The 70,715-nt window shown below is 36.3% G+C and overlaps 8 protein-coding genes, 1 long non-coding RNA gene and 2 pseudogenes across 13 annotated transcripts in view; 4 read left to right on the top strand and 7 right to left on the bottom strand.

The window, feature by feature from the left end:
• The window catches only part of LOC140883897 (histone H3.2), a 684-nt gene extending 224 nt beyond the window's left edge, over window positions 1-460 (top strand). Inside the window, exon 1 of the mRNA XM_073290514.1 lies at window positions 1-460. This exon is cut by the window's left edge and continues 224 nt beyond it. Coding sequence (XP_073146615.1) covers window positions 1-236 — 236 coding nt within the window. The 3' untranslated portion in view covers window positions 237-460.
• Window positions 461-4,993: 4,533 nt separating this feature from the next.
• LOC140880101 (IRK-interacting protein-like) lies at window positions 4,994-7,517 on the top strand. The gene is made up of 2 exons (XM_073284212.1): window positions 4,994-5,480; window positions 5,885-7,517. Exons 1-2 carry the CDS (start codon window positions 5,262-5,264, stop codon window positions 7,373-7,375), a joined length of 1,710 nt encoding a protein of 569 aa, XP_073140313.1. The 5' UTR covers window positions 4,994-5,261; the 3' UTR covers window positions 7,376-7,517.
• Window positions 7,518-7,532: 15 nt separating this feature from the next.
• LOC140880099 (ETHYLENE INSENSITIVE 3-like 3 protein) lies at window positions 7,533-9,854 on the bottom strand. 2 transcript variants are annotated; one of them, XM_073284210.1, is made up of 2 exons: window positions 9,680-9,854; window positions 7,533-9,415 (listed from the first exon to the last, which is right to left on the bottom strand). In XM_073284210.1, exons 1-2 carry the CDS (start codon window positions 9,712-9,714, stop codon window positions 7,720-7,722), a joined length of 1,731 nt encoding a protein of 576 aa, XP_073140311.1. In that variant the 5' UTR covers window positions 9,715-9,854; the 3' UTR covers window positions 7,533-7,719. The 2 variants fall into 2 exon arrangements, with proteins under 2 accessions (XP_073140311.1, XP_073140312.1); XM_073284211.1 differs by having other exon boundaries at window positions 7,535-9,406; window positions 9,680-9,853.
• A 2,395-nt stretch (window positions 9,855-12,249) lies between these two features.
• LOC140879813 (uncharacterized) lies at window positions 12,250-18,369 on the bottom strand. Its single transcript, XM_073283728.1, has 2 exons — window positions 15,174-18,369; window positions 12,250-15,076 (listed from the first exon to the last, which is right to left on the bottom strand). The coding sequence occupies exons 1-2, from the start codon at window positions 17,940-17,942 to the stop codon at window positions 12,482-12,484; spliced, it is 5,364 nt and encodes a 1,787-aa protein (XP_073139829.1). The 5' UTR covers window positions 17,943-18,369; the 3' UTR covers window positions 12,250-12,481.
• On the top strand, window positions 17,585-20,773 carry LOC140879814 (uncharacterized). 2 transcript variants are annotated; one of them, XR_012149513.1, is made up of 4 exons: window positions 17,585-17,717; window positions 17,805-17,996; window positions 18,278-18,384; window positions 20,426-20,773. It is a non-coding gene; the product is annotated as an uncharacterized lncRNA (long non-coding RNA). The 2 variants fall into 2 exon arrangements; XR_012149512.1 differs by lacking the exon at window positions 20,426-20,773 and adding an exon at window positions 18,493-20,048.
• A 2,149-nt stretch (window positions 20,774-22,922) lies between these two features.
• LOC140877282 (uncharacterized) lies at window positions 22,923-26,117 on the top strand. Its single transcript, XM_073280821.1, has one exon. The coding sequence runs from the start codon at window positions 22,923-22,925 to the stop codon at window positions 26,115-26,117; it is 3,195 nt and encodes a 1,064-aa protein (XP_073136922.1).
• Window positions 26,118-38,980: 12,863 nt separating this feature from the next.
• On the bottom strand, window positions 38,981-44,897 carry LOC140881166 (DNA topoisomerase 6 subunit B). 2 transcript variants are annotated; one of them, XM_073286250.1, is made up of 19 exons: window positions 44,608-44,897; window positions 44,419-44,471; window positions 44,000-44,097; window positions 43,806-43,911; window positions 43,546-43,680; window positions 43,414-43,465; window positions 43,172-43,236; window positions 42,093-42,199; window positions 41,891-41,993; window positions 41,682-41,767; window positions 41,397-41,593; window positions 41,125-41,240; window positions 40,865-40,950; window positions 40,687-40,759; window positions 40,402-40,493; window positions 40,060-40,198; window positions 39,894-39,988; window positions 39,639-39,813; window positions 38,981-39,402 (listed from the first exon to the last, which is right to left on the bottom strand). In XM_073286250.1, exons 1-19 carry the CDS (start codon window positions 44,714-44,716, stop codon window positions 39,256-39,258), a joined length of 2,034 nt encoding a protein of 677 aa, XP_073142351.1. In that variant the 5' UTR covers window positions 44,717-44,897; the 3' UTR covers window positions 38,981-39,255. The 2 variants fall into 2 exon arrangements, with proteins under 2 accessions (XP_073142351.1, XP_073142352.1); XM_073286251.1 differs by lacking the exons at window positions 44,419-44,471; window positions 44,608-44,897 and having other exon boundaries at window positions 43,546-43,675.
• A 776-nt stretch (window positions 44,898-45,673) lies between these two features.
• Window positions 45,674-47,960, bottom strand: LOC140881167 (uncharacterized). 2 transcript variants are annotated; one of them, XM_073286253.1, is made up of 3 exons: window positions 47,620-47,960; window positions 46,568-46,622; window positions 45,674-46,335 (listed from the first exon to the last, which is right to left on the bottom strand). In XM_073286253.1, the coding sequence occupies exon 3, from the start codon at window positions 46,293-46,295 to the stop codon at window positions 45,882-45,884; it is 414 nt and encodes a 137-aa protein (XP_073142354.1). In that variant the 5' UTR covers window positions 46,296-46,335; window positions 46,568-46,622; window positions 47,620-47,960; the 3' UTR covers window positions 45,674-45,881. The 2 variants fall into 2 exon arrangements, with proteins under 2 accessions (XP_073142354.1, XP_073142353.1); XM_073286252.1 differs by lacking the exon at window positions 46,568-46,622.
• A 2,171-nt stretch (window positions 47,961-50,131) lies between these two features.
• LOC140884343 (pentatricopeptide repeat-containing protein At5g59600-like) lies at window positions 50,132-51,982 on the bottom strand. The gene has a single exon (XM_073291075.1). The coding sequence runs from the start codon at window positions 51,971-51,973 to the stop codon at window positions 50,381-50,383; it is 1,593 nt and encodes a 530-aa protein (XP_073147176.1). The 5' UTR covers window positions 51,974-51,982; the 3' UTR covers window positions 50,132-50,380.
• An 8,626-nt stretch (window positions 51,983-60,608) lies between these two features.
• LOC140883794 (G-type lectin S-receptor-like serine/threonine-protein kinase RLK1) lies at window positions 60,609-63,529 on the bottom strand (annotated as a pseudogene).
• Window positions 63,530-64,483: 954 nt separating this feature from the next.
• LOC140877281 (uncharacterized) lies at window positions 64,484-65,841 on the bottom strand (annotated as a pseudogene).
• Between the last annotated feature and the right edge of the window lie 4,874 nt (window positions 65,842-70,715).

Here is a 70,715-nt window from a genome sequence, read left to right as displayed (position 1 = left end):
CCGAGTTGCTGATCAGGAAGCTGCCTTTCCAGAGGTTGGTTCGGGAGATTGCCCAGGATTTCAAGACCGATCTCCGCTTCCAGAGCTCGGCCGTGGCGGCGCTTCAGGAGGCTGCGGAGGCGTACCTGGTGGGTCTGTTCGAGGACACCAATCTGTGCGCCATTCATGCCAAGAGGGTCACCATCATGCCCAAAGATATCCAGTTGGCTCGAAGGATCAGAGGCGAGAGAGCTTAGGTTGATTGTAACAATGTGTAGCAAGCTTTCCGATCATTAATTACTGAAGAGTTGTGGACCTGAAATTCCGTCCTTTTTTTCATGATTTTAATTTCTGCCATCCCTTTTTTCCAAATCATATATGCAGAACGAAAATTCAAGAGTTTAAACATTATTATTATTTTATTATTAATTATGAACTCTGTAGAATTTTGTACTTTTGGATGCATATATGCCTTTTAACCAAATCTAGCTAGCCCACTTGTATATATATGTGGAAAACAATGAGAAATCATGTTTAAAACTGAGCCCAAATAGAAATGATGATTTGTGCAAACATTTTTTTTTTCTTGTTTTTCTAAAGATTTTAATCTTGTTGGGCTTTGAAGCATCCACTCAAACCAATTTGGACTTTGGAGAGTACATCGATATATTCTTTTTCCTTAGCGATTCATCTTTCCCGAAAACTGCATAAAACTTTGTGTTGTGTTTGCTCCTTTTTCCTTCATATTTCGACAAGTTTTGGTGAAATAACTCTAAAAAAAAGAAGAAGAAAAAGAAAACATCGAAAACTTTATAGGACGATTATCATACAACAATTACGATTTCATGAAAAGAAATGATTTTTTTAAAAGAAATTAAAATCGAATGAAGCGACAATTAAATTTGGAAGCAAAATGGCAAGAAGACAAATAGTAAAGAACTCGTAAATGTCAAAAATAGATGACATCCGAGTACGCATGATTTGAAACCGTGCGTGTATTAGGAGGGGATAGGTAATATGTATAGGAATCTACTTTTATTACACCAAACAAATAATAGACGACAAATCCAAAGTAAAATTGAATTATATTTTGGAAGAATACAAATTAGCCTTCGATTCTAACTTTTGCTTTGGATGATGTCCATGCCATGCGCGCCTTCAAATCACATCATCCCCTTGGGCCTTGGACCAATACATTTTTTTTTAGTCCACCAATTGAATATTTATTCATTTGGATTACAAAATTCATAAACTAAAATATATTGTCTTTTTTACTATCCTTTCAGTGTAAACTGACATGACATTTGTGTGAGTGTGTTTTTTTTTTTAATTGCATGAACAAGAAGTGACACTTCGCTGGAGCTGTATATTTGTTCATCTCGTGAACGGATATTTTGAACGATTCAACATATTTTCATCCGTGAATGGTCAAAAAAGTGATGTTTGAATTAAGCAAAATTTGATTTTTATCGCTTACGTGGAATATAATTTTGGTAAATTAGTAATTGTTTGATGTTATAGTTTAATGTATCTAAGACAATAACATATGCCAATTTATCTTAATTCAGTGTAATTATTGGATGAGAAATTATTAAAAAGCAAAAATTATTTTGACCAATATATATAACTCTCAATAGAGAAGACTTAACTTTTTCTCATGATATAAAATATATGATTATTGAATCATTGTGAAAATAATGATAAAACAAATGATAGATAAGAAAATATATATATAATACGAGGGGACAAAACTGTTTTAAGTTTGTAATGACTTAAGTTTTTTTTTTTGATGTGATAATTTGAGGATTAATTTATATCAAAATATCCTTAGAATGGAGGAAGAACAAGAATATTGGGTTCTTTTATGCCAGAGCAAAAAGACAAATGTGAAATAAAACGGTAAGTTTAAAATATAGAATGTTAATACAACCTTATCATATATAAATATTGGTGATTGATGGGGTTTGCTAAAGAACGTACCAAAAAAGATATTAACCCCAAAATCACTCGCAATCCACGTTTAATCCATATCAAACAAACAAGTAATACAAAAACTCATATAAAATCATTTTATTGGTCAAATTATTATTTTTTACTATAAATATTGCACATGTCGACTCATCTCTCACATATATAAATCCATGAAATCATTGATATATTCACTAAGTATAAAGATTTGATTATTTATTCCAAAAAAAACTTTAATAAGAAAACAAAAGCCCCAATTAGGAATATTTTGAGATTTTCTTTAACTTCTCTTTACATTACTATCTAAAAAAAAAAATTTGAAAACCAATCTTACAAAAAAAATTAATTCTTAAGCCACATTTTTTGTCCAAACCCGTCCTAGTGCCATAGGTAGGTGTCTAAAAATATAGTAAAATGCTAATAAATAAAAATTCCCACGATCTAAGTCAATGGCTATCATCATCTAAAAATTCAAGAAAATCTAATAAAGTTGATGTGAATGTGGAAATACCCCTTAGGTGTCAATGTCATGTACAAAATAAGTCCCACTAATGATTTTGGAAAAAAAGATGTAACAAAAAAGGAAACATGGACAATATAATTAAAACGGATGTAGTATTATTTTGGATTTGAATCATGAAAATTATTGAATGTGGAATTACCCCTTAGGTGTCAATGTCATGTACAAAATAAGTCCCACTAATGATTTTGGAAAAAAAGTTGTAGTTTTTTCCAAGTTTTTACATATACTTTTTGAAGCTACCTAAAGCTAGTATTCTATATGAAGATGATTAATCAAGTAATTCAATAATTTTCATGATTCAAATCCAAAATAATATTACATTCGTTTTAATTATATAGTCCATGTTTCCTTTTTTGTTTATCCCAAATACATAATCTTATATCATATTTAGTAATATTTTTTTACATTTTTTTACTAATATACCACTATTAACTACACATTGAAAATTGTGCAATCATTTTTTAATACATTAAATAGGGATAAAATAGGAATTTTATATAAAATTTACTTTTCCAATAATTTTTTCTTAATCTGTGTGAAAAAAAAAAGTAGGATCATATATTTGAGACGGAGGGAGTAATAAAATAAACAAAATAATTTATACCCAACTTCTAAGTAGTAGCTGTATGTGCACATGTACTTTTGAGTGAATCATTATACCTAAACAATATCAATTAATATAGAGAAAAAAAAAAGAATTTAAATGCATTACACTTTTTGGCATGTGGAAGTTGACAATCTTTGCTTGCTTTTTGGAGAGTGGTTGCTTAAGAAAATTTAATTGATGCAATTAAAGAATATTTAATTTCGGCCATAGAGATAACCACTTCAACTTTTTATTTATCTTAAAAAAAGTTAAAACATTCCATAATACTAGCTGTAATTCCATCTAAGAATTAAATTATAACAATATTTTATAACCCTATGCACTAATTAATGGTACAAAATAATATTTTTTGGGGATTATTTTTGCGAATTTTGGAAATACCAAGATGCCCTTTGGTGCGGGTAAATTAATGTTCCAGCAATTCTGTTTAGTTGTTAATTATATATAAAGTGCAATTAATAATAATTATGGGAACACTATCATTTATTACTATTTAATGAAAACAATAAATGAAATCATCTGGCAAATTAATGTTATATGACGTATTTCGAGATTTGATTAATAAAAAATATTATTTATTTATTTATTATTATTATTATTATAAATCGATAGACCTATTTCACAAATATAAATTTATCTTACCATATTCTTAGGCACCGTTTTGTTCTCGATATTACTAATATATGTATAACTCATTGCATCTCATCTCACGTTCTTCTCATCATATTATTTATCTATATATTAACTATTTATTTTACATCAATCAAATCATTAATTATTTATCTCACATCAATCAAATCATTGAATTAAAATTACTATATTACCCCTTATAAATAATATAATTTTTATTTTATTTATTGTTAAAAAGATAAAATAATCATTTAACATTTTTATATAAAATTTAATCAAACAAATCAAATAAACCATAATCTATCAATCAAATCCAATACAATTTTAACTATTATTTCTTATTTATTTTTTATTACATTATACTACTTATCTATATATATTATTTATACCATACCTCAAACCAAACGGTGCCTTACAGAATAAATGATCCCTACTCGAGTTTATCATGTCGAACTATATTGCACACAAATACAAATTTATGGGACTTTTTAAAATAAATAAATTTTTGTTTGTTTATCAAACCGTTCGTAAGTGGCATGTGATCACCATTTTTTTTTTTATATAAAAAAAATTCCAACAAACAAACGAAATTAGTTGCATTATTGTTTGGTCACACAAGTGGAATGGTGGGCATACTACGGGAAGTAGGTTAATCCCACTTCCTGATATCGATGGGCAAATTTTTATGAACGAACAAAACAAAAAATTGCCCAAATTTTGTTTCACTAATTTTGAATTTTTCTAGTTCTTCAAATATTTTTCCAGTGTTTGGATAATTATTTACAACTTTCCTAAGTTAAAAAAAAAAAAAAAGGTTCAGAATGATACATCTCTTCTAAAAAAAGTGATATTGATGTAAACACATCTGACATGACAAGCAATAAATATATTCCAACTTTAAATAAAAAAACATATTCGAAAATACATTGGTTTGAATACAATTTTTTTTTTCCAGTCGAGTATATCAAAATTCAAATTCTCATTACAAACTTGAAATCTTAATATCAGACAAAGTATTCGATTTTTCGAGAAATATATTCGTTGATAGCAAAAAAGTAAGCAAACACACCCATATTATTATAAAGTAATTTCTCAAAAAATATTCTTTAATGAAAGTTTTTTAATTAAAAAATATAATTAAATAAATAGCAAATTCCTTGATAAATTACTTTTTTTCTAAAATAAAATAAAAAGTATAGGGTAATTTGGTAATTCTAGTACTTTTCCCCTGACACTATTGTAGAGTAAGAACTACACAAGCCTGCCACTTTCTTGCTAATGTCTCCTTCTCTTTAGTTCACATGCACTCATTCCACTTCGTTTCATCATTGAACAGAAGCCCCCCGCCTCTCCAAGAATTCCACTTTTTTCTGAACCAGAACCAAATCCAACCGTTGATTCTGCCCAAACCCCCTCTTCTCTTTTGTTCGTTTCATCCCCATGTTCATCGATTCTTGGATACACACACGCTTGCTTTCTTTGCAATCTTTCTCTCTGGGCTGAAAGTATATTTATTTATATATGTGTGTGTGTATCTATTTGTGTGCTCCGTGAATGGCGGCAACTTATCGAGAACAGAGCGAAAATGGCAACGGGAATGAGGTCAGCAGGCAAGATATTCAAGCCGCCATTGCTAAAGCTGTGGAGCTCAGGGCGCTTCACTCCGCTTTAATGCAGGGAACCAGTCCCAAAGACGTGAGATTCCCTTCTGCATCTCCTGTTTCTCGCCATGCTCCACACTTCTCTGCCAGAGATTACCCTGTTTTCACCCCTGTAAGTTCACTCTTCTGATTTGGAGATTGGAGCTTTGGGTTAGAGGATTTTTTGGGATTGTTTTTTTTGGCTGTGATTTCGTTAGCTGTGGCGTTGATTACATGATTAAAATATAGTAGAATTTTGTGCCTTGGCTTTTACTCTAAGTCGGGGATCGAGCATTGATTGTAAATGGAAGATTCTACAGGTAAAAAAGTCTGCTTTAATCTTGGTTTGATCTATCTTTAGACTTTAAAGGGGTGGTTCCAAATTTCAAATCAAAGGGTTCCTATAATTGTTTACTTTTTTTGGATGTTAAGATAGAAATCTACAAAAACATGCATGGTTTTGTCATTATAGAACGTACAAGTTCAAATGAGAAGAAAATTTTCTTGTTTTGTAATTGACATATCAAATATTGACAGAGTTATGAAGATGAACCTTTACCAGGGTATCAGAAAATTTTGCTGGAGAATCGAAATTACGCAGAGAGTTGGAGAGAACAAGCTTTAAGTGGTGGAAATGCAGATGAAACAGAATCATCAGATTACCGCACGATGAATGCATCTTTTATAAAAGGGTTGCCTTTCGCATTAATGAACTTGGAGGGGCACATTTGCCCTTCAGAAGATCAAAATTCCATGGCAGGTTACACTAAGTCTAGGAGAAGCAGCTTAGGGGACTTAAAATCACTCACATCTTGCAACAACTGCCGGCCTGCGTCCATTAGTAGTGAACCCGTTGGCATATCCAAGAATGAGAAGAAGTCTAAAACTGTTGTTCCGTCGCCTGATTCGCACTCTTCTGTTCATTCACAACCAAGAAATAAAGGGATGAGGTTTTCGTGGTTGTTCCCTAAGCTAAAGAAGAAGAGTAGAGATGAAAGCGGGCCTATTCGGCCACAACCCACCGAAGTTTCCCAAGTTCTTAGTGATTCAGGGATGGCATCGATCGAGGCATTGAAGAAAGAGGTGGCAGAAGCTAATAAAAGTAGAGATTCAGCATTGGTTGAAGTGTCTGATATGAGGGCATCATTGGGGGATCTAAGTCAGAAGTTAGAGTATTTAGAAACTTATTGCGAGGAACTTAGAAAGGCCTTGACACAAGCTGTGGAAGTAGATAACTCTCAATCAGATGAAACTATGAAGAAGCTTTCGAAACGAGGGAAATCGTTCGATGGGAGTGCAGAAAACTTGATGCCAGTGAGCGAGGAAGCAATGGTGGAAGGATTCTTGCAGATTGTATCGGAAGCAAGATTATCTGTTAAGCAATTTTGCAAGATTCTAATAGTGCGGGTTCAAGATAGTGATCACACTCTAATGGATAATCTGAACTCGATTCTTCATCCATACAATCTGTCTCTGAATTCAAAACACTCAAAAACTGTGCTATACCATTTGGAAGCTGTAATAAACCAATTCCTCTACCAAGATTTCGAGAACTGCGTGTTTCAAAGAAACGGTACTCCAAAGTTCTTGGATCCCCAACAAGACCGGCAAGATAAGTTCCAATCCTTTGTCGCATTGAGAAATCTACGATGGAATGAAGTCTTGAGAAAAGGGACCAAGTATTACAGTGAAGAATTCAGTAAATTTTGTGATCAGAAAATGAATTGCATAGTTGCCAGTTTAGGTTGGACCAGGCCATGGCCTGAGCAGCTCCTGCAAGCGTTTTTTGTTGCTGCAAAGTGCATATGGTTGGTCCATTTACTCGCCTTCTCGTTTGATCCGCCTTTGAGTATATTGAGAGTTGATGAAAACCGTCCTTTTGAGGCTCGCTACCAGGAAGACGTTTTTGCGGATAGGCAGAACTTTCAGGGTTCTAACCGAGTCAAGATTATGGTAACGCCTGGTTTTTATGTGCATGATAGCGTCGTTAGGTGTAAAGTTCTTTGCAGACATAAATCCATTGCTTGATTAGTAGTAGGGTGCTACCCTTGTTTTTTTGCTCCCTTGAGTTTTCTAATTATGGGCAAATTAGCGGGTGATTTGTGGTTTGTGTTAGAGGGGCTTTTTTTTTTTTTTTTTTTAAAAAAAAAAAAAAATTACATTACAAGTTCACGTGTTGGTTCAAGCTCTAATCATTTACTAAAACATTCCAAACCTCTTGCTTTTTTTTTTCTTCATGAAATAAGTGTATATACAACAGCAACTAAAACAGAAACTGTGATCCGACTTGATGTATGTTGTAACACAATGGCGCAAAAAGATAGCTGGTTGCCGTAGAAAGAGTAACACATTCCTGCAGCAGAAACACCATCTCATGAAGCAAAGCATTCCAGCATATCATCAAACGTATAATCGTATTCACAGTTATCAAATGAACTTGTGCAATCAAATTGATTGTATCCTCCAGGTGACAGGGTGAGAGAAAATGGAAACAGTTCACTGTCTGAGCGACCAGGTTCATTAAAGAATTTGCCTTTCACACCATCAGTGAACTCTCCTCCAGAAACATATTTCCCATTTCTAGGTGACACTGGTAACTGGAATCCTAAATCCTCTGTTCTTGATTTCATTTCAGTAAATGCTGCCGCAGGCTGCTGATTTTGAAGTTCAATAGCAACTGATGGATTATATGAAAGAGATAGCAATCCATGGTGCGACCCGGATGTTTGAGGTCCCTGAGGTATAATAGAATCTTGAGATTCTGGCTGGCATACAGAATTCAATGGTCCCTGGGCTTGAAAGTTGTGATGCAGCACAGAAATATGTGTGTTCTCTTGCAACATCGAAAGTTGACAAGTATCACGCAACCAAGAATCTTCAGGCTCGAGAATTGATTGAGAACCATTCACACTCTGAGCCTCTGAATAATGCAATGAATCATTATCTGGGATCACACTCGTCACTGGTCTAGCAGCGCTCAAATTCGGGCATTTTCTTTTACGGGATTTTTCCACTTTCTCTACATTGTTGGCAGGTTGAGAAGTAAAATGAACAGGAGTCTCACAAGGTACCCGTGCAGATTTATTCCTCCAATGGTCTTTAGACGAAACAGAAGCCATACAGTCATCAACATCATAATCACTGTCGCTTTCAATACAAGGTTTCTTCTTACCTCCGAGACTTTCTGAAGGTGCCTCGCTGATACAAGAAGAACCATTTTCATACCCAAGAAAAGTTTCCTCTCGGCTCAAAACAGATAACCATATCAAGCTCTCTTTTGCCGTCATCTTATCCTGTAACAACTTCGACCGAGTGATGACTCTCCTGATCTTTCCAATTTCAGGAGACATGTGCTTGATAACAGCAGTCAACACCCCAACTTTCCAAATCTTTTTCAGATCATGCGGCTTCCTATACGGAGGAGTTTGACCCTTAGGCAATCCCAATCTCGTCCACCATTCCTCGTTCCCCGATGGCCACCATGGCGGCGGAACACCCTTCTCCAACGGATACTTCCGCTGAGGTGGATCACAATGTTGCATCAAGGACGACAGGAGAGATCCCAGTGTTGCATCCTGCAAGTCTTGAAGAACGCCTGGAGAGATCCCCTTGTCATCCTTGCCTCCATCAGCCACACGAAGGGATTCAATCTCGTACTTGGCAATTGCCGCAGGGCCATTTTTGTCGAACTTAACCTTTTCTTTCCACCAAGCTCGTATATTATCTGATGCACCACTTACTGGTTTGCCACTCTCGGGGATGATACCATACACAAATCCACGAGCATTGCAAACTTCGATAAGTTTCAACATGTACTTCAAAATCCCATTTTGCGCTCGCGCCATCTTCTTCCTACAGGCTGGATTCAACGCCGACTTCGCCCTCTGCTTCTTTGCAGCTTGCTGTGCAGTGAGTATCTTCCTTTCCCTGATCCTTTTGAGTTTCACACGATCCTTCCACATTCGACTTTCGAGTTCTTCTGCCGCAATCTCCTCATCACTAACATCCTTCTCCTCCATACCATCATCACCTCTAATACCACCAATTTCGATATCCGAGCTGTTATGCCTTGTAATTGCATTCAAACATATATATTAAGTTTCAGTCCAAATAAATTTACCAAAGAAAAACCGAACACGAAAGGGAATTCTTTTTAACGCAGATAAGTTCATTGTCTGTCCCTACTAGTTATGCATGATACAGGGAATATCCATATGAATCAAAAGCCCTAAAACACCTCAACATTCAACAGTGAATTCAAACATGGACACAGAACAATAAAAACCTAAATTAAAACTCATAATTTTTGTAGAAAAAGAGAAAAAGAAAAACCTGATATCAATTTCTGTATCTTCTATCACAGCCATTTCAGTGTCCTCGAAAACCCATGTCAAAAATGGTGTTAAAAAGGCGAAAAACAAAGCAGAAACGAAGTACAATTGGTATTGTCTGCGAGTAAAACTTCAATCAATCTCGCGGAAATAACCAGCTTTTGCTTCAAAATTTGACCGTAAAATTAATTAAAAATACATATCCAATTAGGGAACATGCTAAGCAATTATGTCTACTTTTACTAGCTCACGCATCAAGAAAAATCGTATTATTTTACACACAAACAAGTGAGATTATTATTTTTCAACACTAAATTGTATTGTTTGATTATAAGTTATATGTTTAATACGAACTAGTAACCGTAAGTGTTCGATAATTTAATTATTTGAAAAAAAATAAAAAAAGAAACTAATATAAAATAGACGTGTGTTAAATTCAAAAATAGAAAAAAAATTGATGTGATTTAACACACAAAAAAACGATTAGTATAATTGGTGAAAATTATTATATAATAATATATATATTATAGATAATAGTATAGATTTTGTTAGATTAGATAAAATAATAGCAATTAACGTAAGTTTATTTTATAGGTTTTTCATGATTTTATTTTTATGTTTTTATATAATTTTAATTTTAATAATAAGAGATATATCTGTTTTTTATGTTTGGAGAAATTAAAAAAATGATTTATAGGTTTTTTATAATTAGAAATCTCTACAAATCTTTGGCATAAGTGTTGGAGAATTTTTAATTTGTCATAGTTGTACCGAAGGTTTCAAAATTTGTACTAAAGAATTTAACAAAAGTCAATGAAGATTTATTGACATTTTTTTATACCTATAAACTTTTATAGAGTTTTAAAAAGTCATGAAAGTCAATTTTGAATCTCACATGACTTTTTAAAACTCTATGAAATTCCATGTTGAATATCCCTAGAACTTTGTAGAGTATAAAAAATTCTATATTGAATATCTCAAAATTGGGAAAATGAAGGATATAAACTCGATCTTGTTTTTAATTCAATAGATAGACTTCTAAATAAAAATACATTATTTTCTCCCTCCTACTTTTCTCATTCTTCTTTCCTTTTTTTTTTATACGTTATTTTTTCTTTCCTACTTTTTTCATTCTTCTTTCCTTTTTTTTTTTCTTTTTTCTTTTTCCTACCCCAGACCAAGCGGTTGACCCAGGATCGAGCATGGCTGGGTCGACCCAGGCGGTCGACCGCTTGGGTCGGTCCAGGCTTGGTCAACCGCTTGATGAGCTGGGTCGACCGCTTGGGTCGACCCAAGGTCGACCAAGTCGGGTCGTCCGGCTTGGTCGACCCAGACTTGGGTCCACCCAAACCATTGTATATATATTTTATTGTGTAGTATTATTATTAAAAATATTGGTGGTTTAGTGGTTAGAATTCAGGAGAAGAGATGAGAGCCAGGTTTGAATCCTGGAGAGAAAAGAGGGAGGGAGGATTGAGAGTTCGCCAGTCTTGGTCGACCCAGGCTTGGGTCCACCCACACCATTGAATATAAATATTTTATTGTGTAGTATTATTATTAAAAATATTGGTGGTTTGGTGATTAAAATTCAGGAGAAGAGATGAGAGCCAGGTTTGAGTCCTGGAGAGAAGAGAGGGAGGGAGGATTGAGAGTTGGACATATTTGAATTTTTTTTTTCAAAAAAAAAAAAAAAAACCAAACTACCCTTATTTGAGATCCTTTGACTGAATTAAAAAGTCAAGATTCCCTTTTATTAAATTAAAAACAAGACTAGACCTATATATTTAAATGTCCCCCTCTAAATTTTTAAACTTCACAAAAGTCATTAAAAATCATTATTTCTCCATGTTTGAATACACCCTTATTAAAAAAATAACATTTAAATTTGCGTCTGGCATTACTTTAAGGTCAATCTTTTTCCTAAAAAAATAATCAAAACTGCGACATAATTAATAAACGCAAAGTACTGTATTGGCATAATTTTCAAAATCTCCAAAAATTTCTTACAATAAAAAAATTAAACAAACTAATTTGTTATCATTTGGTAGGTACGATAACATAAATAATACATAGATAAGTAATATAATATAATAAAAAATAAATAAAAAATGATAGTTAATATAGTATTTGATTTGATTGATAGATTATAGTACGATGACATAAATAATACATAGATAAGTAATATAATATAATAAAAAATAAATAAGAAATGATAGTTAATATAGTATTTGATTTGATTGATAGATTATAGTTTATAGTTTATAGTTTATTTGATTTGATTGATTATATTTTATATAAACATGATAAATTACCATTTTGATCTTTTAACAATAAATAAAATATAAATAATATTATCAGGTAATATAGTAATTTAAATTAATGATTTAATTGGTGTAAGATAAATAATTAATGATTTGATTGATGTAAAATTAATAATTAATAGATGGATAAATAATACGATGCGAGATTAGATAAGATAAGTTATACATAAATTAATAATATTGGCTGCCAAACAGTTTTAAGGATTTTAGTCGAAAATAATCGATGAACCATTGTAATTTGTACGTTGAAACCCAAATTTGACTCTGTTAGAGCCGAGTTTCTGGAAAGTGAATAGCAGCTTTCAATCATCGAAATTGCAGGAAGCATATATGAAAATTGATGCAGAAATTATTTTCATTACCATTATTTGGCTAAATATTTTATTTGATTACATCAACCAAAACTATTTCTTTTATTTCAAAGCCTACGATCTTGGTCTTGGAAATTGTTGAAACGCATACCAAGTGTTTGATCAAATGTGTCAGTTGCGCCTCACAATTTCTTCTTTCATGGCAAGTGAAAGAGCGCCAAGGCTCCCTTCTTCTTCCACCACTACTCCAGGCATGACCACTGCTCTACTCCCCACGAACCCCCCTTCGCCTATTGTAATCTTCCCAAACTTCACTTTCCCTCCTTCGCCTTCATATATGTGACCAAACAACAGAGCTTCCCTGCCCACACAACCCCCATTGCCAATCTCCACCATTTCAGGATTCATCACAGCTCCCATGCTGTCCACATACACTCCCTCGCTCAAGTCGATATCGGATCCCATTAGCTTCATCCAAACAGCGAAAAAGAATGATCCTCCAGTCATCTCGACGAAGTATTCACCCACGAGTGTCTTGAATGCTTGCCAGATTGTGTCCATGAAGATTGTTTTGCTCCACATAGTTGCGGTCCCGCCGTCTTTCTTTTTTCCTACCAGAACCCATTTTGCTGCTGCACAAGCCAGTGCTGCCCATGTGCCTGAAACAATCCAAAACAAAGGTAGTAGCCAATGCAGTGGGTATTTCATGGTATTTTTGGTGTATAGCAGCCAGTTTAGTGGGGTGGAGGTGACATATGCTAGCAGGTAGTAGGGCAGGAATGTCTGAAGCAACGGTTGAATGAAAATCGCCCATGATGTTTGGTACCAGGTTCTTGCAAGTGTTACTTTGGTTGAGGTGGAGTCCCCTTTCTGTAACTTTGCTGCTATTGGACATCCTGAGAGGTCTACTTTGACATCTGATTGCTCTATGAATGCTCTCCATGCCTCTGGGAGAGGTTGGTTGTTTCTTAAGTGCTGGCAGATTTCATACACTAGTGAACGACCATGATCTATTGAGGCACTCTGAGAGGCTGATGTTGCACGTATGACATCCACCTCATGGCATCTAAGGAAAGGATTGAATTCAAGCTGCTCTGACTGTTCTTTTGTGAGGTTTTCAGTAATAATTACCTCTCCTACATCCACGATGGGGAACTCGGATTCGTCCCATGGTTTCGTGCAATCAAGGGCGATATCTTGCGTGACCTCATCTTGAGGTATAGGCCGGAATTGGAGCTGGAAAATATAGCGGACCCCACCAGATGAACTCACACGTTGTTGAAAATCCTCCGCGAGAAAAAGCATTGGACGTTTGTCATTACTGTCACGAGGGATAGCACCTGTTTCTGGAGGAAGGATTCCAATGGGCTCAACCTTACCCGAGTCTTCACTAATGCTCTTATCAAAAGGTCTCAACTTGAATTTGACATACATTTCTTTCCCATCTGTGAACCTGAAGAGCCTGCAGATGTTCGAGTAGTAATGAAGTTGAGTAAAAGTTTCTGCATTGCGTAGTGACATCCACACCGCGTCTCTGATATGTGGTGCACGCTTCACTTGCTCTTCTCTTGCAGGTAGTCCACATACAAGCCATGTCACAAAATCAGAAATAGTGCGTGCATAAAATGCCTCGCCTGTTTTCAACGTCAAGTCCAAGAGGGAGGTTTGATCGTCTGTATCAGAAAATATTCTAACAGCTGCACCTCGTGCATCAATCCTAGCATCATCATCAGCGCTCAAGCTGTTGCTGTGCCGAACTATGATAGGATAAGTCTTCCCAGCTTGGAAAATCTTGTGTTCGGGCAAACCTTCGATGTTATCATACATTTTTAGTACTCCTTTTCCACTAACTCCAATTCGATGGAAATATCTTGATTTGACCTTAAGAGTTGTTGCAGCCAAATTCGCAGAAAGATTTCCGACAATTTTCTTGTAGGCCATGTCCATTTCTTCGATACGCTCATCCAGCTCATGCTTTGTGTTCTTTATCATAATGGGAGTCTGAGATCCAATGTAAACACCGCCACTCTGAAGCACAGAGTTGATCGGAGCAGCTGAGAGTGCGCCGATAATCGTCTCCTTTTGAATAGTTGAACCAGGAAGGACAACGCTTTGGCTCCCAACAATTGAATTTTCCTGCACCTCAACTTTTCCGCTTGTGAAACCATAGGATGAGTAGAAACCAGTAATAATACGGCTGAAATCACCTAGATGGACGCCTTCACCGATCGATAAAAGTTTGGGCTCTAAAACCGGATTAATCGCACGAACAGAGCAATATTTCCCCACTTCTGCCCCCAGAAGCCTCAAGTATATGCAAAAAGCTTCTGTCCCAGAAAGGAGCTTCGCAAACCTCAGATGGCAGGCGACATTGATTCTGTGACGAAACCACATTCGGTATTGTGATTGCCGTGCTTCATCATTTTCAGACAGAAAAAGGTTTATCAAGGATGTAAGCAGACAAAGGATCAAGCCATGAGACAGATATGCTGCAGCAACTACGATGGAAAATTTGAATGAACTCAGAGATGTGCTATCAATCAGTGTAGCATACGCAACAATGGTGAAAGGAAACCAGTGGAAAGCTCCGGAGATGCAAAAAAATGTGAAGTGCTTAATTGAAGGAGTATTTTGGACAAGCATGATGTAGAAGCAGTAGAAGATGGCTGCTGAGAAAGAGCTTATAAGTCCGACTCCGTAGACACCCACGAGATGAGGTAATAACTGATATCTAGCTTCAATTTGTACCTTTGCCAGTTCTGCAACCTGGAAAAAAACAGCGAGCATAATAATTCACAACAATCTTAGATCATAAGTTCTCAGAAGCTTTTAAAACAAGTAGTTAATCGGAGATAGTTCATACTTTTTTGATGTTGCTAGCTTTGTATGATCTGGAAACAAGTTTTCCGACTTCAGTGACATGCAGTGCCGGTATTTCACTTCCATCTCCTATAACACTTCCCTTTTGGATCACAGCATAGGGACCAACTGAGGAATTATTTCCAATTCTTATTGGGTGAAAACTCAAGATTCCATTTTTCACCTCATGACCTTGTACTAGGACTCCCTCTGCAAGTACAACTCCATCTCCAATAGAAACTAGTGCTGGGTCAGTGATGTCGATCGTGTCAATGACTGTCGATGATCCTATCTTGGCCCCAAGCATTTGAAACCAAAAGTTCAGCAGTTGTGTTCCTCTCAAATGTACAGCCAATACTTTCGAGGAAATTTCTTGAGCCTTGTACAGTGCCCACCACTTGATGTAGTCAAGTGACCATATTGATGAATTGGGAGTTAAGGCGTAATTTGGTTGAAGAAACGAGTTTCCAAAAAGAGCTATACAGCTGCATGTAGAGAATATGCATAGGATCCAGGAAAGAGGTGCAAGTAATAAGGAGATCACATACGGTGCTGATGGAGTTACTGTTATCAGACTAAGGGTGGAAGACATCAGCTTCTTATGGATAGAAATCACTAGATATGCAGGAAGGATCAGCAAGAATGTGATGTAAGTAAGAAGAAAAGATTGCAATAATACGATATGCATTTTGTGTGATAAAGAAACTTCTTGAGGTAGGTGAACTTCAGTCATTAATTGTGAACATATATCCTTATCTTCTTCTGTATTATAAGCAGTATTTCTCACATCTTGTGGTTGAGTCTTCATCACTAAAGATTCTGAGAAGCAAGCCAAGTCATCGAGGCTTGTTGCTGTGAAAATGTCAACTGCTCCAACCGGTACACCGAGAAAATCTGAAAGCTTTTGAGCTGCTCTTACCACGCCAATGGAATCGATTCCATAAGAGGTGAGGCTGGCAGTTGTTGAAATTTTACTAACAGGAACGCCAGTATGCTCTGAGACAAGTGCCTTCAAAAACTCGATGATTACTGTATAACTTAATATCTTACTTTGTGATGTAATATTTATCTTGAGCTGGGCTCGAGGTGTGTGACCCTCTCTGCACGTCCCTGTAGTATTTGACCGCAGCAATAACCGTTTTGGAACCACTGGTTCTGGTAGCAAGTTCAGTGTCCCATCAGCAAATTGCTTGAGGCATTCAAATCTCTTGATTTTCCCAGATGTAGTCTTGCTGATTGTTCTTGGTTTGATCAGTTTCACAGCAGCTAAATTAACACCATGTTCTTCTGCAACCTTTGCTTTGATTTGTTCGACGACATTTTTACCTACTGATTTGCCATCTCTAGTTTCTGCAATTACAACCAATCCCACCTGATCAGAGGTGTCTGACATTGATATCCCTTTTGCCGATAAAATCTCCTCAGGCACTCCAATGACAGCACAGCAGCCAGGGCGGAGGAGCTCTGACGCGTTTTCAACTGTTTTTTCAACATCCGCTGAATAAATATTTTTTCCTGCGACAATGATGAGATCCTTTATCCTTCCTGTAATGAACAAATTTCCATCAATTATTCGTCCCAAATCTCCAGTTCTTGTATATCTCCGACCAGGATGGTTCTCAAGTTCATTACTGAAAGTGTTGATGCTAAGCTCCTCTCTACCCCAATATCCAACTCCTGCACTCGGACTACTGATCCATATTTCACCTTCCTTTCCTTGCTCTTCATGGTCTTTACCAGTTTCTGGATCAACGATTCTCACATCCACATCTTCATCACCCGATGATACATAACCACAACTTACACGTCCTTGCCAATCAACTAATACAGGTTTCCCTTCCCCATAAGCACAGGTGACAAAAACGCAATTTTCCGCCAATCCATAGCCAGGAGCCATTACATATTGGGAAAGACCGTACTTACTAGTGAGCTCGATAAATCTACTCAAAGTTTTCTGTCGTACTGGTTCAGCAGCAATCATTAGAAACAGCATCGACGAAAGATCATAGGTTCGCGCCTTGTTTTTGTCAAGCTCTAACCTTCGAATCACGAGTTCAAAAGAGAAGTTGGGGCCAGCACTGTGAGTTCCCTTGTACTTGCTGATCGTGTCAAGCCATAAAAGAGGGTTCTTTATAAATGTCATTGGAGAAAACAGGACAGCCTTTCCACCACTGACCAAAGATGTGAAAAGCCCACCAATCAGTCCCATGTCATGGTATTGTGGGAGCCAACTGATGAGTACTGTGTTTGATGTACTTCTGTATCTCCTCTTCATTAGCTTCACATTATGTATTAGCCCACCATGAGTTATCATGACACCTTTTGCATCGCCAGTCGATCCAGAAGTGAATTGAAGAAAACACACTTCATCGGCCCGAGGTACCACATTGGAATCTGCTTCTCTCGTAGGGATGATGGTGCCTTTAGAATTCCTGATCCAAGAATCTGTATGTAACCATGGAAGATTCGGCCAACGACCAGAGGATCTCCCGTTTCTGTACGACAGTGGTATCAAGTTCTTCACAAAACCTGCACGAACTGCTGAATGGTAACCCACAGTTGAGAGAATTGCCACTGCGTTGCTTGATTTAGCAATATTCTCTATCTTTAACAGCGCTTGTCCACCCCTTTGCAGTGGATCAGGTGGCAGAACTGGGACTGGTAACACCCTGGCTCTTAAACAAGCGAAGAAGGCATCAATAAAATCGAGACCTGGGACATAAACAAGGAGGACTCTATCACCAGGCTTAATGGCATGTTTTCGGCTGGACATTAACTTTTCAGCAATACAAGCAGCATTAGCATGAAGCTCTCCAAAAGTCCTCTGGTTCACCACTTCTCCTTCTTCGTTTATCCAAGTATAAAGAGTCTTGTTATGGAGTATACTATGAGTTCCCCAGTGTCTCAAATAGTCATCAAGGCTGGATAGATCTGGAAACTCAATTCCTTTGCATTCGGCTAGCTTTTGAGGGATCTTGTCTAAGCACTCAGACTTCAATGAAAACAGTCTCTGCAAGAAAAGTGATCAAGCGTACATTAAACTCATTTTACTTCGTATTGCAATTTTATTATGATTTTCGAAAATTTTATGTTTAAACCTTAACATAGGGAAATCTTGGCAATGGAGCGTTACTGGCGAAATGATTGCGAACCAAAGCCATGGCATATGCTGAATTTCTCTCCGTAAGCTCAAATGCCATTAGACCACCGACATAGTAAGTATTTTGTTGTCCCTGAAGCTTGTTTTCTAGTTTTTCATGGAATCCATTCTTCATATCTGCAGTAAAGTTAGTTGAAACCATTACCTTCTTTAAATATTGCAGGATTACGAAATTCTTTGAAGTAGTGCTTACCTTTACTTTGAACATGAGGAAAATAGTTGAATCGTCGTTGTAGAATTACTATTTCAACTTCTCCCCCCATTCTTTTAACTGCTTCAATGGCCAACTTTGTTACTTCTTCCCCCTTGATATTGGCTGAGTTGCCATATGACCAGAATAGGAATATATTAGTATCAGAATAGAATTTCTGAGCCGCCACTGGATTTCCTATTGTAGAAGGATCATTCATGAATTCACCGAAGTAATAAAATCCAACAGGCAAATGGTCCATTCCTTTAATCTTCATAACCGTAGTGTAATAGTCAATTGTTTGCACTTTACTGAACAGTTCCTTTTCAATCTCACTGAAATCCATTACGTCATTTTGAGTATCTGTAGAAAGAGAACTTTCTTTCAGAATCATTTTAAAAGAAATTCGCGGCTAGACTAGTGCCGATAAAGAAATAGGCTCAAGGCTCCCAAACCTTCAGAAGTGGATGATGGTGATCTGTATGTTTTCCCATTCTTGAATGGAAAAGCCCCCGTTATGATTATTTTATCGAATTCCAAACTTTTGGAGTATCCTTCACCATCTTTGATATCAATCGTGACACCTGATGAATGGCGTCTTATTGCCACAACCTCCCTGTTGCAGAGGACATTTATTGGCAAAGATGTGCTTATTTTCTGCCATAAACTCGAGTAACCACCTTTCAACCGTCTAATTTTACCAGCCATGGACGTTCTAGTGAACTCATGAATATAGGCGTAAGGCATGTCTTGAACAAATCCATACCCTGAAGCAGTATATCCATAAGCTACTGATGCAGGGATAGATTTTAAACCCCGGTGTTCGAGAAACTCTGGCGTCAAATCAAAGGCAGAGTCGCTCACTGCATGAATTCCTATTTGACCAGATTTCTTAGCTTTGTCCTGTAAATGGAGCATAACAATAAAGAATTCGATGTTAGTTCGAAGTAATAAGATATACGGGTATTATTAAGATATACGGCCTTAATAGATCGAAAAAGATGTACCTGTAGCTCTAAGGTTAATGAGATTACTGATACGTAGTCATCTGCAACCTGTATATCTTGATATTTCCCTGTGAAACTATCCATAAGAGCTAGTTTGTGGGTATCCATCTCTTCCAAATCTGATCCCATTTCTTTCGCCAAGTGAAAAATAGTTGGAGAGCTACCAGCTGCAAGAACTTGTCCTCCAAGATCATATATCCTTCCTGTGATAGGAACATGCGCAAGTAATCAGATATTTCCATAGAAAAAACGACAAATCCGCTGCCAACAGATTATTCAATGAGTCCAGCAGTTGATTTCATTGGATCAATTCACATAAAGTGCGCCTGGGGTGGAAAAGGAAAAATGAAATGTCAAATATATCTCTTTAATCTTCTCTATACCTTCTATATCCACTGATTCACACATCCCGCCAACTGTGTGATACTTCTCCAACACAGTTACGTCACTATATCCTAGTTTACTCAGTGCATAAGCTGTTGACAATCCACTCGGCCCGCCTCCTAAAATAGCAATTCTTGTGGCCACAGGGAAGTACGGGTGCAACTTTGAGAACTGGTCATCAACTGATTTCCCAGGCTCCATTTTTGATGGTATGATACTTCCACTATCTGTGTGATCCGGGGAAAATGTTACGTCAACTTTCTCGAGAAGTTGGCAGAAAATTAAGATAAGAAAAAAAGTAAAATATTTGATTCCTTATATCATTCATAGATACAATGCTTTTGTGAATCTCAAGTTATAAGCCCATCCAAAAATCCATCAAACAAGACAAACGACACACATTGATCAAAACAATGTTCCTTGGCAAATGATTTTACATGTATATTAGTATATTTCTTCACCCCACAAAATACACTCTTGTTAGTTTACCATCAAATTTGCATGTTTTTGAACAGGAAAGATTAGCATTTCTCAGCTGATACTGGAAAAAACGATGGTACCTGTCAGGTGAATCGCTCCAGCCGCCTAGTCTCCCCTCCACAAAGATAAACTCTCTGTAATTCCATTTCCGCCAAAAGTTAGAAACATAAAAAATCCTGAAACTTTAAAAAGACTCGACATACGTTTCGAGAACTAGCACGACGCCGAATGGCGCTAATAAAAGAGTTAAGATTCTTATCATCCCTTATTGAACTCTAGGAGAAGCATGGCCACCATTGTTCATGAAGTTACATGCACAAAGACGCAAAATGTAATAATACAAACCAATCATTTTTGTTCTTAAACTAAACTGGAAGATGATATGAGCAAGAAGTGACTGTTTCATATGTTTAACACTTTACTAGGAAAAGTATACTCACAATGCCAAATGGCAGAAGAGAACTATGGGTTCTCTTTCGACCGGAACTCCACCAGTGGCCTACTATATGATATCTTTCACATTACGTATTTACACTACGTAGATGCTTTTTATAGTCAAAAGGGTACATGACAAAGTGTCGTAACCTCTCTTTTGACGTGAATATTAGTTATAATCGACCGGTATAGTTAAAATTTTTAACTTTTCTACCGCCGCGAAACGAAATTTTTCAATATATACTTTGACACTATTCATTTACGAAACGATCGTTTCGATTTACTAAAATCTTGAAAGTTTATAGATATAGTTAATATGGAAATTATGTAAGGGTGTACTTAGGAAGATTTATTTGAAATCTATGGATTTCGATTCTAATTGTTTACGATAAAACAATATATGAAATATTATAAATAGTAATACAAAGTAAAATTGATTTCAAATTAAATCATTATTTGGGTGAAGTTGAAATTTATTTTAATTAATATAAAATATTATATAAACATCTAAGTCGTGAATTCTGAAGTTTATGATTTTATTTTTTAAACAATTAAAATATATTTGAAATTTATCCGTTTAAACACAACCTAAAAGCATCTATAATTGTAGTATTGTATAAATTATTGGTTGTTTGCAGTTTTTCCCGTGAAATTTCGTATTTTCCTCAAAGTTTGGGTAAAAATTTTGCAAGATGAACTTGCGACGGTGGATCGACAAATTACATATGATATCCAGAATTATTTAAATTTATTTAAATTTTGGTCATTGGTGAATCCGATAAATTACCATAGCCTGTGTCTGTTGCTAGGAGATATTCTGTTTATGTGCTGTTTTAAGATGATTTTTCGACCACAATAAATTAAAAAAGCCAACAAAGATTATTGAAGAATCTATAAAATATTGAACTTATAAAATAATTGATTCGGCGAGAGAGAGAATTGGATTTGTTTGGATTAAAGTGGTAGCGAATCATAGGGGCGTTGCAAATAATAGAAATGCTTTATTGGTTTTGACGGCTTAATATTTTATTTACAAACAATAACTTGTAATGGTAGATGTCATTGTGTCATAATCATGTCACGGCAGACCAGACACACGTAGAAACTTGTTTGGAAGTTGATAAAATGTTTATGGCAGTTATATTTTATCGTTGATAAAAAAAATTTCGAGTATTTTGATATATATTTTTAAAATAATAATCATCGAAGTTTTGTAGGCTATTAAGTTTATGTGTATTGATATCCGAAAGAGGAAATCACCTCAGCTCATAGATGACCCTAAGGTAAAGATCAATCCTTAGCTAGCCAGAATCGTTTGGGGGGTCAGCTCGGGTCGGGAGTTTGGAAACTCGGGAGCTCGGCCAAGCTCTCCCATTGTAATGTCCAGCTCAGCTCGGGAGCTCAGCCAAGCTCCTCCACCATTACCTCCAGCTCGGCTCGGGAGCTCAGACAAATTTTTTCACCATCCTCTCTAACTCGGGTTGGGAGCTCTGGAGTTCATCTCAGCTCCGATGCCAGTAGGGAGTTAGCTTAGTAGAGGGGTTGAATAACCTTGATGAGCTAGCTAAGATGTTAGGATCAGTGTTCAGGTGGAGTTCAGGGGTTCAGCAATAACTCACTCACCCCTTTTCCATATAACCTCAGGGAGAGCAGCAGTATAGCATCCTCATGATGACTGTTCAGCTCAGATTAAGTGTATTGTTATTTCTTTTGTCAGATAAGATTCGGGCGAGATCTCAGCCTAAATATTCGGGATTGTGATCCCGGGATTCGCGGATTCTTGATAAAGAAAGTAGGCGCTAAACCCGGAGCCCTCTCCTATAAATACCAGGTTCACTTTCATTATTTGCATCCTAATTTTTCACTCGTGTGCACACACTACTCTCTATATTTTCGCTATCCTAGCATCTGACTTGAGCGTCGGAGGGGATACGCCGGAACACCTTCCGGCCCCCCTTAACACTCTTGTTAGTGGTTTCAGGTCAGCAGCAGTTCATTTTTTATTTGGAGGAGCTTCTTCAGCTCATCCGAGGAGATCACTTTATTGAAGTATATCAATTGGCGCCGTCTGTGGGAAATTCAAGCTAAGACGTAGATATGGCAGGAAGAGGAAGAGGAAGGGGAAGAGGAAATGTGGCGGATATGACTGTAGATCAGTTCAGCCAGTTCATCACTCAAACAGTGCAAGCCGCCATGGGTCAAAATCCACCACCTCCTCCCGTAGGTCAGCCAAACCCAATGGATGCGGTGTGGGAAGAGATCAGGAGACTAGGTCGGCAAGTCGGAGGTCGGCCTGGGCCTATACAGAGGAAAATTCCTTTTGCTCGGGCTATTCTAGATGAAGAACTCCCTGCAAATTTTAAGCAGCCTACTTTAGGGGAATATGACGGGAGCTCAGATCCGGAGGAACATTTGGGGAGATTTGAAAATGCAGCCTTGTTGCATAGATATTCAGATGCAATTAAATGTCGGGTCTTCCTCACTACTTTGGTAAGGTCAGCCCAGCAATGGTTCAACCTTTTACAGCCTGGTAGTATTCAGAGTTTCAATGACTTCAGCTCAGCTTTTCTACACCAATATGCAAGTAGCAGGAGATATTTGAAGACTTCTCTCAGTTTGTTCAATATGAAGCAATTTGAGGTGGAACCGTTGCGAGAGTATGTTCAACGCTTCAATACAGCAGCTCTGGAAGTACCTGCTGCCACTGCTGATACCTTGGTCAACTCTTTCACTCAAGGGTTGAGAGGAGGAGAGTTTTTCAGATCCTTGGTCAAGAAGCCTCCTTTGACTTATGATGAGCTCCTTAGTCGAGCTGAGAAGTACGTGAATTTGGAGGATGCACAGAGGCAGAGGAGACAGGAAGGAACGTCTGGGAGTAAGCCTAGTGCCAAGGTGGGAGCAAAGGCAGAGGGGAAGACAGAAGGAGGAAGGAAGAGGGTTGCAGAAGAGATGAACAGGGTCAAAGGACCCTACCCCTATGTACCACTCTCGGTAAGCCTGGAGAAGGCAATGCAAGTATGTGAGGATAGGCGAGCACTTGTGAGGCCCCGTAATGCTGAGAAAGGCCCGCGGTTACCGCCATCTGACAAGTTTTGCGATTTTCATCAGGAGTATGGGCATATCACCAATGATTGTCAGAGGCTAGGTGAGGAGATTCAAAGGATCATGTATGATGACCCTCGAATCAGAGCTGAGCTGACTCGAAGGGCAAATCCTCCTCGCCAAGGCCGAGCTCCCCAATGGAGGAATCAAAGGAATGAAGTTAGAGAGAATCAAGGTGATCATCACGGAAGAGCTCCTCAAAACGATCAAGGAGATAGGGTGCAGCAAATTGCAAATCATCCCAATCGGGGTGTTATCCATATGATCTCAGGGGGTAGTACGGATGGAGATTCGGGAAGGGCTCGCAAAGCTCACGGGCGTAGGTTGGAAAATTTTGAGGTAAATTCTCAGCTCAGCTGTCCCACTGATCCGAACATCGGTTTTGGAATGGAAGATTTAAAGGATGTGGTGCTACCTCATAATGATCCCCTACTGGTCACCTTGACCATAGCCAATTATGACGTGGCTCGTATCTTTGTGGATACTGGGAGTTCAGTAAACATTATTTTTAAAGAAACTCTGGACCAAATGAAATTGGAAGGATTTGAGTTGGATCCAATAACCACAGAGTTGTATGGGTTCACGGGTCATGCTCTGCAACCGTTGGGACAGATAGTGCTCCCCTTGTCCCTTGGGAGTGGAGAGCAGAGAGTAACAAAAATGACTTGCTTTACAGTGGTGGATGCCCCATCTTCTTTCAATGGAATATTGGGACGCCCTGCCCTGAGTGATTTCCGAGTTGTGGCTTCTACCTACCACCAGAAATTGAAGTTTCCAAATGGAAAAGAAGTGGGGGTTGTTAGGGGTGATCAAAAGGCAGCACATTTGTGTTATGTGAATGAAGTGAAGGTTGATGCAAAGAGAAGTAGGAGGGAAGTAGGAATGGTTTTGATAGGCCGAGCACCAAGGGTGTTGGGTCAAAAGGTATTTTTAATGTCTGAAGAAGATCATGAGAAAGTAGAGCTAAGTCCTGGAGCTCAGATGGTGAAGCTAGCCGCTGATCTCAGTTCTTCAATGAGGCAAAGCTTGATTGATTGCTTGAAGGAGAACAAAGATGTTTTTGCTTGGTCTGTTTCAGAGCTCACAGGGGTTAGTGCAGACGTTATGGTTCATCAGCTCAACATTTTCGCGGGAGCGAAGCAGGTAAAACAGAAAAAGAGACACTTTGGGCCTGAAAAGGATAAGGTTATTAAGAAAGAAGTGAATGAACTCCTTAAGGCAGGTCATATTAGGGAAGTCCAGTTCCCTACTTGGTTGTCAAATGTGGTCCTTGTCCCTAAGAGTTCAGGCAAATGGAGGATGTGTGTTGATTTTCGGGACTTAAATAAGGCATGCCCAAAAGATTGCTATCCACTGCCTCGAATTGATCAGTTGGTTGATTCTACGGCAGGTCATCATTATTTGTGTTTCATGGATGCCTATCAAGGGTACCATCAAATTCCGTTGGCAGAGGAAGATCAGGATAAAGTAAGTTTCACTACCTCTCATGGAACTTTCTGTTACAGAGTGATGCCTTTTGGTTTGAAAAATGCAGGGGCTACTTATCAGAGGCTCATGGATAGGGTGTTTGCTTCCCAGATTGGCCGAAATGTGGAGGTTTATGTGGATGATATCCTGGTAAAATCCCAGGATGATGCAGGTTTGATGACCGACTTGAGGGAGACCTTTGCCACGCTCAGGTCCTACGGAATAAAGCTCAATCCTGAAAAATGTGTGTTTGGAGTAAGAGGAGGCAAGTTTTTGGGATACATGGTGACTGAGAGAGGGATTGAAGCTAACCCCGAGAAAGTGCAAGCTATCCGATCCATGTCTCATCCTCAAAATCTGCAGGAAGTTCAGAGGTTGGCAGGAAGGATAGCAGCTCTATCTCGGTTCATATCCAGATCAGCTCATAAAAGTTTACCTTTCTTTAAGGTTCTTCGGAAAGCTAAGAGGTTTGAGTGGGATGCTGAATGTGGGAAGGCGTTCGAGGACTTAAAAAATTATTTAGCCGAACTTCCTGTATTGGCTAAGGCAGTTTCGGGTGAACCGTTATACATCTACCTCTCAGCTTTGGAGGGGCGGTCAGTTCGGTACTCATTAGGCAGGAGGGAGCGGCTCAACATCCTATCTACTTTTTCTCACATGCTCTCAAGGGTGCTGAGCTCCGGTATTCAGAGGTCGAGAAGTTGGCACTTGCACTTGTTATGACGGCCCGGAAGCTCAGACCTTATTTTCTATCACATCCTATTGTGGTGTTAACCAATAGTCCCATGGGAAGGATATTAACTCACGCTGACATTTCGGGACGATTGGTGAAGTGGACTACTGAACTCAATGAGTATGATATTCAGTATGAACCAAGAGCAGCGATTAAAGCTCAAGCATTGGCCGATTTTTTAGCCGAAACAAAACATATGGAAGGGCAGGGCTTATGGAAAGTGTATGTTGATGGTTCTTCTAACAGCGAATGATGTGGAGTGGGGGTGCTTCTGATATCCCCTCAGGGAGATGAGATCCGATTGGCAGTCAGGTTGGATTTTCGAGCTTCCAATAATGAGGCAGAATATGAGGCCGTGTTAATTGGCCTTCGGGCAGCTAAGCAAGTTGGGGCAGCCCGGATACATCTCTATTCTGATTCGTAATTGGTAGCTCAGCAAGTGAATGGGTCTTACGAGGTGAAAAGTGAGAAGTTAAAAGAGTACATGAAGACAATAGAGGAAGCTCGGGGCCTCTTTGATGAGATAATGTTTGAGCAGATCCCTAGAGAGAGCAACGAAAAGGCGGATGTTCTGGCCAAGATGACTAGCTCACTTCATAACTGGAAAAACAGAGAGGTAGTCGTATAAGTGGAATTAACACCTTCTACGGAGCTCACACCATTAGCTCCGGAAGAGAGTGACTGGAGAAAAGAGCTCTTGGAATACATGGAGAAGGGCGAGTTACCAAAGGATCCAAAGAAGGCATATCGGTTGAAACAGAGGAGTCTCCGCTTTGTGATGGTGGAGGGAGTTCTTTATAAGAAGTCATTTTCTGGACCTCTTCTCAAGTGTTTGGGTCCTAAGAAAGCTCATAATTTCCTGAAGGAGATACACGAGGGGTGTTGTGGCAATCACTTGGGATCTTATTCTCTAGCCCGTAAGGTTCTTTTAGCAGGATATTTTTGGCCTACTATTTTGAAAGGTGTCATAGCTTTGGTGACTTCTTGTGACAGTTGTCAGCGACATAGCAGACTTCAGCATCAGCCAGCGGCGTTAATGAAAGGAATCATGGCAGCGTGTCCTTTCGATCAGTGGGGAATGAATATTGTGGGTCCTTTCCCTCAAGCCCCAGCTCAGAAGAAATTCTTGTCGGTCGCTATAGATTACTTCTCTAAATGGGTGGAGGCGGAGGCCTTGGCACGAATTACTGAAGGAGAAGTTCTGAAATTTCTGTGGAAGAATATTGTGTGTAGGCTTGGAGTACCGCGGAAGATTATCTCCGACAATGGGAGGCAATTTCAGGGAGCCCGGGTGCAAGCTTGGTGCAAAGAGATGAAAATTCAACAACACTTCACATCTGTCCATTATCCTCAAAGCAATGGTCAGGTGGAGGTCACTAACAGATCTTTGGTGCAAAGCTTGAAGACGCGATTAGGAAAAGCCCAAGGAAATTGGGTGGAGAAACTCCCTAGTGTGTTATGGTCATATCGTACCACACCTAGAATTGGGACAGGAGAGACTCCATTTAGTCTGGTTTATGGAAATGAAGCGGTCTTGCCAGCAGAAATTGGAGAAGAGTCAGCTCGGATCATTTTCTACGATGAGAAGAATGGAGAAAAGAGAATGGAAGACTTAGACTTTATGGAGGAGAAGAGAGAAGCTGCTGCTATCAGAATGGAGACATACAAGAACAGGGTAGCTCGATCCTATAATCGTCGGGTGCGCAGGAAGGGCTTCCAGGTAGGGGATTTGGTACTGAAAAAAGTTCAGGAGGGGGCTATAGGGAAGCTCGATCCTAAATGGGAAGGACCGTACAAGGTGGTGATGAGGCTCAGTTCGGATGCTTACTACTTGGAAGATTCAAAGGGGAAGGTACTGAAGAGACCTTGGAGTGCTTACAATTTACGCAAATATTATTCTTAAATGTTGCAAGAACAATTTTCCTTTCAGTTGTAGTTCATGTAGGCTACATTTTACTTTTATCTATAAGCAGTTGCTCTTTTGAAAATATTGATGTAGACATGCCTCAGCTCATCACCTCAGTCACGCCTCTTAGGCCCCTGACTTTGGTTCAGCTCATTACCTTAGTCACGCCTCTTAGGCCCCTGACTTTGGTTCAGCTCATCACCTTAGTCACGCGTCTTAGGCCCCTGAATTTGGTTCAGCTCATCACCTCAGTCACGCCTCTTAGGCCCCTGACTTTGGTTCAGCTCATCACCTTAGTCACGCCTCTTAGGCCCCTGACTTTGGTTCAGCTCATCACCTTAGTCACGCCTCTTAGGCCCCTGACTTTGGTTCAGCTCATCACCTTAGTCACGCCTCTTAGTCCCCTGACTTTGGTTCAGCTCATCACCTTAGTCACGCCTTTTAGGCCCCTGACTTTAGTTCAGCTCATCACCTTAGTCATGCCTCTTAGGCCCCTGACTTTGGTTCAGCTCATCACCTCAGTCACGCCTTTTAGGCCCCTGATCACGGTTCAGTTCATCACGTTAGTCATGCCTCTTAGGCCCCTGACTTTGGCTCAGCTCTCTACCTTAGTCTAGTCACCTCGACCCTGATTTTTGGGCTCAGTTCAGTTACGGCACTTTGATTTCAGCCCTTAGCTCATTTTAGATACTCAAGTACAAATGGTGTTAGCAAGTTAATTAAACACGCGCTCGGTAATTATGAGGGGTCACTTCATAGTGCTCTCATATAGATGAGCTGGCGGTCAAGGAAATTTGGCTGGGGAGCTCGGGAGCTCGGTAGCCCATTTAGACGATCTGAGAACATAGTTCAGATCAGGTCGGAAGTTTGGTTCTGGCAGCTCAGCTCGGCTCTGGCAGCTCAGCTCGGTTCCTGAAGCCTCAGCTCTGTTCAACGCCTCCAGGTGTTAGTTTATTTTTAAACAAGTACTTTGCTCCCCTTAGGGAGCTCAGCTCTGTTCAACGCCTCCGGGTGTTAGTTTATTTTTAAACAAGTACTTTGCTCCCCTTAGGGAGCTCATCTCTGTTCAACGTCTCCGGGTGTTAGTTTATTTTTAAACAAGTACTTTGCTCCCCTTAGGGAGCTCAGCTCTGTTCAACGCCTCCGGGTGTTAGTTTATTTTTAAACAAGTACTTTGCTCCCCTTAGGGAGCTCAGCTCTGTTCAACGCCGGGTGGTAGTTTATTTTTAAACAAGTACTTTGCTCCCCTTAGGGAGCTCAGCTCTGTTCAACGCCTCCGGGTGTTAGTTTATTTTTAAACAATTACTTTGCTCCCCTTAGGGAGCTCAGCTCTGTTCAACGCCTCCGGGTGTTAGTTTATTTTTAAACAAGTACTTTGCTCCTCTTAGGGAGCTCAGCTCTGTTCAACGCCTCCGGGTGTTAGTTTATTTTTAAATAAGTACTTTGCTCCCCTTAAGGAGCTCAGCCCAGTTCAACGCCTCCGGAGGTTAGTTTATTTTTGAATCCGTACTTTGCTCTCCTTGGGGAGCTCAGCTCAGTTCGATGCCTCCGGGTGTTAGTTTATTTTTAAATGATAATCTCACCTCCCTTTAAGGAGCTCAGCTCAGCTCACCTTCGGGTGAGCCTATTTTGAAGAGTTAATCTTACCTCCTCTTAGGGAGCTCAGCTCAGTTCACCATCGATTGTTGGTTTTATTTTTAATGTTTATTACGCTTTCCTTAGGGAGCATAGCTCAGCTCATCGGGGAAGGTTAAGGAGGTCAGTTTGAATTATGAAGACTAAGGAAAATGTAAAGCAAATAAACTGGCGTGAGAAGGCAAAAATTTAAATGTTTACATCCACAAAAACCCTAAACTAACTTTCATTCTCTCCCTCGCCCTCATCCTCACCCTGTTCATCTACGCCCCCATCCTCTTTTGCTGCCTCTGCTGAGGTAAGGGAGAGGGCAAACCCGTCTAGGTACAGGAAGTCCACAGGGGTCCCTTCAGGAGGATAGCCTGCTGCCCTGAACTGCTGAGTGCAGCCGTCGAACCCTTTGGCCAGGTAACCATAGGCTTGGGCAGCCACCTCATCCATATATTCATCGGACTTCAAGAATGCCTCCTTGAAGCCCTCAGCTCCCTTGGAAAGCTTAGCTCGGGACTCCTCCAGTTTGGGACCCCTTGAGTTCGCTCCGAAGATTCTCCTTCTGCACCTCGGATACCCGGAAGTCACTTTGATGCTTCAGCCGTTCAGCTTGGAAGCCCATCCTCATTTCCTCCATCTGGGCTCGGAGATTGGCCACCTCCTTCTCATAACCAAGCTTCGCGTCCTCCGCTAACTGGTTAAGCTCAGCAAAATGAGCTTCATAACCTCGGGCATCCTTAGAAAGTTGCTTTCGAGTCATGGAAGCTCGGAGGGACATCTCGGCGTTCAGGACAGCAGCCTAGAAAAGGAAAAGAACAATTAAAAGAGAATATAAAAGAGGAACATAAAGTAATGGATAAGGGAAGGTTACCTCAGCTGAGGCAGTGTTAGAACGTTGCATCAGCTCAGCCCATCCAAGGCTTTTCACATAATCGGCGTCAGCCTGGGAGATCATATCCCGGAGGACTGACCCAGCCGTTGGAGTAGGCCCGACCCCCACAATACGCAGGGCATCGTGGTACATTTCGAAGAAATTGGTCCTGCACCGGACCACGGGAGTCTGAGGCTTCTCCGCCTTGAACTGACGAAGGGGTGCCACCTCCGGAATAGAAGATTTCCCGGAGTCCAGCTCCACTACCTCAGGGTGAGGGCTTGACGGTGCTCGCCTTTTCGAGCCTTTGGACTGGGTGGCAGAAGGCTCAGGCTTGCTAGTGGCCCGTGGTGAAGGGGCTTTGGACTTGGCTGAGCTCCCTTCAGCCCGGCCCCCTGATGGGGCAGTTGCTTTCTTCTTCTCCAACATTCTCTTCATGGCTGAATCCATAACCCTTTTTTCTGCACGAGACATAGGGAAGGTCAGGACAGGAAATGAGAGAGAATAATATTAGTAAAGCGGAGCACGGGCGGGGGAAGGGCCGTACCTAAGTTTCCTCGAACAGAAACATATGCCGAGCTGAGCCCATGGTGGCAGAGCAGGTCCTCTGCCAAAAGGGCAGAGACATCAAAGCACCTTCCCCCTATAGCCCTTTGGGCTCCAGTAAACAATTTCCCTTGACGGAAGCCCAGGGCGGGAACAGGTAGGAGTGGGAGAACATCCCTCCAAGATGAACATATGTCCCAATCGTCGGAGGGACATACAAAAAAGAAAGTATTTTTCCAATTTTTATTGGAGCTGGGAGAACCCTTAAAAAATTTACAGTTGGGGCGGCAGGAAAAATAAAAGGGGCCCTCCTCAGAACGTTTGGGCAGCAAGAAGTTACAAATGGTAAAACATTTAACTTCGAAGCCCAGAGTCCTAAAAAGAACTACAAAACTACAGAGAGTTCTGAAGGAGTTGGGGGTGAACTGTCCTAGGTGAAGCTCATAGTATCGGCTGAGCTGTTGGAAAAGTAAGGGGAGGGGAAATCTAAGACCTGCCTCCAGCTGATCTAAATAAAAAGTATAATACCCTGGAGGAGGGTGGTTAGCTCGGTCTGTGGGGTCAGGAATGATGAATTCATAAGTCTTCGGGGCGTGGGATAGAGCTCTTATCTTTTCCTCATCCGAGGCATCTAGCTCGGAGGGATACTGCTCAAACCACGGCACCACAGAGGCTTCTGGGTCATTGCCCAGGTCATCATCCCGAACCGAGGTTGAGGGGTGAGCAGGGTCCTGGCCTGTAGGCTCTCCTGCGGGGGTAAGTGCGAGGGAATCAAATCGATCCACCTCTCGGAATATTTCATCCGAGCTTCCTGAGTTGGCTCGGGAGGAGGAGACCATTACTTACAAGGATACTTAGGCGGGGAGCTCGGTAACAGAAGAATCAAGAAAACACGGGAGCTCGGAAAAGGGAATCTGAAAGAAAATTAAGAGAAGCAAAGTGAGGGAAAAGGTGAAAATGAATTTTCACAGTCAAGACCTATTTATAGAAGGAGCAAATGAATCCAGGCCGTTGATTTTTTGGAAGATAGACGGCTCGAATTTTCTGAAATTTGAAAAGTTACCGTTACATGATGACACGTGTTATTAGAATTACAGTTGTCCTCACTCATGTGCCTCAGCTCTGTACAGTCGAGGGTAACCTCGCCCAGGCACCTTAGCTCGGCATCCATTTAGGGTCATCTCGGCATAAAAACGAATTTCGAGTCTTTGACCTCAATTCGACTTTTATGGGAGGGACTTGTGATACCCGGAAGAGGAAATCACCTCAACTCATAGATGACCCTAAGATAAAGATCAATCCTTAGCTAGCCAGAATCGTCTGGGGGGTCAGCTCGGGTCGGGAGTTTGGGAACTCGGGAGCTCGGCCAAGCTCTCCCATTGTAATGTCCAGCTCAGCTCGGGAGCTCGGGAGCTCAGCCAAGCTCCTCCACCATTACCTCCAGCTCGGCTCGGGAGCTCGGGAGCTCAGACAAATTTCTTCACCATCCTCTCCAACTCGGGTTGGGAGCTCTGGAGTTCATCTCAGCTCCGATGTCAGTAGGGAGTTAGCTTAGTAGAGGGGTTGAATAACCTTGATGAGCTAGCTAAGATGTTAGGATCAGTGTTCAGGTGGAGTTCAGGGGTTCAACAATAACTCACTCACCCCTTTTCCATATAACCTCAGGGAAAGCAGCAGTATAGCATCCTCATGATGACTGTTCAGCTCAGATTAAGTGTATTGTTATTTCTTTTGTCAGATAAGATTCGGGCGAGATCTCAGCCTAAATATTCGGGATTGTGATCCCGGAATTCGCGGATTCTTGATAAGGAAAGTAGGCGCTAAACTCGGAGCCCTCTCCTATAAATACCAGGTTCACTTTCATTATTTGCATCCTAATTTTTCACTCGTGTGCACACACCACTCTCTATATTTTCGCTATCCTATCATCTGACTTGAGCGTCGGAGGGGATACGTCGGAACACCTTCCGGCCCCCCTTAACACTCTTGTTAGTGGTTTCAGGTCAGCAGCAGTTCATCTTTTATTTGGAGGAGCTTCTTCAGCTTATCCGAGGAGATCACTTTATTGAAGTATATCATGTATCATTTTACTTCACCGTCAATTTTATGAAACAAATATCCGATTCGATTCAATTCATGAAAAAACATTTTCATTTCAAAATTATTTTTCGTTATAAATATAGATCAGATCGACTCGTTTCATGTATATAAATTTGGAAGGCGGCCTCACAAAATTTTTACTCTTGATATATATATCTATTATCTATTATCTATTACATATATAAATATGTGAGTTGAATTGTGAATTTACTCTTATGTTCTTCTCTCATTAATGTATTCAATTTAATGTGTTCTTATGTTTTATTATTATTATAATTATATCTATTTATATTACATATATAAAACTTGACTACCATTTTCTCATTTTCAAATAATTAATTTGTTTTTCTCTTTCAATAATTTATTTAAATCTATTATCTATTTTTATTACATATATAAATATAATATAAATATTTATAAATATGTGAGTTGAATTGTGTGAATTTACTCATATGTCCTTCTCTCATTAATGTCTTCAATTTAATGTGTTTTTTATTTTATTATATATCTATTATCTATTATCTATTATCTATTACATGTATAAATATGTGAGTTAAATTGTGAATTTACTCATATGTCCTTATCTCATTAATTTCTTCAATTTAATGTGTTCTTTGTTTTATTATTATTATTATTATTATTATTATTATTATTATTATTATTATTATTATTATTATTATTATCTATTTTTATTACATATATAAATCTTGACTACCCTTTTCTCATTATCAAATAATTAATTTGTTTTTTTCTTTCATTAATTTATTTATGTGACTCTTTATTTAACTAATTTATTTAAAAAGTGTATCATGCACTCTTTCAAATATAAAAATCTATTATTATTATCATTATTACATATCTATTCTATTACATTACATATATAAATATATGAGTTGAATTGTGAATTTACTCATATTTTTTTCTTTCATTAATATTTTTAATTTAATGTGTTCTTTGTTTTATTATTATTATATTTATATCTATTATCTATCTATTTCTATTACTTATGACTTATTACTTATTACTTATTTATATATAAATATGTGAGTTTATTTGTTAATTTACTTGACTACCCTTTTCTCATTATCAAATAATTAATCTGTTTTTTTCTTTAAATAATTTATTTATATGACTCTTTATTTAAATAATTTATTTAAAAAGTATATCATGCACTCTTTCAAATATAAAAAAATACTATTAAGATTTTATAAGATTTTATAATTCACATATGAACAAGTTGGATTACTAATAATACTTTTATAAGATAGTATGATATTTAAAATAAAAATTTGCATAGTGTACTTTAATTTATTTACTCTATCTAATATCTATATTATTTTAATTTTTTATAATCTACTATTATAAACATATGGGTAAAAATTTTATATTAACTTAAATATTTTTATTTTTTATACAATATTTTTTTATTGTACACCTTCATATTTTTTTATTATTTGCTCTTTTTATTATTTGATATTTATTATTTGATCTTTTTTATTTGATTTAATTTTTCCTACAAAATATATTTAATCATTTATTAAACACTATTTTCTGTTAATATTACAAGATTATCGTAAGACCGAACGCTTGTCTCTTTACCAAAAGCTATAGCTGGTGGCAATGATGCAACTCAAATATTTTAAACCGCACAACAATTAATTTCTTTATTCTACTCGTGGAAATTAGCTAAAAATTATATGTTTAAATAAAATTATATGTCTTTTTTCAGATCTTCTAATTTTCTAATTTATTTATTCTACTTGTAGTCATTAACCATAAAAATTATATTTATATGTTTAAATTATATATTTAAATAAAAATATCAACTATATATATCATATTCATGTGTTTTGGTTTTCAATATCTAAATTGATAGACACAGACGACAAACAAATCTACTTCAACAATCTTAACTTTGACTACTGAATCTCCTAGCAAGCAACACACTATGATAATCAATATTGAAAATTTTGGAAAATATTATTTCCTCATATAACAACTTCTTCACACTTTACAAAAGATACAATAATTGTTTATGAAAAACAGTAGCATAAGCAATATTCTGAATTTGATCAAACGTTTTTTGCATGATGGATCCAAGACTTGAGATAAACTATAAATGTTTGAGTTTTTTGAAGATGATTTATTCCAAAAATGGTGACGACAATAAATGCTTTTGTACGATCCAATGAATGAATTGTAATGAAAAAATAAATTTAACTAGGAACATTATATAACAAATAGTATACATGAGATATGAAAAGCAGTCTACTGAATTTATTCTTTATCTTTTGTAACCGGTGAATATTTTTTAATGACTATTACTTCTCTTTTTAAAGTCATCTGACATATATCTGTTGGAAAAAAAAATATTATGTTGCATTTACTACTGTCTACTGATATTCTTGAAGACATCAAATCATCAAAACTAGATTGTCTAACATGAGAGCTACAATATAAATCAATATATTTTTAGTGAATTTTTCGATATTAAGATGCATGAATAATAAATCTTATATCATAATATATAAGTTTGACCTTGTAAATCTTTTAAAATATCGCACAGCAGCCCAACCGTTATGCGATTCAATCGCTCTACCAAACAGGGACAATTATTGTACCCAACAGTTATTTACACATTATTTTTTTGATGATCTATTATTTATTATCTATTATATATATTTATTACTATAATAAATATGAGCTCCAATTATCATTAATTTAAATATCATTGTTTGGTATACACTATTTGAGTTGTAATTATGAATTTAAGTAAATATTCTTATTTTTTATTCACTATTTTCCAATAAATTTTACAAAAAAGTATATGGATAGTTAAATAAAAAAAAAGTTGCATGTTGTATTACTTAAATGTCTATGTTTTTTTACACACTATTTTCTACTAATGTTATAAATGATACTTGATCCAACTGCGATGGAAGAAAGTTTTTTTTCACACAAATAGTGATTTTGGGATTCATGTTTTTATAACTTGAAAATTTATGCATTTATTCTCAATTTTAAGTTTATATATTATTTAATTTATTAATTACTTGATATAATTAGAATTATAATAAAACTAAAAAAAATTCCATGCTTAATTTAGCATGAAGCTCGCTTAATTTTCTAATGCTTGAAGCTTTCGTGGTGTTTCATCACAATTCATGTTTTTTTATAACCTTGTTTTTAAGCCATTTGTATGAGTATAGTGAGAGGTTAACACATTTATTGTAAGTTTGATCTGCTATAAGTTTTGACAAAAGAAAAAACAATAAATTTAATTAAGCGAATTCACAAATTCTGAGGCAAAAAAATTTATTAAAAGAAAGACTGCGTCATATAACAAGAAACTCTTTGCTGCTTGAACAATCATATAGTAGAAAGGTTAACACATGTCTCGTTTATAAATAAATACTCATATCATTTTTGTTCTATTATTTCTCATCTTTTTTTGCCTAAATTCAACTCTTGTCTTTTTCAGCTATTCAATATAGAGTTGACCGATTTATTTATTTTAACATGTAATATAATTATTAATATATAATATCGGTTTCATTGTTTTGCCACTTGCAACGCACGTGCTTTTATATATATATATATATATATATATATATATATATATGACCGAACGTTTGCCGCTTTACCAAAAGATATAGCTAGTGTTATTGGTGCAACTCAAAAAAAAAAAATTCAGTCTATCATAGAGGTGCAAACGAACCAAATCGAGTCGAATAATGGTAAAAATTTAAGGATCGAATTCGACTCGAATTAAGTATATTCGAGTTCGAGCTCGATTCGAAGCTCAAAAATTTCAAATATTTTGGCTCGAGCTCGGCTCGAAATGAAGTGCGAGTTCGAGTTCGGCTCGAAATATTTAAACCTATTCATAAACTATTCGAACTATTGCTCGGATATTATGGTTCGAATAGCTGAAAATGTCTGAATAAGTTCGAAATGTATATATATTTATTATATAATTATATTAATAAAATATTAAGGCTCACGAAATATTCGCGAACTATCGAACAAAATAATTTGACTCGAGTTCCGTTCAAAAAAAAGGTTCAAACATTTTCGTATTCGACTCGAGTTCGATAAGTTCGAATACGAATCAAATATTTATCGAGCTGGCTCGAAAAGCTCACTAATTGGCTCGATTCATTTACATCCCTAGACTCCAACACCATAATTCGATCGCTCTACCCAACATGACAATTATTGTTCTCTAACAATCTCCTTTTCAATAATTACACTCCTGCAATTAATGAGAATCGAACTCACGATCTTGGCTATGAAACAAATTTTTTTAACCATATAATTATGAAAAAACTCATAATAATTTTAGCCATTTAATTACAAAATTTTGACAAAAAATAATTAAATTGACCGTCGGAACTAATTAAGAAACCATAATTGATTAAACAAGAAATACTAGATTTAAATATCACACTTCAATTCATAGAAGACCAAATTGATATTTGGTCTATGTAATTTTCAGCTGTCCAATTATGTTTCTAACTTCGTCCGCGGTACAGGATTTTAGTGATTTTTGTTTTTTTTACATCACTAAAATCCGATACCGGGTTTTAGTTGTCGCGGACGAAGTGAGAAAATATGGTTGGGCAACTGAAAATTTCTATGTATATATATAGATGATTTTTCAGCTGCCCAACAATATTTTTCCATCTCGTCCGGGTTTTAGTTGTTTTTTTTCGCAAAACTAAAACACGGTAACGAGTTTTAGTGATCAAAAACGAGTTCAGCATCATTGGTTGGGCAGCTAAAAATTTCTATATATATAAAACTAGTTCTAGTAGTAATAATAGCAACGACCACTATTTCAGTTAACAGTTAAATTTTTCTCACTAAAATGGTTCGGTTTTTGGATTAAACATTCGAAAAATCAGACCAAAATTTATCGAAACCGATTATGGCACACCCAAAATTATAACTCAATTTATAATATAATTGTGTCTTATAAATTATGCTACAGAATATAATTAATATTTGCTTTATATTTTAATATCTATTTTGTGTTTTTAAGTTATGTGCTCAACTAAATTTCTAAGCGTTTCATATCAAAGACAACCATTTTAACTCTATCACTTGATTTTAGCCTTGTTAGTTTAACCAAAGACTAGCTGTTAAACTACTTTAAAATTAAAAAAAAAAAAGACTAGCTGTTATTGTTAACTTCCATGTTTTCTTGGTACAAATTACTCTATTTACTGCAGTTATGTAAGTAGGACAAAATTATTGAAAAATCCTCCCTATACAACTCCGCTGCAACATTTTTAAGCGTGTTTGCTAGTGTTTATAGCAAGGTCAATTGTGAAATATCAAAATTATTTCCAATAATAAATTCAAGCATACAATGAACAATATGTGCATTTAACTAAAATAAACAGAATATTAATATTTAAAAACAAAATCAACTGGCCTAAGTACATCTGAATCTCACATTTATGTTAATAAAATCAATGTGAGCAAAGTGGTGTCAGCAGAAATTATAAAATTATAGAGATCAACTATTTTGATTCCATGCAATTTGATAATTATTTATTCTTTCTCCAATGGATGGTGTCACACTCTCGTGGCTTTAGCAATATGATTTGACAAAGTGGTTGTAGAATGAAATCTAATAGAATGATTGGCGAAAGTGTATTAATCCAATTCAAATTTGGTTTGACCAAAAGAATCAAGAAAACTAACGCAGAATCAAATTTGAGGGGAAAAAACAAAACAAAATGAGCAATGCTACAGTGAATATGAGGGAAAACAAGAGAGTGACAAATGTGCAGATATTTATCGTGTACAACTCAAATATTTTAAATCAAATACAAGTAGAGCGACACATCTCAGTTCTTAATACGTCAATGGATACAACATAGTCTAGTAAGATCAATTACCGCTCACAAAGAACTAACGTTTCGACCTATATAATTTCTAAAACAAACTTTATGTGCTCATGCTTATAAGTACAACTACCTTTCGTCACTTGCATTTCTTTTGCAAAACACCAAATTCATTATGTATGGAAACAGAACACACAATGACAAATTCAGATATCGGAGTGTACCTAATGAATGAGCCTGAAGACAAATACAGGGCTGTAGAAATCAGTGAATTTGCATTCAGTTTTTAGGGATTGTATATAAATGTCGTCTCTGGGTTCCTCAGTCACCCCAGTTTGGGTTGCATACTCCAAAGCCATCTCATAGTCCACCTGAAAAAACAGTAAGTTTATACACGACATAGGATAAGAGGCAATATGAGAAGCAGTCTAAAGTAAAAATTGTGGGCCAACAAATTAAGGAGAGAATATTGTGTTTCCACAGGCATAGTGAAAGTATTAACAGCGACATACAGTACATGCAGGTTTCATGTTGGAAAACTGCATCATCTCTGCCAATGTTGCAAGGTGGGCCAAAATTTTTAACAAGAAAATGATGAAATTCTCACCTGTTCCACATGTTGAGTGAGCTTCTCCCGTAACGTCACTTCGGTTACTAACTTAGCTGAAACTTGTCTAAGTAATTCTGCATCCTTGTCTTCAGAACGTCTCTTCTTAGAAGCATGAGAACTAGACATGTCTTTTAAAATCTCATATATAGCACCCGTGGCATTTGGAATGTACCTGAAAATTGGTAGAAATATGAGATCAAAGTTTTCTTCTCGTAGTTCTTATTACACACAAAATGAGAGAGGAAGACCAACTTGCTCAAACTACGTTTTCTCTCCTGCTGCTCACGAGCTTGAATTCTTTTAACTATTTTAGATTTCAGCTGTCCGCAGCACTGCTGAATAGCTGTCTGGAGATTCAACATATTCCAGTTACCAGATGCTCTCTTATATAGAGAAGTAAAATCAGATACGTCCATACCTTGACGGCAGAAGCTATTTCATTAATGTCATCACCAATGTACTCCTTTCCGGTTCCTTTGAAAGGAATCTTGGTGCTTACAATGCTCACAAATACCCCAATCTTATCTTGTGCTTGGTTGATCTTGTAACTGTTCCAACTGAAAAATGGACATCAATTTTAGGACTAGGCAAAGAATTCACGGGGCCCATCCTAAATTTGTTTTACCAGGGAAAAGTAACTAGAGAAACTTTAACGCAGATAGCTGCATGTAGAAAATACTGGACACTACATTGATCCAGCCAACATCACTAAAAATTCACATATTTTTAAAATATTGATGAAATAGCATGCAGCACTCACTTGATTCTCTTTATAGCAGTCCTCGTGACAACATCAGCACCTTGCTCGAACAGAAGTGGAATCCGGTTGGCAAATCGGAAAATGTTTAGGCCCTATAAGTTCTCCCGATATATGAAATACAAATGTCAATACTAGAATTTTAAACATTGTTCAACTATTTTGTGATTAAATATTGATATCTTAACATAGAATCGTCAGCAAAATAAAAAAACCTGAAAATACGACAGTTCCTGAAGCTCAGAATTCAAAAGAATCGAAGGAACCTAGAGCACAGCTAAAACTCACCTGTTTGACATCTTTTCCGCCCAAACTAATTCCAGCCTCCACAATGAAAGGGTGGCCTTCGAACACTTGAGCGCTGCACGAGACATCTGATGGTCTTAATTCTTTTTTCTAATAAATAATTTTCTTCTAAATAAGGAATAAATCATCTAATTACAGGAGGCATAATAGTTCAGTGTACCTTCCTGAATAAGTCGCAACCATATCTGGATGCAATTCCTTTACAATTCCCAAACGGAGATTGTATTCTCCAGCAGGACTAAGACACTGCAGATAACTCAAAGTTAACATAAAAAGCTAAATCATCAGAAGACATAGAGCAGAATGTTCGCATGAATCAAGAATCAACTCCAAAATTCCATGACAATAAAAAAAGAGTGCAAAGGATTTATACTGAAAGAAAATGATACAAGGCCAGAATACACCAACATAATAACTTACATCACCACTGGGATCATCGAACTTCGCTTGACGGAACAACTGATGAATCCGAACAATTTGCTGTGAGGTGAGAGATTTAACTGGCATACTTGGGCCAAAATCAGGGCCCATTTCCCCTAAATGTGAAAATACAATCCTGTGTCAATTAATTAAAAAAAGTACCGTACAATGCGCATGCATCTAGCTAACTTCACACCCTATGGCAAAATCATTCTTACATAGAGTTTGAGTATGGTGCTCTGACATTGTCTCAAATGATAACAATCTCTTACCAATTAATCGCTCAGCATAGGGCTTCCCAACATTCACAAATTCATGCTGAAGAAATTGCAAAAGTTTAGGCTTCGAGGTTTCCGCAATAAGCCGTTTGATCAAAAGCAAATCCACTGCTGACGGATGATACTTGGTTTCAAGAGGAGCTGGAGGCATTATATCTGTCCTCCTAGCAAATTTGACGGTGACAATTTTTCTTCAAAGAAAACAAAAAATTAGTCACTTGGTTTAAAACAACAGAAGGAAATTCAAGAGACTGGCTGATCAACAGAAAGAGAGAGTACTCTGGTACTTCTGACAAAAACTTAAAGAGAAACTCTGCATAAGGAGTGATGACAGCCATTTGTCGCATGTAATGCAGTATTTTGGACTGTAGAAACAAAGAAAGCCACAAAGCAAGGAAACGGTACAATCATAAGGAACTTGCTGGAGAGAAAAGCAGTTTCAAACAAACATTCTCAAAATTTCAAATTAAGTATTAGGGGGTTCATACACGATATGTAGTCCAGTTCCCTTCAATGACTATATAGATCTCAGCACCATGCCATTTTTCCTTGTTATCTTGTTTATTATGTACATGAATGTGAGGAATGTTCCTATATGTTAATCACTCAAAGACAATCAGTTTTTCATGGAGTCTATTATTAAAAACCAAAAAATTCCAACAGAAGTTTTAAACCATAATTTGGAAATACCTATTAATATCAATATCTAATCTGCAAAATGATGAGTAACTTTGCCCCTTCATCGATGAACGGATCTCAATAGGCAGTCCAGTACTCATCTTGGACCAAATAAGCGCCTGCAGATGTCAGACACAAATAAAATACAATGCTTTGGTAGGATTATATTAAAATTTCCACTTCTCAAGCCCCAAAGGGGAGCCATATTGGAAGCCATAATTGGCAGTCCAATTACTCTAGTGTCATGATTGGTATACTTGGTGGAATAAGTTAGGAACGGAAATTCCATTCCCATAATTTGTGCCAAAAGAACTGGGAAATGAATGGAATGAAATTAGCTTAATAGTCAAATTACAGTTTCATTAACAAATTTTAAAATAATAGTTATTCAGAAGTTGTTTAGTATTAATAAATCATTAATATTATGATTCATTTTATCATTATTATGATTATGATTGCTATCATTAATTTATTTATCATTGTTATCGTTATCATTATTAATATGGGTAGTATCAAATAATTAAATTAAACTTATTAATATTAGTATCATTATTATATTTTTATTATTATTCATTGTTAACAATTGTTTTTTGGCTAATAATTATTATTGTTCTTTTATAATTAAAATTAATACCTCATTGATGTTATTATTATTATTTTTAAAATATCTATTTAATAATAATAATAATCATAATATGATCATTATTAAATTATCACTAATATTATTTTCAAATAATTAATTTTGATATTTATGAAAAAATTATAAAGATTTATTATTGAAACATTTCAAACAACAAAAACGAAAGAATATATATACATAAATAAGTTGGGAGAATGAGAATAGTTTAAACTGTAAACTTAACAAAATGCAGAGAATGCCAATTCTCGTTCACTTTGAAATGGATATTCCAATTCTCATGGTAATCAAAGCACAAAGAATAGAATGGGTTGAGAATGTCTATTCCAGTCCCATCTCGTTCCCAGGCACTAAACATACCCTTATAAAAACCATACAAGTCATGATTAATGCTGAGGAATGTGTAAATAAAACATTCGCACAGATACATGAACAAAATAACAGTGAAACCTACCATCTTGGCACCAAGTCCGAACTTCCCGCGTGTCTGTTTTAAACCATATTTAGTTCCAGATAAAACTGCAAAGATGCTGCTCAAGCTCAAATAAAAGGAAACAAACAAAAAGTAACAATTTTTACGAGGTTGCATCCGACTTCGAGCAACTGCAGTATCATGTTAAATTACTTTCAAGCAATACAGCAACTTCAAAAATCTCATAAAAATAATTAATAAAATATCACAATGAGATTCAACACCTCGTCCAAACATATTAGGAATATCATCATGTGGCATTCCTCTTCCATTATCCTACAACAAAGAAAAAATGAAAATATAAAAGTATTTAAATAGAGAATTGCGTATACTGTTATAAGAGAATTGATTTGTACCTTACATGAAACTCTATAATATGATGCCTCACGACTCTTTATAGATTTTGCAGCAACTGGTGCCTTGGCTTTCTTCCCAATAGAAGCATTCTTTGCCTGGATCTCTTGCAGACGTGCTTCTTTGGCAAGCCTTTTCTATTAAAAAATAAAAACCTTAGACAACCAACCACCACCAACATTTGGGTCCATATCCTCACACACTTGATAATATGGAATCTAATAACATGGCAGCAAAGAACTAGCTGTAAACATAGACACACCTCACGGGCCTTTTCTGTCTCAAAATCATCATATAGCTCTTCATCAACGCGTCCATGATCCGCAAGACCAATCATAGAATTGAACTTTCTTTTCTCGATCTCTTCGCTGGAATGATCAAGCAATTAAAAATCAAGCATCAACCACAATCAAAGTCAAATCAAGATCTATCAAGAATTATATGTAGCACACATACATGGTTATCTCTATTACAGGAAGCTCAGCAATTGATTCAGCGGAATCAAGTGCATTTTCAACAAGTTCTCTCACAGTAGTGTACAGGCATTTTCCTGGCTGTGAAACAAGGAAATACATATAAAGAATGGAAAACTTAGAATACAGAAGAGAAGAATTTAACTTCTACCAAGCCTCCATTTTCAGGTATGTACATTACGTTCTGCATTTTCCAAGATTTTGCTAGTGTATGGATCAGAGATGCTTTACATCTTTTGAGAATTCATAATTCACGTGAATTTCTTTGTAAAAAGTGAAAACGTTGGGTATTCAAGCAGGTATCGTGGGCGGCAAAATTAAAACTAAAGATTCAAAAAAATTACTCAAATGCAATCCTCAATAGAATTAGAATACAATGTTGATCCCAATCATAAACCTCACATTGTCAAACCCGGCAATATTCTTGTTATCCGCAAAAAACTCAGCCGGCGATTCTGCAAAAAATCACCAACAAAAACATACAACGATAGCATTTCAGAAACTAAAAACAAAAAATCCACCTAAAAATCTTCAACAAAACATATAATAAACACTAGCGAGATAGTAATAAAAGCTTATGCGCGGACAAACTTTGTTTGAGAACTTGGGCGGCGGCGGCGGCGCCTTTGGGCTTTCTGGTTGTTTTCCCCTTCAACTTCTTCGTTTCCGCCGGGCTCTCACTGCTTCCTGGGGTTTCCATTTTCGATTTTCCCCCGCACAAGCAATCGGAAAGCTCACTGTTCAACACTCGACACCCATTAATGCTCTTCTCCCGCGCGAATTAAGCCCTAAATCCCCCAAAAACGTGTTTTTTCGAGGATTGAAACTGAAATCGCTAAGCTGATGTTTTAGCATGAAGAAAAGGCTGCGTGAGTATACCGATGGGCTTCAGTAGGACTAATGAAATGGGCCTGAAATAGGTGATTCCCACAAGCTTAGACCTTAGTTTGGGCTATTTTAATTGTGACAAATATATCATGAGCCCTTCCAGGTCAAAACCTGAAATGGACCCGTCACCTCGATTAGGTTGCATCTTGATTTGGATGTACGAAAAAAAATTTGGAGAAAGATTGAAAATTTGAAATGACTCGCAAAAATAAATATGCATTTGTAAAAATGATTAAATGTATAGATTATAAAAAAATTAAAAAAAATAAAAAAATTGGTAATATTTAGAAACAAATGTGAAAATATAAAAATCAAAATTAGGTAATGTTTGATAAATAATTGATTATAGTGATTTTATCATTGATTTTTTTATTAAAATCACTTTCGGAGAATCATAATCATCATTGATTCAATTTAGTTAACCATAAGCTAACACATAATTTGATTTAAGAAAAACACAAAAGTGATTTTTTAAATCCAAAATCTAACAATCAATTTTTTTTTAGTGATTGCAAACACACTCTGAGTTTATCGATCAAAATGCAATCTTACTTCTTTCGAAAAGAGCAAAAAACTTTAAAAAAAAACTTTAAAGATTTTTTTTATGTCATGTCACCCCATCTTTACTAATCTCGCCTCACAGTCTGAATAGGTATGGGTAGTTGAGTTCCCATAACATAATGCAAACACGAACACATGAAAGATCGAAGTAGGATCTATTTCCAGGTAGTTTGCAGTGTGGTTTACCTTATCTTATGTCATGCAAAGATTCATCAAGAAACAATAATAGCAACAATCATCAAAAATCCATACAAGATCTTCAGAAGTATGATCAGCAACAACGATACCAAAACAAAACGATCATTTCCGAGTCAAACGTTCCCAAAAATGAGGCGCCAAAAAAATAAAAGAAGAGAATTTTCTAAGTTCCAAATCAATAACCATCACATGAAAAAGGATCGGCTTATATCGCTGTCTCAGTTGCACTCAACAACAGCTTCAGCAGCCCGATGAGGTTTGCTCTTTCGCCTATTTCTATTTTGGCGTAAACCATTAGACTTCACCGACTCTTCGGTATTTATTCTCGTTGCATTTCCGTTTTCCTCCTTCACCAAATCATCAGCTTTCTCCTTCGATTCATCATTCTTTATACGTTTTTTTCCGTTCTGTGCAACGGTCTTCCTTTTTGAGTCTTTATTCTGTGCATCACTAGTGTCTTCACTGGACTCATACTCTATTTTACGAGTTTCTTCTTCATCCACCTCGTCCTTAAGTGATTTTTGAGGTCGTCCCCTTTTCTTCTGCGCAGGAAGCTTTTCTTCTTCTCCACTGCCAGTGTCATCTTGGTTAGTCATGGTTAGCTTCTTTCCCTTGGCTCTACCTCGACCCATTATTTCAAAATTAGAGTTATCACCACAGCTGTGGATATTTCTGAGGAAAAATAAATCACGGTTGATCATATGTCATTATGATACACAAGAGTAAAGAGAACAAGAAAATCATGGTTCAAAATTTTTACAAGGTCCTTAAATCTCAGAGCCCGAGAGTAGTATCACAACAAGACCTCTAACATATTCTTTCATCCAAGAAGAGCACATTTGGGAACTATGAAGCAAATACATAAAAAAATAAAGAATGAACTAAGAAGAAAGAGGGACCGTACGAATGTAATGAGTGTGTATATCTTGAATTGGTTTTCACAACTGAAGAGTTTCAATCTGAAACAAGCCAGCAAGGTGTTATCAGATAGATTAAATTGATAATCTTTAAATGTCTACCAGAAGTGCGGTTCACAGAACAGACAGTAGACTTTGTATTCAAGCTTCATCCAACTATATAGCCAAAGCATACAGCTACACGAAGGGGCAAATAGACAATATTTTCATTGAAAACCTCAATGTAAAGATTAGCAAATCGCACCACGGGAGGGGCCATTAGCCTTTCAGATTGCTCGTTATTCAATACCCAATTTTTTAGCAGCTAAAACTTTTGACCCTGAAGAAAGGTGTGGAGTACTAATTGATAAGGACAGGAATAACATAGATGTATACATTGCACAATTTTCTGGGCATGTTTTTGCCATTTTGGAACAATGAACAAACACATTGTTAGTAAGCTTCTTCAAAAACACAGACACTACCCATACGCTAAGAATGAATGGCAAATGCAACAAATTTTCAAATGAATCTCCCTGCAACACAAGATCCCAAAGTATAAACTACTCCCAATATCCGATGTCGAAATACCACTACCAAAGGAGTTGAGTAAATTGTATTTTTTGAGAAGACTAATATTCTTGTCCCCCATTCAAGAGCGGCAAACACGCAGAAAGCCAAAATTCATCAACCAAGATCCAACTATTTACACAAACTCTACAACACACAGCCTACTCAAGCAGCACATAAATCTATACACAGAAACCAAATCTATAATTAACCCAAGCTCAGATTCAAGCGATGTTGCACCCCATAACAGTTAATAACAGACGATTGCACCCATCCAAAAGAGGCATGCAAGAGCAATTTTTTAAAAGGTTGCATCCGACAAACAAAGAAAACAAGAAGAGATTCATGGACAACTGAAAGCACAAGTAGCCACAAAATCCAATATTCAAATCTCCCCATTCGAAAAAACACAACAGCAAAATAAAATAAACGAACAGTAAACATCGAAGTACAATAATTAGAAAAAACGAAAGAAAATAAAAACACTCACCAAAAAGATCATCAGATTGACTTATTTGTACGGGTGAATCTATTGAACAATGCGTAGAAACAGATGCCTCAGAAACCACCAATGCCCGGATTAAATTTGAATCTCAAGATTTCGATAAGGCGAAGAAAAGGCGAAACAAGTAACTTGTAAAGCAAAAAAAAAAAAATCGGGGAAAGGCGAAGAACCCAGATCAAGAATGTCGGTGAAAATGGAAAAATCCCATTTCTTGATGCAACAAAGGGGCTCAAAAGTAGCTAGAAGGGGGAGACGCGTGAACCAGAAAACAGAGAAATGATGGTGAGAGGGAGTTGAAGATAATAATCTATCTATCTATCTCAACCAGTGTGTCAGTCTTTGTAAATGCTGCAGTAACTGGATTTGGGGCATTCTAGTTTTAATTGCAGAATGCCCCTCCAACTTTATTCATCTTCAATCAGCTCTCTCGTGATATCATATTGATATTAGTCAACTCAAGCCCACGGTTTTGGGTTTTTTTCCCACCCTATTTGTTTTTAGTCGTGTGTGATCTTTGTCAAGACATGGATCGAGATTTTGCCTCAAACTTGGATTAGATGTGCAACGGATCAAGGTATTCATAATTGGATTAGATGTGCAAGCAGATCAACGTATTCATAAGTAGTTCCGAGTTCAATCAAATTTGACTCGAGCTTGATTTGATCGAGCTTGAGTAGCTCAACTATTCACTCGAGTTGAGTTTTCATTGTTTTTACTCAACTAACAAATGAGTTACTCGAGTACCTATATGTATATTTACCATTAATAAAAATATATATGGGCGAATAGTAATTAAATTTGTAATTTTTTTTAATATATCAATAACATATTTATTATTTTCTTTTCTTTTTTTCAAACTTTGATTAACTCTTTTTTTTTAACACAAAACTATTCTTATTTCACAACTTAATTACAAAAATTTATGAAACAAAATAAATTAGAAACAAATTCTCGATTATACAAACATACAATGTGTGCTTCGAGACACGATTGTCGATTGTACAAGCACTCAATGCGTATTATGAGACGCTAGTATATATAGAAGACATATAATTTAAGATATTTTTGTTCATTTTCATTCAAAATTTAAACCATAAAATAATACAAATATTTTCTAGTTCTTTGAGCACGAGCTCGAGTAACTCAACATTTTTACGAGACGAGTTTGAACTTGAAAATTGATTTTAAATTGAGTCGAACTTGAGTTGTACGGTAGTCGAGCTCGACTCGACTCGTGTACCACTCTCACCCCCACCGATCTGGAGTAGGGCTAGGAAAAAATACCGAAATGCCGAAAATACCGTCATACCGTACCGAAATTTTCGGTATCGGTAACGGTATATAAAATTTTTTATTTCGGTATACCGAATATACCGAATTTATTTATTTATTTTTAAATTTTTCACGGTATACCGAAAAAAATTTCGGTATATCGAAATTTTTCGGTATACCGAATTTTTTTTTATTTCCGGTACGGAAATTTTCGGTGTATCGAAATTTGTCGGTATACCGAATTTTTTTTTATTTCCGGTACGGTATTCGATATAAAAATTCTCAATACCAAATTTTCGGTATGATACCGGTATGAAATTCTTCATACCGATATGATATGGTACGGTATACGGTATGAGAGTTTGGTACGGTATACCGTACCGTACCCAGCTCTAACCCGGAGCCTCAAGTTGTCTTTTTTAACACGAGTAATAAGTGATCACGACTATGAGAAAATTCATTAAAAAAAACAAACAAACAAAAAGAAAAGAAAAGAAATGAGAAAATACATAATGTATATTTGTACGTATGAAATTGATCATTTTAAAATTAAAGTTTGAACAGCACTTGTGGAGTATTTAATTTAATTTCACTTATAAAAAGAGTGATTATAAACTGTTACCGCATTACAACCCTAGGCCAGGTGCATAAGAGTATAAGAGGATTTTGAAGAAACATACCTTATTTGATGTTTAGACTACCAACAAATTTTTCGGTGAATCATATGATATTTTTTTTAGCAATGCTACATGTACAACCAAATTTGTACAATAATTTTTACACCACAAAAAATCAATACAAAATTTTAATTTATCAAATCTCAAAATACATTGAATGCAAAATCTCACGATATCTTATCAAAATCTCACGAGATAATAACAAAATATTACGACATAATTGTTGTAAATATCGCTGTACGATATATTGATTGTACCTCTAACATTATTCTATTTTTTTATCGTTTAAGAAATTAATTTTATGATTATGACACCCTTTCTCTTATTATTTGAAGGAATGGTCGGAATCGGATCCAAGATTTAATTTTTATTTATTTATATTTGGGTTTAGAATGACTTATTTTTTCCTCAAAGTCCCCAAACCTTTTTGCACAAATTCTATCCACAGAAAGGGAGAAATCAGAGCATATGGATTTTTTTTTTGAACTTCAGAGCATACGGATTTTAAACATATAATATCATATAATTTATGTCATATTATAGTAAACTTTTAAGTGACGCACACAACACAAGACATATATACCAAGTTATGCAACAGTGTTGTACATCTCAAGATCTTTCGTCCCTATAAGAATTTCATCAAACAAGGCATCAAAGCTACCAAACCAATTCCCAGAATGAGGTTGAACCCACAGGTTGGTGCAAGCAAGATTAGGCGCTATGGTCCCACGACTGAACTCAAGTATGTTAGAGTACACCAATACACCATTCAGGGTTCTCATTTACTGGACCAACTTCTAAACCGAACTCAAACCACGCTTTTTATGGACTCTCTTGGCCTTCATCACCTCCCTCACATCTTGTACATCTTCCCACTTCCCTTCAGAAGCATGTATATTCGACAGTGTCACGAAATCTCCTGGTTTTCTCATCTCCATCCCCAGACGCTTGGAGATTTTTTCAGCAAGATCACTCCTTCCATGAATCTTGCAGCCATTGAGAAAGGCTCCAACAACTGAATTAGTGCCCTCAACGGGCATTCGTTTGACAATATAACAAGCCTCCTCCATCCTCCCGAAACGACAAAGAAGGTCAACTACACAAGCAAAATGTTCATGGTTAGCTACGACATTATATGAAACCATGGACGCAAACAAATCCATGCCTTTCTCGACTTGGCCACCATGGCTACAAGCACAAAGAACAGCATTCAGAGTAACTTCATTTGCTTGTATTCCTTCTACCTGCATCTTTTCAAAAAGTTTGATAGCAGAATCTACCATCCCATGCTTCCCATAACAGCCAATCATAGCATTCCATGAAGCTACATTCTTGGTATACGTTGTGGTGAAAACATTCCAGGCATCTTTAACGCTCCCACATTTTGAGTACATATCAATAAGAGCACTTGCCACAAATACGTTGACGTAGATTTCTGTTCGATATATTATGCCATGAATTTCTCTACCCATAGAGACTGAACCAATCATCCCACAGGCAGGGAGCAGCCCTGTCACAGTCACTGGATTAGGCTTTACTCCAGCAACCAACATACTGTGAAACAGCTCCATCGCTTCTCTGACCTTATGGCTTTGAACAAATCCCGAAATCATTCCATTCCATGTAGGCAAATCAGGAACAAATCCTTCTTCTCTCATTCGAGTAAAAAATTTGAAAACACCATCACAATCTCCATTCCTGGCGTGCCCAGCTATGATCGAGTTCCAAGCAAATTCATTAGCTTTAATGTCTTCCAGTCTCATTCTATTAAACAAATCAACAGCATCTCCCATCTTCCCCTCATCAGAATACCCACAAATTATATTAGTCCAAGACACTACATCTCTTTCCCTCATTTCATCGAATACTTTCCTTGCACAGCACATCTTCCCGCACTTCCTGTACATATCCATCAAAGCATTGCAGACGAGCAGATACATTTCGAAACCCGTTTTGCAAATCATGCAATGAACTTGTTTCCCCGAGTCCAAGTCCAGTAAACCGACACAACACTTCAACACAGCCGACAGAGTGTGTTCATTCTGAGAAAAGTCGGGATTTCTTGATCTTATCAATGAAGAAAAATACCCAATAGCTTCTTCGTGAAAACCAGAAAAAGTTAGCGTTAAAATCATCCAGTTAAAAGCAAAAATGTTCGGGTTTGGAGACCCTTGAAAGAGTAATCTCGATGAATCCAAATCCCCACAGCTTGCGTATGCACCTATGAGCTTTGAATTTAAAGAAAAAGAATTTATATCAACTGGTTTAGTAACCAGTAAAGCATGGATTTGCTGACAGGGTTTCAATGTTCTCGATTTCATGCATTTTTCCAACAATAAGCCTAAACGATGACAAAACGAGCTGTTTTGTGAAAGTAAGAGCTTTTTCATGTTCTTCAAAAATAATACCCCCGGCGAGGGTAGTCTGCTCCTCCTGAGCTTTACTCCCCCGTTTAATGACACGTGTCTGTTTTTCTTTTCCTTTTTTCCTTTTTTTTTAAACCATTTTTCATCTTTCTTTTCCTAATTTTATCTCTATCGTTTTTTAACCATTACCATTTACTACATAAATTACATTTTCAATGATAAAATTAAAATTTTAAAACTCCCAATTGTGAATTTAAAAATCAGAAGGAATTTATATTACCAATAAAAAAAATTGTCTACCTCCCACATAAAGATAAAAATATATGGCATAATTTGGTACATAGGATATGATAAGTAAATGATATACAATACAATGATAAATTAAGGATAAGTAAAATAATAAGATAATATATTAAATGTTTGGTATGATTTTAATAAAAGTGATTGAATTTATATATTGTATTGTAATGACGAAATTAAGTAATTAACCTTACAATAATCAATTATATTTTTCAATGTTATTCAAGATCTTACACATGAATAAATTTAAGAATTAAATTTGGATTTTTGCAGTATTTTGTTGCTTGTATTAAATTTATCACATCAAATTAAAGGGATACATAGTCCAATTTATAGAAGCATTTATCACGGGCTCATTGATTTATCATGAGCTTTTTAAAAATGTACCAAACATGAGATGAAAGATGATAATTTATTAATCACTCACTTATCAAGTATACCAAACTATGCATATATATGGGGTGTTCACGGTTCGGATAACCGCCCGATCCGAACCGAAACCAAAAATTCAATTTTCGGTTTGATTTTCGGGTTTTCGGTTCAGTTTGTTTTTTTTCGGTTAACCGAACCGAAAAACCAGTTTTTTTTTTTGTTTTGGTTTGGTTTTGGTTTTTGTATTTGAATTTCTTTACTAATCAATTGATATGTGTATCAATGTGAGCTCAAAAAATTGATTTTATGAAAAAACTGAAAGAACAAAAATCATAATTCGTTCTTTAAAAAACAAGAAGACATAATTGGTTTAATTATTTATCTAATTAGTCAAACATACATGACTTCAATTGTGGATTCAACTTAGAAAATGTATTGATTTAGTGATTTTAAAGAATATTGATTTTTCAAATAAAAATAATTAAAAATTAATTAAGTTATTTTATTATATTATATATACACGTATTTGCATTATATATTACATTATTTTTATAAATCTATAAATTATTATTATTAAAATTAGAAACGTTAGCACTTTCTTTGTTTTCAGAGCAATTATTTTCAAATATATTTTTTGAAGCATTAAATCAAAAATATTTGTATGAATGTATGAGTTTGTGGATTCTGATTATATTTGTATTGTATTAAATATGAATCAATTGTTGAAAAATATTATTATTATTATTAATATTATGTTGAATATTGAATGTTGAATGTTGAATATTGAGTTGTAAAATGTGGAAAATTAGTGTGTGATGATGTAGATGATGATGTATTTATTTTTGGACTAATCTCAAATGTGGATCTATAAATAGGTCTTCATTTGTGATGAAAAATACAATTGAAGTTGAGAGAAAAATATTATAAAGTGTAGAGTTTGATATATTTTGAGTTTTGGAATATTTACTTTTTACCGTAAATTTTTATTTTTTCACAACACGTTATCAGCACGATCGCTTGAAGGTTCTCTATATTTTCCGACGATCCAAAATACAAGAAGAAGTCAAAAATATTCAACAAGTAAGAATAATTATTTTATTGTTTATTGTGTATATATTTAATATATATTATCATGTTATGAAAAAAAAAATTAGTTTTTAAAAACTTGTTATAAATCCTGGGAGGATGTTAAAACGACATCCCACACTCCCGGTAAGGGATACGACAAGTATAAAAGCCTCTAAGGTTTTTAAACAATAACGTGATATGATACATGTATATATACTAACTATATCAATATATAATTTCATGTTATTATATAAGAGGTTGTCTAGGACACTGACCTTATAATAACGTGATATGATATATATTTTATTGCGTATATTTAATTATGATTATCATTATACGCATCACATGATTATCACGAATTTTTATTCAACACATAATCATTTTTTTCTTACCCTCAACGGTCACAAACGGTCATAAACGGCTAGTTTTTTGCCTATAAATATGTTCACTCAAACTCATTTTCAATCACACCAAAATTCATTCTTCATCTCAAAACATTCTCCTCGGTTTTTTTGTTTTTCGAAAAAGAAGATGGAGTTTTTGGCTTTTCTAAGGATATTTTTCATAACGACTATAATCATCATGTTCACGAGTTTTGTACTCACCAGCGATTTTCCACCACCTATTTTTTCTCTATTTGTATACGCACTTGTAATCTTCGTTTATCCATTATTTTGTATTGTCATATTAATGGAAATTAACTAATAAAATGTATTGTTATTTTTCTAGTACCACCATGTCAAATTTGGCAAAGATTGAATTCGTTGCGCTCGATATCACTGGAAAGAATTATATGCCATGGACTCTCGATGTAGAAATGCATCTTGAGTCATTGGGTCTAAGTGATACCATCAAAGAAATTAATATATCAACCTCACAAGATAAAGCAAAGGCAATGATTTTCTTACGCCGACATCTTGATGAAGGGTTGAAATGTGAGTATCTCACAGAAAAAGACCCAATGATTTTATGGAAAGGGTTGAAAGAAAGATTTGAGCATATAAGGGAAGTGATACTTGCGACCGCCCGTGATGAATGGAATTCGTTGAGAATCCAAGACTTTAAAAAAGTCAGTGAATATAATTCTGCAATGTATCGAATAGTCTCACAATTAAAATTTTGTGGACTTGAAGTCACAGAGATGGAAATGCTTGAGAAAACATTTTCCACTTTTCACGCATCAAATATAACTCTACAACAACAATATAGAGTGCGTGGTTTTACGAGATATTCCGAACTCATTGCATGTCTTCTTGTGGCGGAAAAGAACAACGAATTGTTAATAAGAAATCATCAATCCCGACCCACTGGATCAACGGCATTTCCTGAAGCAAATGTCGTAATGAAAAATGAAAATCAAAATCAAAGGCATAGACCAGATTTTGGTCGTGGACGAGGTCGAGGACGTGGGCGTGGACGTGGACGTAAAAATGATCGCGGTCGTGGTCGCGGCCGTGGATATGAAAATAATAGAGATAGTTACTTCAATAACTCATCTCAAAAGAACGTCGCGAACCACCCACCAAAAAGGCAGCATGAAAACCCGAGTGAAAATGAAAATCACTCAAAAAGATCTGAGAGTGTTTGTTATAGATGTGGCACTCCAGGACATTGGTCACATATTTGTCGAACCCCTGAGCATCTATGTAAGCTTTATAAAGAATCGACAAAAGGGAAAGGAAAAGAGACCAATTTTGTTGAAAATAGTGACCATTTAATTAGCTCAACTAGTTTCAATGCTGCAGATTTTTTGAATGATTTCGAAAACATTGATTAAAAGATTGGTGGGACTATATTGTAACAAATTTGTATTTTTAATGCATTCTTGTATTATAAAGCATGTTATATTTTGCATTTGTATTGTACTTAATTTTTCTTTATTGCATTTTTTGTGAAGTTTGATATGGAAAATGCTATGAGCAAACATGGAAATAATATCATGGAAATTTGCATACCAGATAGTGGTACAACACACACTATTCTGCGAGATGAAAGATATTTCTTGGAAATAAAACCAACAAAAACAATGGTGAATACCATATCAGGTCCTGTAGACTTGATTGAAGGTTGTGGAAAAGCACATTTTTTGTTACCTAAGGGTACAAAATTTCTGATAAATGATGCTTTATATTCACCACAATCGAAAAGAAATTTGTTGAGTTTTAATGACATATACTCTCATGGGTATGATACTGAGACGATAACTGATGGAAATCAGAAATATATGTGTTTTACCACATATAAATCAGGAAAGAAATATGTGGTTGAAAAATTATCAATGCTCCCTACTGGATTGCATTGTACACATATAAAGCCAATCGAATCAAATATGGTGGTTAATAGTTCTTCAATATTAACAAATTGGCATGATCGATTGGGACATCCTGGTTCAATAATGATGCGAAGAATTATTGAAAATACGCATGGTCATCCATTGAAAGACCAGAAGATCTTTCAGAATAATAAGTTTCAATGTAAAGCATGTTCTCTTGGAAAACTTATTATAAGACCATCACCAGCTAAAATCCAAACAGAATCACTCATATTTCTTGAACGCATTCAGGGTGATATTTGTGGGCCAATTCATCCACCATGTGGACCATTTCGATATTTTATGGTATTGATAGATGCTTCTAGCAGATGGTCACATGTATGCTTATTGTCAACTCGGAATGTGGCATTTGCAAGATTAATGGCTCAAATAATAAAATTGCGGAATCAATTTCCCGATTATACAATCAAGAAAATAAGACTTGATAATGCTGAAGAATTTACTTCCCAAACTTTCAATGACTATTATATGTCAATGAGAATTACTGTTGAACATCATGTTGCTCATGTTCATACACAGAATGGATTAGCTGAATCATTGATTAAACGTCTACAACTGATTGCTAGACCAATGATTATGAGAACAAAACTCCTTATTTCTATATGGGGACATGCAATTTTACATGCTGCAGCATTAATTCGCATCAGACCAAGTGCATATCATAAATTCTCCCTATTGCAGCTTGCATTTGGTAAAGAACCAAATATTTCTCATTTGAGAATTTTTGGATGTACGGTGTATGTGCCTATTGCACCACCTCAACGATCAAAAATGGGTCCTCAAAGAAAAATCGGTATTTATATCGGTTATGATAGTCCATCAATCATTAGATATCTTGAGCCTCAGACAGGCGATGTGTTTACAGCACGCTTTGCTGATTGTCATTTTAATGAAGAAATCTTCCCAGTGTTAGGGGGAGAAAAGAAACACATCGAAAAAGAAATCACATGGTATGTACCATCATTGTTACATTTGGATCCAAGGACCAAACAATGTGAGAAAGATGTACAGCAAATTGTGCACATGCAAAGAATTGCAAATCAAATGCCAGATGCATTTGCAGACACAAAAGGGGTAACAAAATCATATATACATGCTGTAAATGCCCCTGCTCGAATTGAAATTCCAAAGAAACAAATTGAAGACACTCATGATGTCATAAAACGCTTGAAGCGTGGAAGACCAGTCGGTTCCAAGGATAAAAATCCTCGGAAAAGAAAAGGCATAGAGAAACACGACGATCATAAAATAGAAAATGGTGTTCCAGAAGAATCACCTGATGATGAAAATATTCTGTCAGAACCACAAACTGACGAGAATCGTGAAATCTCTATCAATTATATTAATACTGGAAAAATATGGAACCGAAAAGACATAGAAGATATTGATGAGATATTTTCTTATAATGTGGCTTGTGACATCGTAAATGAAAATGAGGATCATGAACCAAAATCTTTTGGTGAATGTAAAACTCGTCATGATTGGGCCAAATGGAAAGATGTCATTCAGGTTGAATTGGATTCGCTGAATAAACGTAATGTTTTTTTGGACCTATAGTCCTCACACCTGAAGGTGTAAAACCTGTTGGATACAAATGAGTTTTTATTCGAAAGCGAAATGAGAAAAATGAAATAGTCAGATATAAAGCTAGACTTGTTGCACAAGGTTTTTCTCAAAGGCCTGGAATTGATTATGAAGAAACGTATTCTCCTGTTATGGATGCAATTACGTTTCGATATTTGATTAGTTTGGCAGTGTCTGAAAATTTGGAAATGTGTCTTATGGATGTTGTTACAGCTTACTTATACGGATCACTTGATAGTGATATATACATGAAAATCCCTGAAGGATTTAAGATGCCTGAAGCACAAAGTTCAAAACCCAGAGAATTTTATTCTGTAAAATTGCAAAGATCATTATATGGGTTGAAGCAATCAGGCCGAATGTGGTATAATCGGCTAAGTGATCAATTGATGAAAAAGGGATATGTAAATGATCCAATATGCCCTTGTGTTTTCATCAAGAAAACAACATCCGGATGTGTAATTATTGCTGTATATGTTGATGATTTAAACATCATTGGAACGAATAAAGAAATTCAAGAAGTTATGATGTACTTGAAGGAAGAATTCGAAATGAAGGATCTTGGAAAAACCAAGTATTGTCTGGGTTTGCAAATCGAACAAAAGGAATGTGGAATTTTTGTTCACCAGGCAAATTATACAGAAAAGATCCTTAAACGTTTTAATATGGATAAATCAAATCCATTAAGTACTCCAATGGTCGTAAGATCATTAAACATAAAAAAGGATCCATTCCGTCCATGTGGAGATGATGAAGTTATTCTTGGTCCAGAAGTACCATATCTAAGTGTCATTGGTGCCCTTATGTATCTTGCAAATTGCACTAGACCTGATATATCTTTTGCTGTAAATTTATTGGCAAGATTCAGTTCATATCCAACAAAGAGGCACTGGAACGGAATTAAACATATATTTCGTTATCTACGAGGAACAACAGATTTGGGACTTTTGTACTCAAAAGACACCAATCAAAGTATCATTGGTTATGCTGATGCTGGATATTTATCTGATCCACATAAGGCACGTTCTCAAACCGGATATGTATTTACTCGTGGAGGCACCGCAATTTCTTGGCGTTCACAGAAACAAACACTCGTAACAACTTCATCAAATCACGCTGAGATTATTGCGCTACATGAAGCAAGCCGTGAATGTGTTTGGCTAAAATCAATGACACAACATATCCAAACTTCTTGTGGATTATCAGTAGACAAGAAGCCTGTGACGTTGTATGAAGACAATGCTGCATGTATTGCTCAAATGAAAGAAGGATACATCAAAAGTGACAGAACAAAACATATACCCCCAAAGTTCTTTGCCTACACTCAAGAGCTTGAGAAGAATAAAGATATTGATATCTGTTATATTCAATCAAGTGAGAACTCATCAGATCTCTTCACAAAGGCACTTCCCACGACGATATTCAGAAAACATATATACAACATTGGGATGCGCAATCTGCGGAATATGTGAAGAATCACTCATATTAACATGAGGGGGAGTTTACGTGGCTGCACTCTTTTTCCCTTACTATGGTTTTTATCCCACTGGGTTTTTTCTAGTAAGGTTTTTAACGAGGCAGTATAAAACACGTAATGAAGACAGTCATCATATCACAATCATCATCACAAGGGGGAGTGTTGAAAAATATTATTATTATTAATATTATGTTGAATATTGAATGTTGAATGTTGAATATTGAGTTGTAAAATGTGGAAAATTAGTGTGTGATGATGTAGATGATGATGTATTTATTTTTGGACTAATCTCAAATGTGGATCTATAAATAGGTCTTCATTTGTGATGAAAAATACAATTGAAGTTGAGAGAAAAATATTATAAAGTGTAGAGTTTGATATATTTTGAGTTTTGGAATATTTACTTTTTACCGTAAATTTTTATTTTTTCACAACATCAATGAGTTTGTTAATTGTTTTTTTTTTATGTTTCTAAATTTAAATTGCGGCTGTAGTGACTAGTGGTTGGGATTATTTCCACTTTCTAGCCAAGTTGAAGGAAATAGATTAATACTTAAATCTTAGTTTATAAGTATTAGTATATTTTGAGTAATAAAAAATTCACAACTCAAACTCAAAGTGTACCTATTTTTAAAAGAACATGTAAACATAAAACATTTGTGGACTTAAGGTTTTTTCAAATAGAAAGATAAAAATTAATTAAGCTAATTTTTATAAAATTATACATATGCATATATTTACATTATATATAATATTATTTTTATAAATTAATAAATTATTATTAACCAAACGTCATGATGGAATCTTTGTTCGATTTTTGTTCTTAAAAATTAAATCTCAAACGGTTTACGTCCAAATATATTTTGCGAAGCAATTAAATGTTAATCTTAATTCCTAAAATAAATTACTTAAAACATTAAATGTAAGTTTAAAAAAACATTAAATGTATAAAAATACGTAAAAATTTAGAAAACAAATAAACAATATTATAAATCTAATTCATTACTTTAAATTATCGTTACTTTTGTTTTCGTCGGTTTCTTTTTAAATTTTAATATTTTTCTTATTTTAATTTTTTTCAACCAAGTGATATTTCATTCTCATATTTTAATATTTTATTCCATATATATGATATTTTTATTATAAATATAAAATATTTAAATTTTCAAGTAAAATATATTTATATTTTAAAACTAAAATAAAAAAATTATACACATAGTTAATATATTTGTTTGCATATATTTTTCACAATAAAAAATGGTTACGTCAAATGAATAATATTTACAATATATTTTATTAAAATTATACAATTTACCTTTAGATATTTTGTAAAAACAAATAAAAATAATATAAAATAAAAAATTTAATTTGAAGTTCTATTTAAAAACTACGTGTATACTAGACAAGGACTAGTTGCAAAAAAATTGTATCACATATAATCAACATCTTTTATTTATTTATTTACTACATATTTAGCAGTAACACACATAAATATAAATTTTTTTCTTTTTTTTTTTTACGTGGGAACCGATAGTCGCTATCTTCGATGCGCACTGAGTAAACCTTCGAACTAACGCAATAGCCTGCAAACTACGTTAGCCAGGTAAACCACACTAGGCAAACCCTGTGTGACAGACTAGTTCAAAAAAGTGTTGGTAGGGGAATCGAACTCCTCACATATGACCAAGAGTTCACCTACTCCAAATGATCTCGAACTCGAGCTAGCTTCACACATTCGAGAACTTAATGTCAGATGAGCTACACGTCGTCAATATATAAATATAATTTAAATAGACATCAACACGACTAACACATGATGTTTGGCATTCTAACGCGCGTTATGCATGGGACGGTAACGATCGCGAGTTTCATCGCCATGAAAATGGAAATTCTACGACTCCTCAAGAAAGTGTGGTGAAAGAAGATGGGCACAGGGGATCTTCAACATCAACAACCCCTTCAAGCATTTGGCATGCTTTCTTCATGCTCGGCCTCATACACGAATCTTCCTGGATGCACCAAAGCCCCACTTTGACGAATATTTCCACCCTTTTCAAATCATCCCACGCTTCACTATCATTCCCCACCAGAACATCAAGTTTCCCCTCCGTGTAACAATCCCACGCCAAATCAGCAAGAACAGATAACTCGTTGCCACTTTCCAAATCCTCCAAGCTTCTCCGGCAAGAAACGATCTCCAGAAGCAGCACGCCGAAGCTGTAAACATCCACTTTCACTGTTATCTGCGTGTTCCTGAACCATTCGGGCGCCAGGTAGCCTTTTGTTCCTCTGATATTCGTCAGAATTCGGCTCTGATCCATCAGCAGGAGCTTGGACATTCCGAAATCTGAAATCCGCACATTGTAATGTTCATCGAGAAGTATGTTTTGAGGCTTGATGTCGCAGTGAATGATCTTCTTGCTGCATTCTTCGTGTAGATATGTTAGTCCCTGGGCGACCCCTATGGCCATTTGCATCCTCTGCCTCCAACTCGGTTTCTTTTCAACCAAGAGGAAGTCTGCCAGCGTCCCGTTGCTCATGTACTCGTACACCAGCAGCCGATTCGGCCCTTCATCGCAGAATCCGAGGAGACGGACCAGATTCTTGTGATGAGTTTGTCCGATCACATTTACCTCAGCTCTGAATTCTTTCTCCGAATCTTTGGCGACACTTTCGAGCTTCTTTACCGCCACAATGGTTTTGGAAGAATCCGGCAACACGCCTTTGTATACTGCACCGAAAGAACCTCTTCCCAGCTCTTCTTTGAACCCTGAGGTAGCTTGCTCGAGTTCTGCATATGTGAAGCAACGCAGATTTGATCCCGCATTTGTTGGATTCAAATTCGAGATCTTTTTATTGTGTTTGAAGAAGATAAACAAGCAAACTGCGGATATGAACAACAAGTTTACAAGCACCGAGCTTCCTAAAAGCACTGATCCGACAAGAATCAACGATTTCCGGTCTTTCTTCACAGTGGTTAGAGTTGAAGTATTTGGATTCAATAACGGAATATCACTCTTTCTGAACTTGAAAAAGGCCTTGACATTCAAATCCAGATTGATTCTGCCATTAGAGAGGGGCAGCCTCTTCTTCCAGCAGCTGTTGCTTCTGTAAATTGCCACACCACAGAAACAATCATTCAGACAAGATGATCTGCAGTCTTCTTCTGTACTAGGAGATTTTTGCGAGTAATCATTAAATGGCCAATCTGTATCCTCAACTTCCACCAATTCGAATATGTCGTCCGGTGAGCCTTACTCGCCTTGGACGCAGTTGGAGGCAGCATCAGGCTGGCAGTCGCCATACAAGTCATTCGGATCAGCCAACGAAAACCTTTGCGGACATCGACAATTAGGCCTCCCATTCTGCAGACGGCACACATTATTATAGCCACAAGCCCCGCTGCCTTTGTGTCCATCAACAGACATACAGATATTATCCGGCCAATAGCCGCAATCATTCCACCCTGGATTACCATTCTTGGGATGGGAATACTGAACAAAAACACCATCGAAGTTCAGGGTTGCCCTGTAATAATTTTCAGAAGCTGGAGCGATCGAAGGAGCCGAAAGATGGTATTGTCCCCCATTTCTTCTCCTAACAAACAAAGAACCTGTTTCATTAAAAACAACCTGATACCCGGAATTCGATGTGTTGAGATCAGAAGTGGAGCTGGTATAATAATCATCATCAAAATCTATATTCGAAGGCATGCTTTTCGTACTGAACACGAAGTCTCCATTGTCGAGCATCCTGGCATAGAATCTTCCTGGGAGAAGTTTGTCTCCGATTTTCTCGAAATAAGCATGCCGTTAATCTCAATGATTTGAGTAGGCACAATGGTATCCGTTGGATTCTTGAAACTTTCCCACAACCGGGTCGAGTCATTGCGGAAAAGAACAAGATTTCCTGTATCATTCAAGAACCCATATGCAGTTTCATCAGGAGAAAGATCCGTGCTCCAAATCAATTGGTTCCGAGCATCCCGCAGCTCGAGACCACCCGCAGCAACGAGACGGATCATTGAGCCCCGAGGCACTGGATTGCTGCCATTTTGGTACCAGATTATGGTCTTTTCTGGGATTTTATCGAACCAGATGGAAAGCAAGAAAATGTCTTTGTTATCTGGGAGCTGTTGGAATCCAAAAGCAAAGTCTCCAGAAGGTGAAAGCCATGGTTCCGAGCTTTCATCCGCTGTTAATGAAGCTCCAACCGTTATGTTACCGCTGTTTTGGGATACAACAGAGAGCGGGAAGATGAGTAAGAAGAAGAAGAAGAGATCATTACAGAGCGTGGAAGCCATTGGAAGAGCAAATTGCTTTGCGGGAGATTTTCTTTTGAGTTTGTGGGGACGTGATAATTTTTTTTATTCTTTATTGTTTATTTTTTTCGTTCATGAATCATGAGTCTAACTTTTTTTTTTTTTTGAGTCAACTCTTGAAGTCTCTCCACGGGGATTTTCTTTCATGACTCTCAAGTTTTATTTATTTAATTTGTGAGAGCCTAATTTTTTTTTTTTTAAAAAAATCCTTTGATTAAGTAGAGTTTTTGCTTTTCATGCATAACACATGGTTGTTGGCCATTGGTACAAAAAATGTAATGGGAAATGTATGGAAAATTAATTTGAATATTGTCTATAAAAAAAAACTTAATGTAACGGGATATTTATTAAAGTTATTATGTTACAATTCTTATTGTGTAGCGGTCAATTTAATTTGGAATTTGACTCGGTCCAAGTCTACTCAAATTAATTATTTTAGGTTATATTTCGTTTTCCTTGTAAGACTGAATGAATATTTGGGATCAATAAATTTTGGGACTCGCGATTTAATGTGGGATGATTTAGTTCGTATCATTTTATGTACATATTTTTTTTTATTTTATTGGTCATCTCCAACCACAAACACCATTTTGATGCAATTTTTGCACTACAACAGTGCAATTTTTACACCAAACACAATATCCATCTCCAACCTATTTACATCAAATATATATATATTAATTAATTTTATTCAACATATTTTTACAAACTATATAATTAATTTTGCGATTATAAAAAAATATTTTATCGTTAATAAATATTTTTACATATTATATAAATAATATTTTAATTAATTAAAAAATATTTTATTGTTAATACATATAAATATTACATTTAAAGTTTATGGTTTAATTATTATTATATAAATTAATTTATAGATAATACAAATTAATATATGATAATTATTAAAATTGATAAATATGTGTATGACTTCAAACATAAGACAACCACAAAATGGATAAACTTCAAAAATAAGACGAATACAAAACGGATACAACATTAAACATAACACATACAAATCACAAACATAATACAAAATATAATTTCAAATATAAATGCTTAGACCGTTCGAGTACAACTTCAAACATTTGAACTACTATATTCATCCCACAAATGCTCAATTAAAGCATTCCGCAGTGCGTAGTGAGCATCTTTGTCTTTTATTTTTTTATATCGATTGAGAAATTCTTGAAACTTCATATTCTCATCGACAATCATTTCGACTTCTGGAGCAGGTGTTTCTCGCGCATCTTGAATGGGTGCACTGAGATCGCGTTCATCTTCGATAATCATGTTGTGCATTATGATACATGATGTCATTATGTCATGTAAATGACGTTTCTTCCAACCACGTGCTGGTGACGCCACGATAGCAAATCGTGATTGAAGGACTCCAAATGCACGTTTAACGTCTTTTCTGCAGGATTCTTGCTTCATTGCGAAATATTTCTTTTTTGGTCCGCGTGGATCATGAATGCTTTGCACAATAGTTGACCATTTTGGATAAATACCATCAGCTAAGTAATATCCCATATCATATTCTTTTCCTCCAATTTTGTAATAAGCAGTAGGAGCAATACCTTGTGCAAGTTTGGAGAATAAACCAGACGACTCCAACACATTTATAACATTATTTGTTTCGGGCATTCCAAAATACGCATGTCATATCCAAAGATCGTAATCAGCGACTGCTTCTAAAATGATTGTCGGAGAACCACTACGACCTGCATATTGACCTGCCCAAGCCGTTGGGCAATTTTTCCACTTCCAGTGCATACAGTCGAGACTTCCCAACATCCCTGGAAATCCTCGTTGCTCACCTATGTAGAGTAGTCTGGCAACATCATCAGAAGTAGGTGATCTCAAGTATCGTTCTGCAAAAACTTCCACCATAGCACGACAAAACCGTTGCATACACACAATTGCAGTAAATTCTTCAATTTTGATATATTCATCAGTAGCATCCGCGGGTAAAGCATATGCTAGCATGCGCAAAGCTGCTGTTGTTTTTTGCAGAGTTGATAGACCGAGCCACCCCACACCATCAGCTCGTTGAATGAAATAAGAATCATGATTCTTTACCTCATTTATGATACGAATGAACAAGTTTCGAGACATTCGAAATCGTCTTCGAAACATTGTTTATATCTTGGAATTTCAGCAAAGTAATCGTTGAATAAATTACGATCGGCGACTTCTCGATCACGATGGATGACTACATGACCTGAAATCGAACCTTTGTGTGTGGCTTCTTGATCATTTTGAATGATGTACGCAGCAACCAACTCTTGCTCTTGAGTTATCACATCTAAGACTGCTTTTCTTTTATTTGTAAAACTCTCAACAGCATTCAACCACTCATTTTGTGTTTCATCTTCTTTGTCCGACAACGAAGATGAGCTAGTGGAAGATAATTGTAATTCGGATTGAGAATTCATTTTCAGTATAATGAGAATGTGAAATGAGTGGTGTGAGAAAATAATATGATTACATCACATTATATAATAGTTGTGAAGAATGTAACCGTTGGAGAGATCTAAATCACAACCGTTGGATTGATTCTGCACGGATCAAGATCCTAACCGTTGAATGTGTGTTTTCAGATCTAAATCACAATCGTTGGATTGATTCTACACGGATCAAGATCCTAACCGTTGAATGTGTGTTTTCAGATCTAAATCACAACTGTTGGATTGAATCTACACGGATCAAGATCTTGACCTTTGAATGTGTGTTTTCAGATCTAAATCACAACCGTTAGATTGATTCTACACGGATCAAGATCTTGACCGTTGAATGTTTGTTTTCAGATCTAAATCACAACCGTTGGATTGATTCTACACGGATCAAGATCTTGACCGTTGAATGTGTGTTTTCAGATCTAAATCATAACCGTTGGATTGATTCTACATTGATCAAGATCTTGACCGTTGAATGTGTGTTTTCAGATCTAAATTAGAACCGTTGGATTGATTCAACACGGATCAAGATCTTGACCGTTGAATGTGTGTTTTCAGATCTAAATCACAACCGTTTGATTGATTCTACACGGATCAATATCTTGACCATTGAATGTGTGTTTTCAGATCTAAATCACAACCGTTGGATGGATTCGATTTCAGTATAAATTGGCTACATTACTCTCACACAAACTCAATCCTATCATCCTTTTCAAGCAACACAATTGTAACGCCCAGAAATTCGTCACGTAAATTCACATGCATAACTAGGAGATTTAATGATTTTAAAATAAAGTGAAAATGTGTTAAATTAATTTTATGACTTATTATGTGAATTATGTGCATGTTTTAAATGTTATTACAGCATTTAACCCGCTATTATGAAATTTACAAATTTATTTGATAAAGGTTATTTTGCGATAGCATAGACGTGACCGTGGACGAACGAGATAAAAGTTTTCATCCAAAAATTTATGACTAGAATTTTTAGGAATTATAAATTAGTATTTTAAGATTTTATTTTAGAAAATAATAGTTTTAATATATATATGTATAAAATCCCATTTTTCACTAAAATGAGCCATTTTATGGGCTTTTAAAATGCTTTTAAATCCCCTTAATTTATTATTACGAAAATTAAAAGATTTATATCATATATTTTTGTGGGCTTAGAAGTGTCTAATTTATTTTAATTATTTAATTAACCCAACCTATTATACACACAAATATATACCTAGAAATCTCCCTCATTCCTTCCCCTACATCACGTCTAAACAATCAGCCGCCTCCATTCAGAAAACCAGCAGACCCTTTCCCTTCACAGCACACACAACACGATTACTTTGAAGAAAAATCACGAGTTCGACTTGCCGTTCGTCCCGGAGATCAATCTACGCGTCGGTAACGTATATTCGAGTGAATAAATCACAAAGGCACGTTTTGATTCCCTTCTTGAACACCATTTGAGTCATATTACACTGATTTATGCATAAAAGGATTGATTTTGCATGTGTATGTGGTTTTGATTGAAGATCATGCATGAATTTTTGAGCAGTCCACGTTTATGGCTTGAATATCAGATTTTCTCACGTTTTTCTGCTATGACACGTTCCAACATGCTGATCCATGGTTTGGGGTCTAAGTTAGGGTCCCTAGGATCGAATTGTATTGGTTCATGAACCAAGAATAGGCTGAAAATGAAATAAGAACAGAAACATGCACCAGGCGCGCAGGTTGAGCAGTTCTGAGAGAATTGATCGTGGAGGCTGTATGGTGCGAGTTCAAGGCTGGTTCCAGTTGTGTTAGAACCCAAGACCTTGGGAAAGGTCCTCCAGGCAGGTTTCCAGCCGGTAATGGCCGGAGATAGCGGCCGAACGGCCTGAAGTCTGGGTTGGTGTTCTGCATGCGAGCAGATTTTAGGTAGAGGAAGAAGGGACTGGTTTCGGGTCTATAGGATGAGTTATGGGCTGGGGTTTGTCTTGTTGGAACCCTATGGATGTGGGCTAGGTAGGTTGGGTGGTGCTTTGGCCGGTGGTGGTTGGAGTCAGGCGGTCGAAGCCCATATAGGGCTGCTGGTCGTTGGTCATAGACTTATGGGACAGCCTAGCTTAAGTTCTGAATTTTGGTGTTTTGGGGGCCGGGCTCGGGTTCTTGAGTCCGGGTTGGGTCTAAAATATTGTGAGTTAATTTAGATGAGTCCGGGTTCGGGTCCGGGTTATATTGGTTGGACTTGGGTATTTTAATTTATTTTTATTAATAGTTTAAGTTATGATTTAATGATCAGATTAAGTGGTTAATGGGCTTAAGAAATTTATTGGGTAAGGTTAAGTATTAATTGGGATTGAATAATACATTTGAGCTAAAATATAAGTTAATAGGCCTAAGGTCAGTTATTGAGTCAGTCTAGAATTTTTATGAGCTTAAGTTTAAGGGAGGGGTCAGCAGCTCGAACAAGTCCTTGGAAAAATAAATGAACCGTAAATATATATTTAATATATGCATGTATTTTATTTGTTATATAAGTATGATTTTTAAGAAAATAAATTAAATATATATTTACGGGCAAATTTTCATGAAAATAAAGAAATAAGTGAGAATTTTCAAGTTCATGCATCATGTAAGAATTTTTATGATAAGTTTAAATGCATGTTAAAAAAAATATATTTTTTTATGGAAGTTGAAGTGAAGGTGGAAAATGATGTGGTTGGAGTCCGGGATACCTGGGCCCGGTGACCTTCCTAATGATGTATAAGTATGATGAGCTTATAGATCCAGCTGAGAGGGCTGGTGAAGTGGCAGCACGGAGGTGAAAATCCCACCGTCGCGTACGTTGGTTTATAGATTGATCAATCGCTTAGTATGATGTCATCGACATGGATACGACCTGTTGAGAACTAAGAAATCATGATAAGTTAGTTTATGAGATTTATTAAGTATGATGATATATGTTTAGCTTTATGATAAATCAGTATAATTATTTTATTTCATGTTTATATGCATATAATTTTAAGATCATGCACGTATAATTATTATTCGCGTATTTTATATGATGTGTGCTTGTGTGTGGTTTCATTTTGTTATGTAAGGATAGAACGTGCTGAGCCTCTAGGCTCACTAGATTTAAATGGTGCAGGCTCACAATAATGTGTTTCCGACTGGCGGCGAGATCGTATGAGTTTCCAGGCGGCTAAAACCCGTGACCATTGCTCTAAGATGAATTTTATGTTGAGACTAGAACATTTATTTCCGCATATATTTTATTATTATAGATTTTTAGTATATGCGTGGATTTTACGTTTAAGTATTTATTTTCTAAGTTTTCGTGAATTTTTGTGAAAGAAATATTATTTAGAAATTTTATTATGACATTCTTATAAATTATTATTTAGTAATTAATTTGAAGTATTTAATTACATGCATGTACTTTTATTGTATCTTTTGTGTATTTTTTATTTTAAATTAAGTAAAGTTATTTTTAAGTATGATATATATATGTATGAGCATATATATATTTATATTCATTATTTTATTATCAGAGAGTTTTTTTTAAAAAAAATCAGTACAAGTCATAGGTCGTTTCATTTGGTATCAGAGCCAGGTTTCTTGGAGGGTGACTAGTCTGCTTCTCGGAGCTCAGAAGCCGCACTGCCAGTCTGTAAGTTTTAAGTGTTTTAAATTTTGATTTATGCATGGGACACAGGAGTTATATTTTTAAAGATTTATGAAAATGAGAATTTAATGTTACGACAGTCTTAAAGTCAAAAAACAATTAGTTATGCATTGCGATTTACGCGAAGAAATATTTGGTGGTGCAGTATGCCTCCTAGACAGATGAACCGACGCGGGAATCCTCCACCTCCACCTCCGCAGAACCCGCTTACAGCATTGGAGCATGCCAATGCAAATATGATTGGGGGGGGGGGGGGGGGAGCAGCAAGCTGCACGACCTAGGCTTACCCATGATGAGGATGTGGCTGAACGGTTCAAGAAAAAGGGACCAAAGGAGTTTATAGGCACCACTGATCCGCTCATTGCTGAGGGATGGATCCGATCACTGGAGTCTATCTTTGACTACATGGGGATTACTGATGTGGACAGGGTCAAGTGTGTGGTTTATATGATGAGAGGGGATGCAGCCTCTTGGTGGGAGGGCGCTGTTAGAGGCGTGAACCTACCTACTTTGAAGCCTTAAATTCGTCTCCTCAAGAATTCTTTGACTACATGGGGATTACAACCGTTTTGACATGTATAGGTTGTATCAAGCCTTAAATTCGTCTCCTCACTAGTAGATTTGTCGAATCTTTTGGTGATAATAGTTCTTTTCGGTGCTAACCAAATCGATGCTCGTACCAAGATTTAAATTTAGTAGGTGAGATCTTATCATATGTGTAATACTCAAAACATGCATCAATGACTATTTTTATACATAGGCGTAATTAATTATATATTATTGATGTGACAAATCATGAAACATTAGATCTATCATTGAGCTAATACACATATGCTAGGTTGAAATCTACCATCTTCACTGTGGTTTTCTCCCGGAACGGTGTTTCTAGATTTGGTTTCAGAAGGTGTTTTATTTCCCTTTATAGAAGAAATTTTGACATTTTCTTTTCACTTTTGCAGTTCAGATATAGAGAAGACCCCTGGATTCATAAATTATCGTGGTAAATGAAAGCTTGAATTGTTGACTCTTTGCGTGATTTCATTCCAGATTCCATGGGAATTGGGTTTCGATGTCATCTGTATACTCTCATGCTTAGTTTAAATGTTCGATTTTGTTTCGACGGACATTGTAAATCGAAGAAAAAAAACCGGGAAAAGAGTACGTGCTCATAAATTCGAAGCTG

Source organism: Henckelia pumila, chromosome 2 (assembly GCF_033568475.1).
Source record: "Henckelia pumila isolate YLH828 chromosome 2, ASM3356847v2, whole genome shotgun sequence".
In the NCBI taxonomy this organism is placed as follows: domain Eukaryota; kingdom Viridiplantae; phylum Streptophyta; class Magnoliopsida; order Lamiales; family Gesneriaceae; genus Henckelia; species Henckelia pumila.
The sequence above is the reverse complement of the archived record's forward strand: the minus strand, read 5'-3'. Positions and strand labels throughout refer to the sequence as shown.

What these genes read in the sequence shown, in the direction of transcription:
- LOC140880101 (XM_073284212.1), top strand. Translation starts at nt 5,262, where the DNA reads ATGGCGGCAACTTATCGAGAACAGAGCGAAAATGGCAACGGGAATGAG. An exon ending in ATTACCCTGTTTTCACCCCT is followed by an intron (nt 5,481 to 5,884) that starts GTAAGTTCACTC and finishes AAATATTGACAG; the next exon opens with AGTTATGAAGATGAACCTTT.
- LOC140880099 (XM_073284210.1), bottom strand. Translation starts at nt 9,714, where the DNA reads ATGGCTGTGATAGAAGATACAGAAATTGATATCAG. An exon ending in GATACAGAAATTGATATCAG is followed by an intron (nt 9,416 to 9,679) that starts GTTTTTCTTTTT and finishes TGCAATTACAAG; the next exon opens with GCATAACAGCTCGGATATCG.
- LOC140879813 (XM_073283728.1), bottom strand. Translation starts at nt 17,942, where the DNA reads ATGTCCAGCCGAAAACATGCCATTAAGCCTGGTGATAGAGTCCTCCTT. An exon ending in AAGCTAGCAACATCAAAAAA is followed by an intron (nt 15,077 to 15,173) that starts GTATGAACTATC and finishes GTTTTTTTCCAG; the next exon opens with GTTGCAGAACTGGCAAAGGT.
- LOC140877282 (XM_073280821.1), top strand. Translation starts at nt 22,923, where the DNA reads ATGGCAGGAAGAGGAAGAGGAAGGGGAAGAGGAAATGTGGCGGATATG.
- LOC140881166 (XM_073286250.1), bottom strand. Translation starts at nt 44,716, where the DNA reads ATGGAAACCCCAGGAAGCAGTGAGAGCCCGGCGGAAACGAAGAAGTTG. An exon ending in ATATTGCCGGGTTTGACAAT is followed by an intron (nt 44,098 to 44,418) that starts GTGAGGTTTATG and finishes CTTGTTTCACAG; the next exon opens with CCAGGAAAATGCCTGTACAC. An exon ending in TCACTCAACATGTGGAACAG is followed by an intron (nt 39,403 to 39,638) that starts GTGAGAATTTCA and finishes CTGTTTTTTCAG; the next exon opens with GTGGACTATGAGATGGCTTT.
- LOC140881167 (XM_073286253.1), bottom strand. Translation starts at nt 46,295, where the DNA reads ATGGGTCGAGGTAGAGCCAAGGGAAAGAAGCTAACCATGACTAACCAA.
- LOC140884343 (XM_073291075.1), bottom strand. Translation starts at nt 51,973, where the DNA reads ATGAAAAAGCTCTTACTTTCACAAAACAGCTCGTTTTGTCATCGTTTA.